The following is a 72,089-nucleotide window of genomic DNA, read 5'->3' on the forward strand; positions in this document are numbered from 1 at the left end:
GCCACACACACTACTGAGCATCATTTCCTTGTCTTGAGGCATTTCCACTAAAGTTGGATCAGCATGTAACTTAATTTTCCACTTTGATTTTGAGCATCATTCCAACTCCAGACCTCCGTGGAATATTAGTTGTGATTTACGTTGATCATTTTTAGGTTTTAATGTTCGCAACACATTCTACTATGTAATGAATAAAGATTTACAACTGGAATATTTCATTCAGTGATATCTAGGATATGGGATTTTAGTGTTCCCTTTATTTTTTTGAGTAATGTATATCCTCTAGACACGATAATGTAACACTGGCAGTACCAGTGCAGTTTCTAGCTTGGTAAGGACAGATAGACCTGGCCAGGCAGGCCCAACAAACATGCAGCGATATCAGGTCTCCCTGGTGGTCATTTGGGAATTGCCTGGTTTGACCCCCACCTCCAATGATGGCCATTCTGAGATATGTTTCCTCTAGAATTTTTTCACGCAGATTATTGGTGGCAAATTTGTTACTGATCTTACTTTTGTTCATTTCAGCGAGGCTCACAGAAATCCATGCGCTTGTTGCTAAAATATCCCCATTTAGAAAAATGGAAATGATTTTAAGTTTTTTTAGTTGCACAAACGTTTGCAACAAATCTGCAGCCAGTTCTGTTTATATGCAGGTTTTTAAAATTGAGGGCTCTATTTATTAAGCAGAAGACCTGAACATGAGAAAGCACCTGCAACGGTCTCATTTAATTAACACACTATGTGAATGATTAGGTAATGGTACAATGGTAGCACCAGTCACCCGCAACAAGCACGAGGCAGCAAAGTTTATGGCCCTACTCTAAATTACCAAACTGCAAGTGATATCAATCCCTTTCTGACATAGGGCAAAAAACTACATCTTATGTTAGGTCTGCTTAGATGGAATTATACCGGGCAGATGCTGGCTGTGTTGCACAGTAGGTATCTGCCTGTAACAGAAGCGACCGGAGCTAGCGCCGATCACCTCTGTTTAACCATTTAAATGCCGCTGTCAATCACAGACAGCTGCAGGTATATATAAATAATATGGTTATACAAAACAAGCGATCACATGATTGCAGGTTCAAGTCCCCAAAGGGGACCGAAAAATAACCGTTTTTGAAAATATAAAACACATATAAAAATTGAAATCATCCTAATTCCCCCCCCCCCTTGAAAAAGAAATTGAAAAATAAGCACATCCAATACTGCTTCAATGGAAAGAGTCCGATGTATCAAAATAATCTATCAAAAGATAAGCGTAGGTTGCTGCATGTGTGGACTTTGCATTAGGCGTTAGGTGAATATAACTGTGTTTGTTATTTTTAAATAAAAAAAAGTAAAACTATAGGATTAGTAATGGATAGAGGTCTTTTAGATATTTCTACATTACTAAGCCGTGGGCTTGATGTCACCTGACGATACAAAGGTGACATCAACTCCACAAATATGAATCCCACTTGCCACCGCTTACAGGGCAAGTAGGAAGAGCAGAGGGCCAGAATTGGCGCATTTAAGAGATGTGCCTTTTCTGGGAAGCTGCGGGCTGCTATTTTTAGACTGGGGGGGCCTATATCAATGGCCCCTTACCAACCTGAGAATAGCAGCCTCAGCTGTCTGCTTTACCAAGGCTGGTTGTCAAAATTGGGGGGGACTCAACCCCATTTTTTTTAATTATTTAAACAATTTAAAAAAACAGCATGGGGACCCCTCTATTCTTGATAACCAACCTTGATGAAACTGACAGCTGAGGGTTGCAGCCCCCAGCTGTGAGTTTTGACTGGCTGGTTGTCAAAAATATGGGGGAACCCACCCCGTTTTTTGTTTATTACTTATTAAGAGAGCAGGCGTTGGCTGATGAATACTCCCATCAGCTGCGCCTGCTCTCACTGTTATAAGTAGCAGGCATAGTCTGAGAGCAGTAGTCCCATCAGCCGACACCAATGACTGGAGGTAAACTTTTACCTCCGATCCCAGCTGCGCACTCACGCTGTCATTTGACAGTGAACTGCGGCTATCTGACCAGCAGTGGTGATTTTACCGCTGATAAGAAGCAGTATTTGCCATGCTCTCATGCACATGACAGTGCGACAAAAACCCGGTGTTGGGGGGGCTGAACCCAAACAGTAACATGGACTTCCTGGTGAAGTCTGTGTTCAGGGTCCGTGCCTGAACAGTAGGTGTTCAGTACAAATGCCGAACTTTACTGGTCGGGTTCACCCATCTCTACTTTTAAGCGCTGCACTCTTTACCTAGGAAATCAGCCTCCTCTGATAGACTGCAGCGGTTGTCAGCGGTAGCCAGTAACAAAGGTAATAGTACACTACACCATAAACTAAAAAAAACCCTCTATTTTTGAGAACGGAGAAGATTTTTAATAAAAGGTAAATTGCAAAATTGATTGATTTTACAAGCGCTTTGCAAATCTGCCCATATTTGAAGTTTTCATTTAAAATAATTTTGAAAACTGGGGGAAGTGCGCAAAGTAAAACTGTGATTCTCTGATACATGTTACATGACTGAATGTTAATAATCAGCCATTGTAGAAGCCGCATTTTTTTACGTTGAATTTTGGAAACATTTCTAATAAAGTTTTTCGCTTGCTTGAAGAGTTATCTCCCCCTAGTGGCCGTTATTGTGTCACCTTTCGGAGAGCTTGCAAGGTTTTACAAAACTGTTTCCAAACTATGGGTTTGGTAAAAGCTTTTATGATTTTTAATAAAATACTTTGCTCTAAATGCTCAGTTCAAGGGTTGGATACCGGGGTTTGCACAAGCCCAATTGGATTCTGAAAGAATTCAGAGGTGTTATTCCAGTCACCGTCCCACATGATAATAATAATAATAATAATCTTTATTTTTATATAGCGCTAACATATTCCGCAGCGCTTTACAGTTTGCACACATTATCATCGCTGTCCCGATGGGGCTCACAATCTAAATTCCCTATCAGTATGTCTTTGGAATGTGGGAGGAAACCGGAGAACCCGGAGGAAACCCCCTAAAAAGGGGAGAACATACAAACTCCTTGCAGACATTGTCCTGCATTCTGCAGCATATTCATCAGCTTTCATTAATCATGAAAAACACCAGCACCATTTCAGATGTTCAGATCTATGTAGAATCATAACAGTACCAAGACATCTATACACAAAAAGCAGAAGAGTAGCAAGAGCGTGGACACAGGGGTAATTGCCCAGGACACCAAATTCTATCAGGACACAAAATTTCAAGCCCCCTCAGTATAATTAAGTGAGCTTTGTTATCTCAGTCACTACCTATGCAGAGCGCAGCAGTCAGTTACAAACTGATATTGGCTGCTGCACTCTGTATAGGCAGACATGAATTGCATGCACTTCACATGTGATGCACTGCTCTTCCCAGCAGGTCTCTGCCTCTCCTCTCACTTGTAATGTTGTGGTAGGAAAGAACGGGACCTGCTGGGAGTTTTCCCAACTTTTAAAAAGTTTTTGCAGTGAATAATGAATAAAACACATTATAATATTTTTTTGTTTTACATACATTACTTAAAGGGAACCTGTCATGTTCCAACACACTATTAACCCTCCATATAACTGGAGATAAGGGGTTAATCTGCAGGTTAACAGTATTGTAAAGTTTTGCGGCCACTGCACTAAAAGCTCAGCTACTGGGAGAAAATGAACTTTATTTCTCTTAGTAGCCTCCAGCTTTCAGTCGAGGCCGGCGCTACTTCAGTCACCAAAGCGAACAAGCGACTGCTGTAACCGTGCCCCAGCACTTGCTGGCAGCCGGCTCAGCACTGACGCACTGGTTTTACTCTGTACTGTGCAGTGACTGAAGCGATGCCTTTATGACTAAAATCCGTGCCTCTATGACTGAAAGCCGTGCCTCTATGACTGAAAGCTGGAGGCTGCTGAGAGTCAATTTCCTCCCAACAACCGGACTTTCAGCATGAGTTTTAAACACCACTAATCTGCAGATTAACTGCATAACTCCATTCCAAAGACATACTGATAGGGAATGTAGATTGTGAGCTGTTGTGAATTTACCTTTTGGCTCCATCTAGTGGCTACTAGTGTTTTTACTCTGGGTATGTCTATCATCCCTTGTATGCTCACCTGGGTCGTTAGGTCAGGGGTGTTGCTATATTAGCTCCCTGGACCTTCAGTTCAATGCCTGGCAACGTTGATATCAGAGCTAATCTGTAGTGCTCTTGTCTACTGATCCTGGTTCCTGCTTGATTAAGCTAAGTCTGCTTTCTTGCTTTTTGCTATTATTTTTGTTTTGCATTTTAGTCCAGCTTGTACATAATCTGTATCCTATCCTTGCTGGAAGCTCTAGGGAGGCTGGAGTTCTCCCCCCGGGCCGTTAGACGGTTCGGGGGTTCTTGAATCTCCAGTGTGGATTTTTGTTAGGGTTTTTGTTGACCATATAAGTTATCTTACTACATTCTGCTATTAGTGAGTGGGCCTCTCTTTGCTAAACCTAGTTCATCTCTGTGTTTGTCATTTCCTCTTACCTCACCGTTATTATTTGTGGGGGGCTTGTATCCAACTTTTGGGGTCTATTCTCTGGAGGCAAGAGAGGTCTTTGTTTTCCTCTTCTAGGGGTAGTTAGTCCTCCGGCTGGCGCGAGACATCTAGCGACCAACGTAGGCATGTTCCCCGGCTACTTCTAGTGTTGGCGTTAGGAGTAGATATATGGTCAACCCAGTTACCACTGCCCTATGAGCTGGATTTTTGTACTTCGCAGACTTGCTGATATCTCTGAGACTCTCGCCATTGGGGTCATAACAGTTTGCCAGGCCAGTATTAAATGTTAAATGCATTGCAGAAGCGGGATTATAAGAAAGAAAGTTCTGAGGTTTTTTTTTTCTCTCTCTCATTTTTTTTTCTTTTCCCCTTTACCTCTGAGTGGCTTGTGATTGCTGCAGACATGAATGTCCAGACCTTGATTACAAGTGTGGACCAGCTTGCTGCTCGTGTGCAGGGCATACAAGATTATGTTACCAGAAATCCTATGTCAGAACCTAAGATACCGATTCCTGAACTGTTTTCCGGAGATCGATTTAAGTTTAGAAATTTCAGGAATAATTGTAAATTGTTTTTGTCCCTGAGACCCTGTTCCTCTGGAGACTCCGCTCAGCAAGTGAAAATTGTTATTTCTTTTTTACGGGGCGACCCTCAGGATTGGGCTTTCTCGCTGGCGCCAGGAGATCCGGCATTGGCTGATATTGATGCGTTTTTTCTGGCGCTCGGTTTGCTTTATGAGGAACCCAATCTTGAGATTCAGGCAGAAAAAGCCTTGCTGGCTATGTCTCAGGGCCAGGACGAGGCTGAAGTGTATTGCCAAAAATTTCGGAAATGGTCCGTGCTGACCCAGTGGAACGAGTGTGCATTGGCTGCAAATTTTAGAAATGGTCTTTCTGAAGCCATTAAGAATGTGATGGTGGGTTTTCCCATTCCCACAGGTCTGAATGATTCTATGGCCCTGGCTATTCAAATCGACCGGCGGTTGCGGGAGCGCAAAACCGCAAATTCCCTCATGGTGTTGTCTGAACAGGCACCTGAATTAATGCAATGTGATAGAATCCTGACTAGAAATGAGCGGAAAATTCATAGACGCCAGAATGGCTTGTGTTATTACTGTGGTGATTCTACACATGTTATCTCAGCATGCTCTAAACGTCTTACTAAGGTTGTTAGTCCGGTCGTCATTGGTAATTTGCAACCTAAATTTATTCTATCTGTAACTTTGATTTGCTCACTGTCATCGTATCCTGTCATGGCGTTTGTGGACTCAGGTGCTGCCCTGAGCCTTATGGATCTGTCATTTGCCAAGCGCTGCGGATTTGTTCTTGAGCCATTGGAAAATCCTATCCCTCTTAGGGGTATTGATTCTACGCCATTGGCAAAAAATAAACCGCAGTTTTGGACACAGGTTACCATGTGCATGACTCCCGAACATCGGGAGGTAATACGTTTTCTTGTTCTGCATAAAATGCATGATTTGGTTGTTTTGGGGTTGCCATGGTTACAGACCCATAATCCAGTCTTGGACTGGAAGGCTATGTCAGTGTCAAGTTGGGGCTGCCATGGAATTCATGGAGATTCCCTGCCCTTGTCTATTGCTTCTTCTACGCCTTCGGAAGTTCCGGCGTATTTGTCTGATTATCAGGATGTCTTCAGCGAGTCTAAGTCCAGTGCACTGCCTCCTCATAGGGAATGTGACTGTGCAATAGATTTGATCCCTGGCAGTAAGTTTCCTAAGGGGAGACTGTTTAATCTGTCGGTACCTGAACATACCGCGATGCGTTCATATATCAAGGAGTCTCTTGAGAAGGGGCATATCCGTCCTTCTTCTTCCCCTCTTGGTGCGGGATTCTTTTTTGTGGCCAAAAAGGACGGATCTTTGAGGCCTTGTATTGACTATCGGCTTTTGAATAAGATCACTGTCAAATTTCAGTATCCTTTGCCGTTGTTGTCAGATTTGTTTGCCCGGATTAAAGGTGCCAAGTGGTTCACCAAGATAGACCTTCGTGGTGCGTACAACCTTGTGCGCATTAGGCAGGGCGATGAATGGAAAACCGCATTCAATACGCCCGAAGGTCATTTTGAGTACTTGGTGATGCCATTTGGGCTCTCTAATGCACCTTCAGTTTTTCAGTCCTTCATGCATGACATTTTCCGGAAGTATCTGGATAAATTTTTGATTGTTTATCTGGATGATATTCTGTTTTTTTCTGATGATTGGGACTCGCATGTGGAGCAGGTCAGGATGGTTTTTGAGATTTTGCGTGAAAATTCTTTGTTTGTAAAAGGCTCAAAGTGTCTCTTTGGTGTACAGAAGGTTCCCTTTTTGGGGTTCATTTTTTCCCCTTCTGCTGTGGAGATGGATCCAGTCAAAGTCCGAGCTATTCATGATTGGACTCAACCCTCGTCAGTTAAGAGTCTTCAGAAGTTCTTGGGTTTTGCTAACTTCTACCGTCGTTTTATCGCAAATTTCTCTAGCGTTGTTAAACCGCTGACGGATATGACCAAGAAAGGCTCTGATGTAGCTAACTGAGCTCCTGCTGCCGTGGAGGCTTTCCAGGAGTTGAAACGCCGGTTTACTTCGGCGCCTGTTTTGTGCCAGCCTGACGTCTCACTTCCCTTTCAGGTTGAGGTGGATGCTTCGGAGATTGGGGCAGGGGCCGTTTTGTCGCAGAGAGGCCCTGGTTGCTCTACTATGAGACCTTGTGCCTTTTTCTCTAGGAAGTTTTCGCCGGCAGAGCGAAATTATGATGTGGGCAATCGGGAGTTATTGGCCATGAAGTGGGCATTTGAGGAGTGGCGTCATTGGCTCGAGGGTGCTAAGCATCGGGTGGTGGTCTTGACTGATCACAAAAATTTGATGTATCTCGAGTCTGCTAAACGCCTGAATCCTAGACAGGCCCGCTGGTCATTGTTTTTCTCCCGTTTTGACTTTGTGGTCTCGTATTTACCAGGTTCTAAGAATGTGAAGGCCGATGCTCTGTCTAGGAGCTTTGTGCCTGATGCTCCTGGAGTCGCTGAACCTGAGGGTATTCTTAAGGAAGGAGTTATCTTGTCAGCGATTTCTCCAGATCTGCGACGTGTGTTGCAGAGATTTCAGGCTGGTAGGCCTGACTCTTGTCCACCTGACAGATTGTTTGTGCCTGCTAAATGGACCAGCAGAGTCATTTCCGAGGTTCATTCCTCTGTGTTGGCAGGGCACCCGGGAATTTTTGGCACCAGAGATCTGGTGGCCAGGTCCTTTTGGTGGCCTTCCTTGTCAAGGGATGTGCGGTCATTTGTGCAGTCCTGCGGTACTTGTGCTCGAGCTAAGCCTTGCTGTTCTCGTGCCAGCGGGTTGCTCTTGCCCTTGCCTGTCCCGAAGAGACCTTGGACACACATCTCTATGGATTTCATTTCGGATCTCCCGGTGTCTAAAGGCATGTCTGTCATCTGGGTGATATGTGATCGTTTCTCCAAGATGGTCCATCTGGTTCCTTTGCCTAAGCTGCCTTCCTCTGCTGATCTGGTTCCTGTGTTCTTCCAGAACGTGGTTCGTTTGCACGGCATTCCTGAGAATATTGTGTCGGACAGAGGATCCCAGTTTGTTTCCAGATTCTGGCGATCCTTTTGTGGTAGGATGGGCATTGATTTGTCGTTTTCGTCCGCTTTTCATCCACAGACTAACGGACAAACGGAACGAACTAATCAGACTCTGGAGGCGTATTTGAGGTGTTTTGTCTCTTCTGATCAGGATGATTGGGTGACCTTCTTGCCGTTGGCTGAATTTGCCCTTAATAATCGGGCTAGTTCTGCCACCTTGGTTTCGCCATTTTTTTGCAACTCCGGTTTCCATCCTCGTTTTTCCTCGGGACATGTGGAGCCTTCTGACTGTCCTGGAGTGGATTCTGTGGTGGATAGGTTGCAGCGGATCTGGAATCATGTGGTGGACAACTTGAAGTTGTCACAGGAGAAGGCTCAGCGTTTTGCCAATCGCCGCCGTGGTGTGGGTCCCCGACTTCGTGTTGGGGATTTGGTATGGCTGTCTTCTCGATTTGTTCCTATGAAGGTCTCCTCTCCCAAATTTAAGCCTCGATTCATTGGTCCTTACAAGATATTGGAGATCCTTAATCCTGTATCCTTTCGCCTGGATCTTCTGGTGTCGTTTGCCATTCACAACGTATTTCATAGGTCCTTGTTGCGGCGGTACGTTGTGCCTGTGGTTCCTTCTGCTGAGCCTCCTGCTCCGGTGTTGGTTGAGGGCGAGTTGGAGTACGTTGTGGAGAAGATCTTAGATTCTCGTCTCTCCAGGCGGAGGCTTCAGTACCTGGTCAAGTGGAAGGGCTATGGTCAGGAGGATAATTCCTGGGTGGTCGCCTCTGATGTGCATGCGGCCGATTTAGTTCGCGCCTTTCACGCCGCTCATCCTGATCGCCCTGGTGGTCTGGGTGAGGGTTCGGTGACCCCTCACTAAGGGGGGGGTACTGTTGTGAATTTACCTTTTGGCTCCATCTAGTGGCTACTAGTGTTTTTACTCTGGGTATGTCTATCATCCCTTGTATGCTCACCTGGGTCGTTAGGTCAGGGGTGTTGCTATATTAGCTCCCTGGACCTTCAGTTCAATGCCTGGCAACGTTGATATCAGAGCTAATCTGTAGTGCTCTTGTCTACTGATTCTGGTTCCTGCTTGATTAAGCTAAGTCTGCTTTCTTGCTTTTTGCTATTATTTTTGTTTTGCATTTTAGTCCAGCTTGTACATAATCTGTATCCTATCCTTGCTGGAAGCTCTAGGGAGGCTGGAGTTCTCCCCCCGGGCCGTTAGACGGTTCGGGGGTTCTTGAATCTCCAGTGTGGATTTTTGTTAGGGTTTTTGTTGACCATATAAGTTATCTTACTACATTCTGCTATTAGTGAGTGGGCCTCTCTTTGCTAAACCTAGTTCATCTCTGTGTTTGTCATTTCCTCTTACCTCACCGTTATTATTTGTGGGGGGCTTGTATCCAACTTTTGGGGTCTATTCTCTGGAGGCAAGAGAGGTCTTTGTTTTCCTCTTCTAGGGGTAGTTAGTCCTCCGGCTGGCGCGAGACATCTAGCGACCAACGTAGGCATGTTCCCCGGCTACTTCTAGTGTTGGCGTTAGGAGTAGATATATGGTCAACCCAGTTACCACTGCCCTATGAGCTGGATTTTTGTACTTCGCAGACTTGCTGATATCTCTGAGACCCTCGCCATTGGGGTCATAACAGTGAACCCCATCGGGGACAGCGATGATAATGTGTGCAAACTGTAAAGTGCTGCGGAATATGTTACAGGAAAGATATATATCTTGGCACCGTGTTAGCCAGTAGATAGAAAAATATTTAGAATTGAGAATATGTTAGCACTATATAAAAATAAAGATTACTATTATAACTCCATGTTATTAGCATTTGTAGACATGACAGGTTCCCTTTAACTATGGCTAGGGTTAAAAGAGTTTTCAGGCACAGTTCAGAGCAAAAAAGAAAAAAACAAAGCATTGAATCTCCGCCACTGCCCCACTCTCTCTTGCTTGTCTTTAGGTCTGACAAAACGATAACAGCTTTGCAGCCAATCGGTGACCTGAGCAGCTAATGCCATCTACATCAGCAGAACAGTAAGTGATTGATTGCAGCGCTGTCCACGTGACATCAACACTGCAGAGAAACAGCGGAGTTCGGGACCAACATTGGAGACATAGCACGTGGTCCGGGGAGGATAAGTAAAGCACAGTTTGTTTGTTTTTGTACATTAAGGCTATGTGCATACGTTGCAGATTTGCCTGCAGAATTTTCTGCACAGAATCTGCATCTCTTGCCAGAAAACGCAAGGAAAAATCCACGCCGATTTAATGCGGATTTTCATGCATTTTTTTTAATGCAGATTTGTATGCATTTTTGAAAGCTAAATAAAGATCTATTATTGAATAAAAATAAAAAAAAAGAATTGTGATGTCATTTCTTGTCCAACCTCTTAATTTACATACTCCAATGAACAATAATGTTTACACACACACAGAAAGATAGATAGATAGATAGATAGATAGATAGATAGATAGATAGATAGATAGATAGATAGATATGTAGATAGATAATATCAAGCCCCATGTTTAGTAATAAACATAATAAATATGGTACATAAAGAGTTAAAGACACACACACACACAAAATCTGCATTAGGCTGGGGTCACACTTGCGAGAAACTCGCACGAATCTTGCACCTCAATACCGACAATATCGGACCGGAGCGTTCAGCTGCATAGAAATACATACAGCCGCACACTCCGCTCCCGAATGCTGGTGACAGTGCCGGGTATTGATGCGAGAGACTCGTGTGAGATTCTCACAAGTGTGACCCCAGCCATAAACGCAAGATGTTTAATTTATAAAAAAAAAATAGAAAAAAAAATGTCATGGGCTCCCGCGCAAATTTCTGCACTAGAGAGTGAAAGTCAGTGACTAGAGAGTGAAAGTCAGTGACTAGAGGGCGATGTTTATAGCCTGGGAAGGGGGTTAATACCCATGGGTCTTCCCAGGCTATGAATATCAGCCCGCAGCTGTATATTTAGCCTTTACTTGCTATTAAAATAGGGGGACCCAGAAAAGGCTATGCAGACAGCTGCGGGCTGATATTCATAGCCTAGGAAGGGACCATGGATATCGCCCCTCCTCAGCTACAAACACCAGCACTCAGTCGCCCCAGAAATGGCGCATCTGTAAGATGCACCAATTCCGGCACTTTGCCTCTTTCTTCCCACTGCCCTGTTGCGGTGGCATATGAGGTAATAGGGCGTTAATGTCACCTTTGTATTGTAAGGTGACATCAAGCCAGCTTAGTAATGGAGAGGCGTCAGTAAGATACCTACCATTACTAATCCTATAGTTGTTAATGGGTTAAATAAACAGACACATGCAGAATAAAGTATTTTAATAAAACACCCCACAGTTTTGCCATCTTTATTTTTCTGCCAAACCATGCGACACCCTCGATCTCATGGAAAAAAAATTTAAAAAAATAAACCAACACATATACTCTCTGGTCCGACGCAGTCCATTTATTAACGAGTGTCCCATGACAATCTCCCCTATAGAATTGTCACATCAGGAGATGTGACAGCTCTATAGGCCTCCAATGACACACTGACAGGAGTTATCACTGAGGGTTCAATGGCCTCTCACTTTACGGCACTGCTGCATGAGAATTTTCCCACACAGCGGTGCCGCAGGTGACAGTATGAACTATACTGTACTCACAGCGGCGGAGGGAAACAGTGTGGAAGGATACCTTCCGTCATTGTATCCCGGAGCCCCTGGAGAGCGGTCACATCTGCCGATGTGACAGCTCTCCACAGGAGATCGTCATGGGACACTCATTATTACATGGATTACATCGGATCAGGGAGTATACTGTTGTTTTTTTATTTTAATTTTTTTAAAAGGTGATCGAGGGCTTCGAGGACTAGGTGATTGGTGAGTATGTACTGTATGTTGTATGTACAGTATGTATTGTATGTCTATATGTGTGTATGTGTTTTGTTTTACACTTGAACACAGTAGCCGGATGATGGGACTACTACTGTCCCATCATCCGGCTACCTGTCACTGTAGCAGGCATAGTTGGATGGGACTAGTAGTACCATCGGACGATGCCTGCCTACACACAGCCCCGGACACCCACGCACAGATACACACAAACACCGGCACGCAGCCCTGCACATCTTCCCTGCACACACACAATCTCTGCCCACACTCCACTCACACACTGTTCCCCCTCTCGATCTGCAGCGTTTCTCGCAGGCACATCTGCAGCAAATCCGCAGATCTTTTTTAAACCTAGGGTTTTGCTGCGGATGTGCCGGACACAATGGAAGTCAATGGGTGCAGAAACGCTGCAGATCCACAAAGAATTGACTTGCTGTGGAAAAAAAAAAACGCTGCGATTCTGCGCGTTTTTTCTGCAGCATGTGCACACCAAATGCCAATTTCACATAGACTAACATTGGTTGTGCACTACACTGTGGATTTGATGCAATTACGCGTGTCCAAAAACGCTGCGGATAGGCATCAAAATCCGCAACGTGTGCACATAGCCTAAATTGTGCCTGGGGACAATACTTTACTAAAACAGGAAAACCCCTTTAAGGCCAGGACTACGGTTAAGATTATGATTTATGACTTAAGTAAATAAATAGATGAAAAAAGAAAAAAATTATAACAATTGTATTACTTTTTACTTTGGATTTCATGAAAAAGCAGAAAGCGTAAATTAAAAGGGAAAAGGGCAAACCATGATTAATTAAATCAATATTTTCTTAAAATACAATACATTTGCTTGGAGGATAAGGGGATCAATATTGGGGTGCAAAATACTCACCAACCTGAACTCACGTTACGCCAATGACTGAAAGTGTGCGAATTTCAGACAGTTCCTTAAATATAGTTGTTCCACTCGCAGCCTCTAGGGGGCAGCCATGCATTTCTCTTCTCAAGTCTTGTAGTGATGGGTATAATTATAGAATATTGAGAGCCGAGAATGTGAAACCTAATTATGTCGTTCTCTATAGATCACATTTTATTCACATGCGTCATGGATCAGATGGGTTAATGCTGTATTTATCACCTGCGTAAATAGGGGATTTAGTAAATATTTCTAATCTGCTGATGAGATAGATAGATAGATAGATAGATAGATAGATAGATAGATAGATAGATAGATAGATAGATAGCATACAAGTTCCAAAATATCCATCATGTCCATGGGTTGTGCAGCCTGGGAAAAGGATAAGAATCGCCCTTCCATCCACGTTGACTCGTCTGTTGCACATAATCGGACACACATACATCGTTCCTCATTTTTCATGGTCCTTCTACCCCCCATAGTCTCTTAAACACAAGTTCAAGAGATTTATTTGTCTGAAAATATACTTCCTCGCATTGCGCATAAGTCTATTCGTAGTCGGTGGATCCACAATAGACAGGGAAAAGGAATACCATACTTTTCAGGGATAGTATTTTCTTTTTCTATGCACTTTATTGGCTCGGTATGTCTAACATTGGGTTAATAAAAACTTCCAGATCAGAACGATGGAAGTTTTAACATTGATTTCCAAGAATTAGAGAGTGAAGTTCAACATTTTTAGGGCAATGGTGGCCACATGTGAAGCCACTTTCTCCCTGAAAAAAAGAGTCATGCCTCCTAGCTCAAAAGTTTCCAAAACTTTCTTCAATTTCAAGTAAGAGTACGGGGAATGAGGTGTCACTCCTGCGCTGCTGGCGATGGCCGACAAAGTATCCAAAGAATATATTGAACTATTTATTGTACAGGTTGTAAAGAGTCAACGCGTTTCTAGGTCACGCGGGACCCCTTCATCAGGACAGAAACCTTGGTCAGTTTTCAGATTAGCGTGTCGCAGAGGAGGAATAATTTGGTTAAAGTTCTCAGTATGGGCAATAGACAAACCCCAATTGATGTATCCCATGGGAGGCCATGAACTTAGGTGACAAATACCCTTGTACTCCCACTGCGGAAATGAGCTGCGGGACGGCAACCACACACCCACCTGTTACCGCCCATCATTGATGAGCACTAATTGACTGCCCACAAGCTGCTTGACAGCCGCAACACATGCAGGACTTATCTAACAAACAGGCAATCCCTGCATGTGTTGTGGCTGACGCGGTGTTCCAGGAGTGTTGCCCCTCATCAGTGCAAAGTATGAAATCTGATATGGCTAGGTGAGAGGCTCTAGACTGGAATCTAAGGGGTAACGTTTGTCCTTGTGGAACGTGGCAAGCCAAGCCTGGCATATCAGAGTGAGGAGACTTATAGGCCATGCATGCTCCTATGGGAAATTAAATACATCCGAATTCATATTGTAAGGCTCGCTAAGAGTCAATATTGACTGTTAGGATCGCTGCTTCCAGTAGGTGGCGCTAGAGTTCTAGTCCTCTTCCTCTGTGAAGAGATAATCTGCACTTTGATGTTTGCAATGCAGTTTCACCAATTTTTAACCTTTTCTTTTTTTTTATATAGTGCATACATATTCCGCAGCGCTTCACAGTTTGCACACATTATCATCGCTGTCCCCGATGGGGCTCACAATCTAAATTCCCCATCAGTATGTCTTTGGAATGTGAGAGAACCTGGAGGAAACCCACGCAAATACGGGGAGAACATACAAACTCCTTGCAGATGTTGTCCTTGGTGGGATTTGAACCCAGGACTCCAGCGCTGCAAAGCTGCTGTGCTAACCACTGAGCCACCGTGCTGCCCATAGATATGACAACCTTTAGATATCTGCAGCATTTTCACCACTATTTGGTGCAAATTTTGCGGCTACAAGTTTCACAGCAGAATTACCACTGTGGACTTTCTGTCCTATGTGCACATACACAAATACTGACCCATTGGAACAACATAGGACACCTTACGGGGTCTTTCCATGGGGTACTACCATACACATGAACTCGATGTTTGGTGCTTTTTCTCTGTTTCCATTTACAATATTTTCTCTTTTTATTCGGCAGCATTTTCCCACGGCCCCGTTGCATCAATTATGATAAAAAGCTCATAACCCTCCCCTGATCTGCGGAGTGTTATTCCTCCCATTACAGTGTTTGTGGTGGACACATTGTGGTTTTATGTTTAGATTGACATTGTTGGATAAACATCTATAGTATCACCGCGGTGTGACAGAAAAGTTGCTGTCTCATGTTTATTATTCTACGAGTTCATTGTAGCAGTTACTGTTTGGTACAAAGCAGCCAGGAAAGCGAGTCACACATTAATAGATTAGGAAAAATGTTTACATCCATAAAAAAAGAAATGCCGGGTCATATTGACACTCTAAAATCTAGAGAAGCCAACAACACAGAGGTGACGGCCAGCCGGCTGTTTAGAACTTCTTAGGTCATGTTCACACTGGGCATTTTTGCTGCGTTTTTTAATGCACATTTTAAGCTGCATTTTACAGTACAGAAATCTCATGCACACTCATTGTTTTGGTATTTTTTTCTGACTGATTTTGCAAACTGCAGAGTGTCACTTCTTTCAACTTCTTTTTTTCCAGCGCATTTGCAGCGTTTATTCACCCATAGGAAACGATGGGTAAGTGCAAAAATGCCACAAAAAAGTAATGTAGGTATCAGTTTTTGCTACGTTTTTGGTGCAAAAACCTAAGGAGGTTGGATCGAGCATTTTTTTTTTGGGGGGGGGATGGCACTTAACTTTATCAACATGAACAAGAGACAACGAAAACACAGCAATAAAACAGCAGCAAAAACTGTTTTTGTAAGCAGCCTCTATACTGCCAAGAGAGGAGTTTTTGCCTTAGGTTTCTACAGGGAATCTATGTGCACAGGGGGACACAGACGGGATAGCGCCCCTGTGCGAGAGCGGTACATGGGCCCTCTGCAGACCAGTAGCTCATCACCTGCTTTGGAGGTGGTAGTGGCCCCTTTACCTCTTGGGTCCCTGTGCGGCTGCAAGGGCTGCACCAATGGTCTGTCCGCCCCGGTCCATGCGGTGTGTTCATGTGATTTTTCACATACAATTATATACAATGTACTCTGGGATTATACATGGTATCAGGGCATAAATGGACAATAACTGCATAGAATTCTGGGGTGAGCATAGAGCCAAAGCACTAAGGGACCCCAAAACTAGCCCAAAAAGGAGTTTGTATGTTCTCCCCGTGCTTGTGTGGGTTTCCTCCGGGTTCTCCAGTTTCCTCCCACACTACAAAGACATAGTGATAGGGGATGTAGATTGGGGCTCACAATGGGGCCAGCGATGATAATGTCTGTAAAGCACTGCGGAATATGATGGCGCTATATAAGACACTCACAATAATAGGCAGCCGGGGTTTGAATCTGATCCATAACATCTGTATGGAGTTTACTATTAGGTAAAACTGTTAAAGGTCCAGCTGGTAGATTCTTCTGTGCTTACACTGCCTGCTAGTGGCCGCGCTGAGTGTTACAGCTTTGTGCAATTGCAAGGTATTGTCCCTGAAGGGGAGAGGGACGGATGGGAGTGATCAACCCAATGATTACGGTGGCTCAGTGGTTAGCACTATGTACGGTGGCTCAGTGGTTAGCACTGTACTATATACACGGTGGCTCAGTGGTTAGCACTATGTACGGTGGCTCAGTGGTTAGCACTGTACTATATACGGTGGCTCAGTGGTTAGCACTATGTACAGTGGCTCAGTGGTTAGCACTGTACTATATATGGTGGCTTAGTGGCTATCACTATGTACGGTGGCTCAGTGGTTAGCACTGTACTATGTACGGTGGCTCAGTGGTTAGCACTGCACTATGTATAGGGCACCACGGTGCTCAGCAGTTAGCACTCTGCTATGTAAAGAGAACCATGGTGGCTCAGTGGTTAGCACTGTACTATTTATGGTGGCTCAGTGGTTAGCACTGTACTATGTATAGGGCACCACAGTGGCTCAGTGGTTAGCACTCTGCTATGTATAGGGCACCATGGTGGCTCAGTGGTTAGCACTGTACTATGTATAGGGCACCATGGTGGCTCAGCGGTTAGCGCTGTACTATGTATAGGGCACCATGGTGGCTCAGTGGTTAGCACTGTACTATAAACGGTGGCTCAGTGGTTAGCACTGTACTATGTATAGTGCTCCATGGTGGCTCAGTGGTTAGCACTCTACTATGTATAGGGCACCACGGTGGCTCAGTGGTTAGCACTCTACTATGTATAGGGCACCATGGTGGCTCAGTGGTTAGCACTGCACTATGTATAGGGCACCATGGTGGCTCAGTGGTTAGCACTGTACTATGTATAGGGTGCCATGGTGGCTCAGTGGTTAGCACTGTACTATGTATAGGGGACCACAGTGGCTCAGTGGTTAGCACTCTATGTATAGGGCACCATGGTGGCTCAGTGGTTAGCACTGTACTATGTATAGGGCACCATGGTGGCTCAGTGGTTAGCGCTGTACTATGTATAGGGCACCATGGTGGCTCAGTGGTTAGCACTGTACTATGTATAGGGCACCATGGTGGCTCAGTGGTTAGCACTGTACTATGTATAGGGCACCATGGTGGCTCAGTGGTTAGCACTGTACTATGTATAGGGCACCATGGTGGCTCAGTGGTTAGCACTGTACTATGTATAGGGCACCATGGTGGCTCAGTGGTTAGCACTGCAGCACTGGGGTCCTGGGTTCAAATCCTACCAAGGACAAAACAGAATCCAGACCCCCATAACAATCAGTGGGGCCCCTCGGCTTTTCGTATTGGGCCCATTTTCACCTGATTTCTGTCCACTTGTTCCTTTAAAACGGAACCACGAACGACACCGAGGAGGAAATTGTCACGCCTGCACAATCCGTGTTTTATTATGTCTACCCCTCCTCACACGTAAAGCGCCATAGAATAGAGTTATAATACTAATAATTGTCGTGCACGATCCGCCTCGGTACCGATGGAAAATAACTGGGGGTAACTGTGGGCGCCCCGTGTCACCGGCCGGCGTGGGATTCGCGTGGCGGCGTCGTGCGTGTTTCTTCCTACAGGTATAAGGTGAGCGAGGAATAAAGCAATAATAACATTCCGGGGACAATCACACAACACAACCTGTGCTGAGGGAAGACGTGTGTGTGCGGCCTGTGGGACAGAGGAGCCAGTGTGTGACTGCCGGGAGCTGCTGTGCGGCGGCGGGGAGGAGTTTTCCCAGGCTTTTTTTATTATTATTTTCTCTCCCTCCTCCCTTCCCCCCTCCGTGGTTCGTCTTTCCAGGCTGGGCCGGGAGCCGGCTGCCTGCGCACTCTGCAGAAAGCCAGCAGCACTTTGGCACGTGCTCCCGGGTGATGCAGAGTACAGACAGGGGCGGCGGGCGGGTGACGGAGGAGGAGGTGGGGGGAGGGGGCTGCTGCAGGCCGGGAGCGCGCGCACCTCACAGCTGCCCGAACCTTACCCCGGCTGGGCTTGATTGACAGCTCGCTCGGCTGCGGCCAATCAGCGGCAGGCGTGGAGCCGGGCGGCAGGTGATTGGCTGCCGGGATGCCATCCGTAGCCTGTACGCGTGGCTGTCGGCTGCCTTCTCCCTCAGCGCACAGCTGGCTGCACACACTCCGTGCCCGGCTGCTGCCCGCTCCGAGGCGGCGACTGCTGCACTGCTCACCGTGTGCTGAGGTGCTGACTGCGGGCTGCCGGGGCCTGTCCATAGTCATCTCCCTGTGCCCGGCTCACCTCCTCTTATCACCTCAATGTCCATATCTTTCACATTGGTGCAGTTTTTGCCCTCAAGCTCTGTTCACACTGCGTCTGTTTCCAGCTGTTCGGCCGGGTGCCCACCATCCGGAATAGCAGCGTTTTGGTCACAGGCAGTTTACCTGCCAAAACGCTGTGTTCTAGGTACACAATGGATGGGCTTTCTGTAACTCCCCTGTGCCTCTGTATACCGCTATATACTCGCCCGCGGTGCTTCTATATACCGCTATATACTCGCCCGTGGTGCTTCTATATACCGCTATATACTCGTCCACGGTGCTTCTATAGACCGCTATATACTCGCCCGCGGTGCTTCTATAAACCGCTATATACTCGCCCGTGGTGCTTCTATATACCGCTATAAACTCGTCCGCGGTCCTATATACCGCTATATACTCGCCCGCGGTGCTTCTATATACCGCTATATACTCGTCCGCGATGCTTCTATGTACCGCTATATACTCGTCCGCGATGCTTCTATGTACCGCTATATACTCGCCCGCGGTGCTTCTATATACCGCTATATACTCGCCCGTGGTGCTTCTATATACCGCTATATACTCGTCCACGGTGCTTCTATATACCGCTATATACTCGCCCGCGGTGCTTCTATATACCGCTATATACTCGTCCGCGGTGCTTCTATATACCACTATATACTCGCCCGCGGTGCTTCTATATACCGCTATATACTCGCCCGTGGTGCTTCTATATATTGCTATATACTCGCCCGCGGTGCTTCTATATACCCCTATATACTCGTCCGCGGTGCTTCTATATACCGCTATATACTCGCCCGCGGTGCTTCTATATACCGCTATATACTCGCCCGTGGTGCTTCTATATACCGCTATATACTCGTCCACGGTGCTTCTATATACCGCTATATACTCGCCCGCGGTGCTTCTATATACCGCTATATACTCGCCCGCGGTGCTTCTATATACCGCTATATACTCGTCCGCGGTGCTTCTATATACCACTATATACTCGCCCGCGGTGCTTCTATATACCGCTATATACTCGCCCGTGGTGCTTCTATATACCGCTATATACTCGCCCGCGGTGCTTCTATATACCCCTATATACTCGTCCGCGGTGCTTCTATATACCGCTATATACTCGCCCGCGGTGCTTCTATATACCGCTATATACTCGCCCGTGGTGCTTCTATATACCGCTATATACTCGTCCACGGTGCTTCTATATACCTCTATATACTCGCCCGCGGTGCTTCTATATACCGCTATATACTCGCCCGTGGTGCTTCTATATACCGCTATAAACTCGTCCGCGGTCCTATATACCGCTATATACTCGCCCGCGGTGCTTCTATATACCGCTATATACTCGTCTGCGATGCTTCTATGTACCGCTATATACTCGTCCGTGGTGCTTCTATGTACCGCTATATACTCGTCCGCGGTGCTTCTATGTACCGCTATATACTCGTCCGCGGTGCTTCTATGTACCGCTATATACTCGCCCGTGGTGCTTCTATATACCGCTATATACTCGTTCGCGGTGCTTCTATATACCGCTATATACTCGCCCGCGGTGCTTCTATATACCGCTATATACTCGTTCGCGGTGCTTCTATATACCGCTATATACTTGCCCGTGGTGCTTCTATATACCGCTATATACTCGTCTGCAGTGCTTCTATATACCGCTATATACTCATCCGCGGTGCTTCTATATACCGCTATATACTCGTCCGCGGTGCTTCTATGTGCCGCTATATACTCGTCCACGGTGCTTCTATATACCGCTATATACTCGTCCGCGGTGCTTCTATATACCGCTATATACTCGTCCGCGGTGCGGGTTTACGAGCCGCAGCAGGTTCATTTCTGTAGCGGAGTCTCCACTGCGTAATTTGACCAATAGAATGTCATTAGATGCGGTGACTCCGGATGAATCTAAACACGAGCGCGGTAACTAGAACGCATCCAAAACGCTACTATTCCTGATCATGGCACGCACCCGTACAATGTCTATTTTTCAAGCAGAAAGCATTTCGGGAATCGATCCTTTCTCTCTGGAGATTTGCAAGCCTGAAGCATCTTTTTTTTTTATGATGCCTTTTTCAGCATGTTTTCCCCTTTTTTCCCTTTCTCTTATTTTTTGTATCTTTTCTTTTCTCTTTTTTAACTATTTTATTTCTTTTATTTTTTTTCTGGTTCTTTTTTTCCCCTTTCTCTTTTTTCCCCCTTTTTTTTCCCTTTCTTTTTTCCCCTTTTTTTTTCTTTTTTCCCCTTTTATCTTTTTTCCCCTTTTTTTTCCCCTTTTTTGCTTTTTTATTTTTTCTCTGTTTTTAAGTATTTTTTTTATTTCTTATTATTGTTTTTTTTTGTCCATTTAAGCTACGTTCCCACAATGAGTTTTTGGTGATTTTTTTTTTTTTTACACTGCATATTTTCCAAAAAATGCAAGGAACCAACTTAATGGGTGCAGAAATGATGGCAAAAATGCACATCACCAAGAATTAATCATGGGATCGAAACCTTACAATTCCAGCAAAGTGGATGGGATTTATAGAATCTCCTGCCCTCTGTGCTTAAACTGACCAGCGGTGCGTGTTTGACATTTGCAGCATGTTCATTTCTCCTGCGACTTCGCTGAGTTTTCTGTGCAGACTTTCTCCATAAAGGTGCATTAGATGCGGAAACTCCGCACGTGAAATGCGCATGTGCATTTTTAGCACGTTTCCATGGCGAAAAAGAGTCAGAAACGCATGTAATCTGCACCTAAGTATAGCAAAAGTAAGTATCAAAAACAAAGCAGCCTCCAAATGCAATGAAAAAATGCAGGTAACCTAATCTAAATAATAGGTGCGAAAATTCTGAAGCGTCAAAAACTCACCAAAAGCTCATTGTGGGAACGGAGCCTCACAATGAGAAAACCGCTAGTACAAAAACCGCTGACAAAACACTCAAAAATTCACCCAGACGTCTGTTTTTGCCGTCCCATTGACTTGTGTGGTAAAGAATTGAGCGACTTCCTAACGAATGCAGAACAGTCGCGTCATTTGTCTTTAGAGACCTGAAGCGGTTAGAAGACCGGAAAATATGAACGTCGAGTCGCTTTCCCATACAGATGAATAGGATCACTGCTTCAATCATTTTTTTGGTGCTTTTACCCCCTAAAAAATAAAGACCCTACTATGATCACATTGAGGATTTTTTTTTACATGGATTTTGAAGCAGATTCTGATCTAAAATCCTCATGGAAAAAAAAAGCTTCAAATGCCCTTTCAATAAGTTTCCTATCGATATTAATGGAAAACACAACTATAAGGCACATATTTGTAGAATCTTATTTTTTTCGAATATATAAATTTTTGAAGTTTTCCTGCTTAAACGAAAGCTCCGATTCATGAGTCGATTGGAAAAGAAAAAAAAAAATCTGGATTTGTTTTATTGCTTCAGTTGTTAGATTTAGATCAGGAATTGACATGTTTTCCATATGGAAAAAAATACATGAAAAAAACTAATAGGAAACTTATTCAAAGGCTGTTTGAATTGTTTTTTCTTGAGGAATTTGGAGAATAATTTGCTCCGAAATCCTCATTAAAAAACTGTGAACATTCACTAATTCCGTGTGAAATTTGTATCCTATGCATCTGAGTTCTACAGCCCTGATCACATACATCAGGTTTTTTACATGCAGGTTTTCCGTGCATCTTTTCATGTGGATTTTGAGCAGAAAATGCTACGTGCAAATCTACCTATTAACCCTTTACACCGCAGCCAGGAGGCATAGAATAATCCAGACTATGTAAATAGAATGAATGGCGCCAAGCTGCTGATGAGACCTAATGGCGGATCTCTGAACGTGTGATCCGTTCTCATTCCCAGCAGGTTACGCCTGGTGCAGTCTACGAGTTATTGTTTTAACGAGAGGGGAAACTAACATATTACCAGCTGATACAATTCATGTGTGTATAGGCAGCAAGAACAGCTTGTTGGACTGGCCGCAATGTCTGACGGACGGCTTTCCAGAGCTGTGCAGGTAAGGGGAGCACCGAGCCATGGGTAGGAAGACATGGCCGCACATAGGTAAGTGAAATTCGGTGCAACATTGAACACGACTACCTCCATGATGCAACTTGGACTCGTTTTTTTTTTTTATCTTAGGGCCTGTAGGTGAATTCATTAAAGGGATTATCCGTAGTTATTCACTTATCAGAAGTGAGAGGTGCAGGTGACGTTACGACGCACACACCTTATGGAGACGAGTGCACGATTGGCCGGTATTGTGCCCGTGTCCTATTCCAATGCACAGGTCTGTTGCACAATACCCGCTGATTGTGCACGCGTCTCGGCAGGTGTGCAAGTCGCAATGTCATCGGCACCACCCAATTTCGATGGCGGGTTCTGGATAGCGGTGGGGAATTCCTTTAAGGCAGCCTTACACAATAAAGGGGTTGTTCACTACTACGACAGCCCTGCTGCTTCCTCCCCGTAGAATAATATACTCGTTTCCGGGGCCGGCACCATTTCAGCACTGGCACTCCCGGGGATCGCGATCTCTGCGGCCAATCAGAGGTGGCTTGACTCTCCTCTCCTGCAGGCGTAATTGACATTCGGAGGAAGTGAGAGCGGTGGCTGCTTTCTTACGTTCTCCGGATATCTTGATTTGCCCAAAGGATAGGAGAGTGAAGCCAGCGCTGCTTGGCCACAGGGATCGCGTGACATGACAATGTCATGCAAGCCCTGAGAGAGCCTCTGCCGACACTGCTGGAACGGCGCTGGCACCAGAGATGAATATAAGTGTTATTATTTTACCGGGAGGAAATATAGATTCAGAATTGGTTCTCTGAGTAGTGGACCACCCCTTTAATTCCCGGAAAAAACAGGAAACATCAACAGAACCAGATGACCATCTACTGTGCATCGTGACCTCCCAACTCTTCATTAATGGCAGAAGACAGAGCAGTGAACAACCGAGGACTTGACTTTTAACTTGATGCTTTCATTCCCCTCTCCTCTTCGAACACATGCACGCTCAACCAAACGGAGCATACATGTCTATTAGAGCTTCAGGATAAATATGTTCTGGCCAAATAGTTGTGTATAGGTTGAGGCCGGGTGAAAAAGCTTTTGACCAAACCGGGTATGCTTGTAAGTAGGGGTGTCAGGAGAAATTTTTGTTGGATGTGCATGGGGGTCAAGAGGAATAATTGTTGTCTGGGGGGAGGTCAAAAAGAATGAATATGGGGGAGGAATGTTGCTGTTGACCGAGTGGAGCATGCAGGTATATGGGGGAGGGGTGGTATAGAGAAAAATAGCTGCTGGACTGACAGCTATCAAAAGTGTAGATGAAGATGTAGTCTCCACATTATGGATCCATACACCCGGTATCGCCCTGCGACAAAGAGTTTCCGCTAACACAGACAAGTCACAATTACCATGAACGGCACCTTATACAATCGATTGTATCCAATCATTCCGATGACACGGATGCAATGATTACAGGAACAGATTATTATTATGATTATTAATCCACATTATTATTAATCCACATCATGGATTGGATACAACCGCGAGATACATTTCTAACCCAGTGACTCATCCTATGGTTTAATTCATGTTATTTGCCATAATGTTGCAAATACACGTTCTACAAGTAGCAGCAGAAGGGTGTTTTGAACACAAGTGCACATTTTGAGATAATGTCAGTCAATCTGGCATATTGACATCCATTTAGTAAAGTTATACAGCGTGGGAATGTTTCATGTAACATCAGAGGCGGCAACAGTGCCTACAAAAACAAAAAGTTAGAAATCATTTTCGTCTCAAACACTAATAAACACAAACCTCTCCGATTACCATTCAGGTGAACGATGAGAAAATTTTCAAGTGGAAATATTGACTTTTTGTAATGTTATTGGCTTTTTTCAAAATGTCATTGTAGTGAAGCACAAGGCGAGGAACGGCTCCGTGTTTACAGTAAACAGCAAGTCAAGCTGCAGTTCTAACATCAATAGAGGGATCCAGTCAGCTCTCAACTCCAAAGTATCCCCGATCTAAAAACATAAATGGGAGCCAAGCCCAACACAGCGCAATCCAGGCTGCCCGGGATCATATCTAGGCAGAATTCACATTATGGTTTCTGGATGATTAATTCAGCAGCTCCATGCCAAAAGAGCCAAGCAATTGTACAGGACCACCCGGGCACTGAGCTCACAGTTATATTGTTTGGATATTATGTATGGGAAATTCTGTACATTCCAAAATTATGCACTGGAATGTTGTTTTTTTCCTGCGTATTGATTATATATCAATGTCTAAATTTAATTACCTGGGGAAGATGTATTATTATTATTATTATTATTAATTATTATAGCGCCATTTATTCCATGGCGCTTTACATGTGAGGAGGGGTATACATAAACAAGTACAATAATCTTAAACAATACAAGTCACGACTGGTACAGGAGGAGAGAGGACCCTGCCCGTGAGGGCTCACAGTCTACAAGGGATGGGTGAGGATACAGTAGGCGACCATACTGTCACGGAATCACTCCATCATGTGACGTGATGGTCGACGTTCCTTATTATGTCAGCTTTACATAAGCATTTTTGTGCAAAAAAAAAAGTTGCACATTTTATGGGAGTTGCGCAAGAAGAAGACACAAATCAATTTTTGGAACAAATCAAGCCAGACATGTCACCGGAAGCAAGTATCAACCAAGCTACGACTTGCCAACTTTGGAAACATCATACAAAGAGAGTAATCTTTGAGAAGGACATCATGGTCGAAAGAATAGAAGGAACAAGGCGAAGAGGAAAACCAGAAACCAATGGCTTGATACAATCAAGATAACGGCGAAGACCCCGGTGAATCTCTCTAGGCTGCACAAGATCCATCTTCCTACAGAGCGTTCATCCATCAAGGCGTCATGGCTTGAGATTGAGCTGAAGGCTTTTTTCAAGACTCTTTTCAAAACTCATGAAAATAGTTAAAAGGTAAATATATTCTGGATTTACATAACAAAATGAGTTTCCTCTTAGCGGAAACTCCCCACCATTGGTGGTACAGATGGGACTAAGATGACCATACAAGAAAAGATGACGTTAGATGTTTATGTCACCATAACTAAAGTTTCTCATTGGTGAGCAAAAGACTAAATTCTGACGAAGCACCATGATCACGCAATATAATCAGAAGGAAATGTAAGCGTAGCAATGGTCAGGCGGAATATTATTCTGATTATTGCAGTGAATATCCCTTTAATGACCAGTCAATCAATAGAGATGCAAGTAAACATTTCATGCAGATTTGCAAATATGTTTATTTTTTACACCAAACTACCCACATTTTGTCCACATCACCTGTTACTGATAAGATTAGGTGCAAATTTTATGGTTAAGTAGAATTGATCAGTGATCATTGGGGAATTAATGACATAAAATTAATTAATTGATTATATTTGAGTATTTAGTTTTGTTACTATCTCATAAAAAAAAGAGTCTGGCCCTGATCCATCATTGCACCTTTGCCATTTGTTTCTTCTTGTTGTTCAGTAATTTGGACATGGTTTTGATTATCCACATTTTCTTAGCTTAATTGATCATTGGTGACTTATCGAAATGTTGCGAAAATGTTTGCGCAATTGTACTCCTTGAACTTATTGGAGAACATGTGTTTAATTTACTTATTCGGTTTTTTTGTTGTTTTTTTGATCGTGCAACTTTTTACTGTAAGAAGCTGCTAAAAAGCAAAGCGCTCACATGAAGCATCATTGCTGTCGTGCAAAGTTCATCAGCCTCTCGTGTGTCATTTTTAAGAATAACAAAACAAAAAAAAAAAGAGGTGATCAAAATAATTTTTTTAAAAAGTGAATCTGCTCCTATGTAGAATATTTAAAGGCATAGTCTGGAGATGTCACTTGTCGATCTGTAGAAATCTGATTGCTGGTCTCACACTGATCGACAGATCTGAGCACAGTTATCCTCTGTTAGGACTCCCGCTATACCGGACGAGTGCTATCTGTGGTTTTCACGGATACCACTCATAACTATGTTATTCTATGGAGCTGTGCACATGTCCCAGTTTTTCCTCGGACCACTCGAGTGCCCTATGGATCTGTACATGTATCAGATCGCACTCGGATGACATCTGAGTGCAGTCGGATGTTCGTCATGAACTGATATGGAGAAGTGGAGAAACTTTTTTTTTTCCTCTCCACCTCTTGATCCCACTCTGATCAAACTCTGACTGCATCACCAGACCATTTTTCTCAGATGGAGAGAATTTGGTCGTGTGACCCTACGCTTAGAATGGAGTGGCTCATGCCTGACCGCTGCTTCCATCACTCCCTATGGAGCTGTCGAGTGCATCGCTCGGCTTTTCCAGCAGCCCCCTAAATAATGATCGGGAGGTCTAACCTGTTGCGCCATTTTGTAATGAGGATAGGTTTCCTGTAGTAAATGTACAAAAATTCCCTGCAGTCAGATTAGTAGGTGTGGATCGCTGATACCTCGCTTTCACTGGACGAAAAGTAATTTGATGAAGCATAATTCAGTAATCATAATAAAAAATAATAAATATTAATAACAATAAATATAATAAAATAAGGAATATTTAATAATAAATATTTAATAATATAATAACATAATAATTATATTAATAATAAAATAATAAATACATATAATAATAAAATTAATAATAATAAATATACTAAATATAATAAAATAATGTATAATAATATTAATAATAAACTAATCAATAAATAAAATAATAATAACAATTATTATTAATAATAATAACAACAATATTTAATATTTCTAAAACACATTGCTACATTCTCTAAGAGGTTCTGCAGCAGTGGGAAAGTAAGAAGTGATCCAGGAGGCTGCCTGCCTTGTGTGCAGCACGACGCCTGGGAGAATGCGAGCTGTGCCAGGCCCCTGTGACCTGCGCTACATCCCTGCCCTGTGCTTTGCTCCATTGCCAGCCCTGATCCCTGGTATGAGGCACACGCGTGACTGGCAGCCTGCGGGCGTGGGGAGGAGGGGGAGGTGGAAAGTCCAAGGAGGGGTGCAGAGAGGAGGGTGCGTGGCGGCCAATCGCCAGGCGGTGTGGGCGAGCCCCGGGCGCTGATTGGCTGACGCGAGTGTGGGAAAGAATGCAGAGAAGGTTTCACACGAATGGGGAGCAGCCGCGCCGGGTATATATAGGGGCCGCCGCCGCCGCTGCCGGACACAGACACCCCGGCTGCCGGAATAGAGGGATCATGCCTGCCGACAGCATGGAGAAACCCACCGCTTCCCCTATTGCAGGGGCGCCGGCCAACTCTGCCCAGACCCCGGATAAACCGAAGAGTGCCAGCGAGCACAGAAAGGTAACTACTGACTGTCTATGCCCATCATCTGCCCATGGGGGGGCAACAGCAAAAAAACACAAATCCCCCCAGATGTGCAGATCTCATTACTGATCAGCTCCTTTATCATTTTTTTATCTTCCAGTCATCAAAGCCGATCATGGAGAAGCGCCGGAGGGCTCGGATCAATGAGAGCCTGGGGCAGCTGAAGACCCTCATCCTGGATGCTCTCAAGAAGGATGTAAGTGGCTCCTGGGGTGGTCTCCTCAATAATCACAGATAGTAGCTGTATAATGGTGCTTTTATACTACTAGTATCCTTTATTATCACCTGGCTGTAGCTCCCAGGACCCCGTTATTATTCTCACCATCCTGTGCTGTAATCCTCTGTGCTGCTGACACTAATCCTAATCCTTCTTTTTGACTCCTTCCCTTACAGAGCTCCAGACATTCTAAGTTGGAGAAGGCTGATATTCTAGAAATGACGGTCAAGCACTTGAGGAACTTGCAAAGAGTCCAAATGACAGGTACCTATCAGACTGGGATCATGAATATTGTTATATGGGGGGGGGGGGGGATAATAACATATGCTGGGACTTGTGGTTCTTTTATGGACCATAAAGGAGTGATTACTATTATTATTCATTATTATAGCGCCATTTATTCCATGGTGCTTTACATGTGAAAAAAGGGGCAACTATAGACCAGCACAATAAGCCTGAGCGATGGGGGTGACTGATCCTAGGGATGCAGTGGGCTCACTTTCTTCTTCTCCCCCCATAGCGGCTCTCACTGCTGATCCCTCAGTCCTTGGAAAGTACAGAGCTGGATTCAACGAGTGCATGAATGAAGTCACCCGCTTCCTCTCCACCTGCGAAGGGGTGAACACCGAGGTCAGGACGCGTCTTCTCGGTCATCTCTCCAGCTGCTTGGGTCAAATCGTGGCTATGAATTACCAGCAGCCTCCTCCATCCAGCCAAGCCCTGCACGTCCAGCTACCCTCGGCGCCAGTAGCCTCCGCTCCGGTGCCCATGCCCTGCAAAATGAGCTCCGCGGAGGCCGTGTCGCCTAAGGTCTTCCAGGGAGGTTTCCAGCTGGTCCCAGCCACTGATGGACAATTTGCATTCCTCATCCCCAACCCAGCTTACGCCTCCAGCCCTGGACCTGTCATCCCTCTTTACGCCAATGGAACTGTCACGTCCGGTGGTGGAGCCCAAGCCCCATCTCCAGTGCAAGGACTCACTACCTTCAGCCACAAGATGAGCCACCTGTCACAGTCAGTGAGCCCGCTGGGGGTCAGCACCGGACCGGACGCTGGGGAGTCCGTCTGGAGACCCTGGTGAACTCAGTGATCAGACTGTATTGATTGGTTCCGTTGTATGGGACCTTGCCGTATAGAGACAATCTCATCGATTTTATTTCCACGTTATGAGGAACTTCACTTTTTATGATGAACATCTTGTATAAATGACCCATTTTGTAATAAGACCGAGTTTTTTGTTTTTTTTTAGTTTTGTACAGTTGGTACAAATAATGTGTAATGCCAAAGTTCTTGTGGTGTTTTTGTGTCAAAAACTTCCCAAACTTACAGGAGTTTTATTAAATAAACTCTTTAAAATGTTAATCCTGTTGTTTTGATTTGGTTCCGCTTGGAAGGATGGGATATATATATATTTTTTTTATGGGGGGGGGGGTCCTCCTGGGTATATATTTTTATGGGGGGGTCCTCCTGGGTATATATTTTTAATGGGGGGGGTCCTCCTGGGTATATATTTTTATTGGTGCGTCCTCCTGGGTATATATATATTTATGGGGGGGGTCCTCCTGGGTATATATTTTTATTGGGGGTATATATTTTTATTGGCGCATCCTCCTGGGTATATATTTTTATTGGGGGGGTCCTCCTGGGTATATATTTTTATTGGCGCGTCCTCCTGGGTATATATTTTTATTGGGGGGGGTCCTCCTGGGTATATTTTTATTGGCGCGTCCTCCTGGGTATTCCCTCTAGATGGCATGCCATGCGTACTTCCATATAATATCTAATTCTTACATATATTGCACATTTACCATTTGACCCATAAGGTAGGGAGGATAAGACTACGTAGGCCATTATTGCCATCTAATAATGCCTTGTCCTATATGGGCAGTGCTGGTCATCCCCTGATGAGACCGGTCATGCAGGACTTGCACTGATGAGGCTAATTCCCTCCAAAAAAAAAAAGCCAACAAAAAAACTCAGAAGGGTGGAAGATGCTGTTTTGCTCTGGAGCAGGAGGGAAAGTAAAACTCCTTTTTGTGGTCCCAGATAATTAAAAGGTGTCATCGATTATGCAGCGGTTCCAGAGTGAATACCCTGGGAGCGGAGGGGTAAGGTTCCTGCTACTGCCGCCATCCCTGCATTACAGAGACTGATGGTGCTGTAAAGGCAATCGCACTGCCTCATAAAAGAGAAAAATGCACCATGGAGGAGATAATTCAGGAAAACACATTTCTGCCACACAGCATTGAGTCACTGGCTGCACTTGAAGCTGTGCCAAGATTACTGTCTGCTGTGTAGGGGGAGGGGGCTGACGGCTTCCTGGGGGTCTATATCCCTCCTCAACCACCTACACTGATTATCTGTATATGCCCAGCACAATGTGACCCTGCCAATCATCCAAATGGCACAGTGCTGAGGAGGAGGGAGCAGCATCCTGTGCACAGAACACGGCATATTGTAGGCATTATATGTGCCATTCATCCCTCACATGCCCCCACTAGGAATCATCAGCTGGGGGGTAATGGATCAATAGCGCTGAGGCACAGGCAGCTCAGACTGCAGGCAATGACAGACCCCACTAATCTCACAGTCATGTGACGGGGCTCTAACATCAGGGGCAAAATCTATCATATATATATAAATATATACCAATCACTTCTATCTATTATCTATCATCTATCTACTACCTTCTACTATCTGTCTATTATCTATCTTCTGTCTATTATCCATATGTATATTATCTATCTACTATCTTCTATCTATTATCTTATGTATCTATCGTCTATCTATCATATGACTTATCTATCATCTATCTACAGTATATCTATCTACTACCTTCTATCATCTATCTATTATCTACTATCTGTCTATTATCTATCTTCTATTATCTATCTATCGTCTATCCATCAATCTATCATATGACTATCATCTATTATCTATCTATCGCAGACGGACACAAGGGGCCCCTGTGCAGGAACACTATATGGGCCCTTTGCTGTCCAATAGCTCCTTATAATGCACAGTTTCTCCTGTATTAGCTGTGGAGGCGGTAGTGGCCCCATTACCTCTTGGGCCCCTATGCGGCTACACAGGTTGCACCAATGATATGTCCACCCCTACGTCCATTTCTCAATCTCTCCATCCATATTTATTTCCATCTTTTCATCAATTTATCAACAAATCTATGTATTTATCCATAGTGATATTCAGTCATTTTTTTCTCTTCTATCTATTGTAAAATGTATAATTTATTTTACACTTAAAGATGCACGTGTCTGGTGCTGTGACTATATGGACGGGCCACAACTGGAGGCTGCAGGATGGAATGGCGCACTGTGTAATTATCTATCCCCGCCTCTAGAGGGAGCTCTGCGGTCTGTAGAAAATGAAGCAGGTAACCGGCAGGTGATTACAGGCAGAATTGCTCTCATGGTTCTTATAGGGCCGTGTACATTATCTGCAGGCGCCTCGTAAAGGAGTTTCCCAGTTTCATGCAAATAAATCTAAATCATTGTACAGTAGAAAGTTCTGCAACTTTCCATTCTTTACGCTTTTTACTGATCTTCGCTTTCAGTAAATGGGACCATTACTGTCTTCACTTTCTTTAGCTCAGAGAACATTACAAAGTTTCTGACATTTTTGTTATACAATTAATCCGTTTATCTGTGAAATGGAGAGATCTGGATTTGTAGTGCGAGGGGGAGTGCAGTATTATAAATGGTAGGTAGGGGGCGCTGTACAAGATTTGCATTTGAACCCTGAAGCTTTAACATTTTTTGCAAAGTGCTTTCAAAAAGAAAGAATTTTGCAATTTACTTGATATTCCGTTCTGTTCACAAGGATTCAATAGTTTACGTTTATTGCCTATGTTACCGGCCACCTCTGCAGTTTATCAGCAGTAGCCAGACTCCTAGGAAAGAGTGCAAGTTCTCTGTTGTTCTGAAGTTGGTTGGATCGCTGTCCAGTGCTGCAGAGACAAAGCATGAGATGGCACAGAGTTCAGGCCAGTGGCTCAACCGTGTAGCTGGTCCAAACTGTCAATCATCAGGAGCAAGATGGGAAGCAGATGAGTGATGCGCTGCGTCTCAAGAACAGGCTTTTAGGTCAAATTTCTAATTGCAAGCTCCATGTCCTGTCTTCATTTTGTCATTAAAAAAAAAATAAATCCTGTAACTTTAATATTGATGTCGTCAATATCTGACAGATTGGGGGTCAGTGATTGAAGTTGCTGGAAATGTAACAGTGCCTTACAAAATATAGTGGCCATAAATGGTACTGCAAGTTCTTTCCTATTTTACTTGTATGGGTGGGAACTTGCAATACCCTTCTCAGCCACTATACAATGTGCGGCGCTGTTGCACTTTGGGTGCGCTTCACCTTTTTCAATCAGTTGATCGGTGGGATACGTCATCGATATTAAAGTCCTTTAATCAGTTTATTTTTTAATCAGTTTTAATAATTAAAAAAAAAAAAATCCTCTAGGTCACTTTACAATATATCATAGGCCTCCGGGTCCAATCCTCAGTGAAATGCCACCCTGCGTCAGCTAATGAGATCCACACCTGAATATGCAGCTCATTCCCGAAAGGTTAATGGGTTGCATATTTGGGATCTTCCAGTAACTCTACCCCTTGTTCCTTCTGTATTGGGCTTTCCCATATAAGTGCTGTGAGATCCCTCTGAAGGAAAGCACAGTCAGCCTTTGAAACGCTATACATCCCGTGCTTGTAACTAAAAACCTCCCCAGACATGAGGTTCTGTCCTGTGGGAGCAGCAGCTGGTGTCTGCCTAATAAAACACACACTCTCACATAATTCATGGCTGACCTCCTCCACCGCAGACCTATGTACAGCACACACACATGCACACACCTCCTCAGACCACTCTGGGATTTCGGAGAATTTTACTAGTGTGCAAGATTTATTTATTTTTTCTGCAAAAAAAAAAAAACAAGTCAGCCAAGGAACACAAAAATCGTCAATTACAAAGGTAAATGGTCCTCTACGTTTCATCCAGTAATTGCATCATTTAGGAAACAACTTACAATTTTGCATTTCTGAAGAGGTTTGCTGCTCACCCCAATAAGTTTCATACAAGGGTAGGAGAAGACTATGAAGAACCTGACATATGTCTGACATACCTCCCCCCTTTGCCCTGTGCACGTATATTCTAGTCCCATCATGGACTGTCCGCACCTGGACTCTTACCCAGCATTTCTATAAAAAGCTGCTGATCCATGCATGACCACAAAGCAACGAGGCGGCTTCCAGAATAGATGTGTAGTATACCTCTGGATATGCATATATCATATTCTCACTGCTCCCCCTGACTCATAAACCGTGAAGCAAGCTTGGAAATAGAGCGCTATTTAGTGCTGATGAGTGCGAAGAATGATTCCTCTATGCTCCAGAGACCCCAGAAAGGCGGCACGTCCACCGTCTACCCAGTCTCCATAGAGTAGGGAATCTATAGTGTAGCATGCGGACCCCATCATAGTGCACGATCAAAAAAATCAAAGGAACCCTTAAACAACACAATGTAACTCCAAGTCGATCACACTGCAGGTTATGTTGAGGGCAAACCCAAAGGCAACTTGGTCTTTGGTCCTTCACGAAGTACCTTTTGGAAAATAACCTTCTCGTTCTTGGCAAGGCTCCTGTGCACCCCTAAAACCTCACGGACGACATCCTTGAAAAAGTCAAATTTATTAAGGTCCTCTATCTTGCAGCCAACACCACCCATATCCTGGACCAGCAGGTGATTCCAAAAAGCCTGTTCCGGCGTTGCTTTGAGGTTACGGAGAGCACCAACCTCACCATTTGAGAGTTCTGGAAGGATCAATACAATATTGTGTCCTGCCTCAGAATCATCGACATGGACCGGCAGGGTGTTACAAGAACAACCTTAAACTCTGCATTGAAGAAGCGGTGGCCTGAGGTTGTGTCCGAAAGGGACATCGAAAGATTTCAACCTGAAGTGTTAGTGGTGGAGGAGATTGTGTCCATCGGAAAGTCCATGGGTCTAGAAATGGATGAAGAAGACAAAGAAGAAGACAAAAAAGAAGACAAAGAAGAAGACAAAGAAGAAGACAAAGAAGACAAAAAAGAAGACAAACTCATCAAGAAGCACAACGAGGAACTCACAATGGAGAAATTAAAGGAGCTACAACAGCAGCGGAGATTATTCAGGAAATTAACGTGGAGGAACCAGAGGTGGAGGAGGTAATCCATACATGTGAGATTAAGAAACTGTTGGGAATGTGGGAGAACATTTCAGAGCTTATTGGAAAAAAAAAAAACCTTGAAAAAGTTGCGTTGGCGATGTGTAACGACACTTGCCTCACTCATTTTCAAAAACATTTTGAAAGGCAGGAACAAAACCTCCTTGGACAGTTTTTTATTGGAACGCCCTGCAAGTGAAAACGAGGAAAGTGTGGTGAAAAAGGCAAAAGTCAGTGAAGAAGAAGATCAAGTGAAAAAAATGATATAAATAAATAAATAATGTATTTAGTGTACTGTACACTAGTTTATTATTTAATAGTTTTTCATATTGTACATTACTTGTTATTAATAAAGTTAATTTTTCCTTATTTAAAAACACCTAACAAAAAAAATTGGTTTGGTTTTTTGAGGGTGCTGGAACGGATTAATAGCATTTATATTCATGTTAATGGGGAAATTTAATTTGATATACGAACAAATTGGGTTGAGACGATCACTGAATGAGTTAAACTCGTAAGTCAAGGTATTTTACTGTATATGTTTCTCACTTCCCCAACTTAGGGTATTTAGTGCTGATACATCACACACAAATCGGATTACAAAAATATTTAAACACAGGTTGTAATGAAACAAAATAGGTAAAAAGCCAAGGGGTGTGAATACTTTTGCAAGCCACTGTATATACAAGCTATGTCTTCGTCACCAGTGAAATGTTAATATATAGTACATAAAAATAGTTTTAGCAACCAGTCGCACTCCAGCAGTTGTGACACTACAACTCAAATACGCACTGACAGCCCGGTGTGTTGAGAATTGGGCTGTGTTCAAATTGAGGGGGTTTTTTTATATTTTTTTAGTATATCTTCTCCAAAATCCTCCTGAAAAAAACACTTCCAAAAACACTCAAATACATCCTCCTATTCATACATTTTACTGTTCCTATGTGTCATTTTTCAGCGCTTTTTTTTTTCTTGAAGAGATTTAAAAAAAAAAACTAGTGGTTTTTTAAAAAAATGCATGTGCCTTCTTGAAAGTGGACCCGGATGGAATCTTGTTTGAAACTTAGGCTCTGTCAAAGTAAAAGGCTACAAAAAAAAGTGTTTGGGACAAAAAAAAAAAAAACAAAACCTTTCAAAACTTTTTGAGGAAGAGAAAAACTTTCCTGAAGTGGTTTCTGCTGGAATAACTTGAGTAAAAAAAACTTTGTGTGAACATAGCCTTGTGGTTTCATGACAGCTGCAGCGCTGCGGGTGGCTAATTTCGAGTTTATGGGTAGATGGATACCAGTATTATGGATGTAAAGCATAAAAGTACTAAACAAGCCTCATTACATACCCCTCCCCTCAATTCACCGGAGTCCAATGACAGCTTCATGTTAGTAGAGACAGCCTCCAGTCTTAGGGGATTGGACAGATTGGACTTCATCTGATCTGTTCTTAATGTCTGTCTCTCAGATAAGCGGTGCCGGAGGCGTAAGGCGGCCACTTATCAGCCCTCATGCATTTTATAAAAAAACAGTTTGTTCAAGGCATGGCATGGGGTGATGTTTATCAAGTGCATAGTTTATGGCCAACTAAACTTTTTACAAGTACTAGAATTACAAAAAGTTAATGGACCCTTGCATCATGGACCATGAGTATGCGGATTTCCATTGGGTGGACTTCAGACCTGCTCTAGACTTCTGGAAGGTTTCAGATACTTGTTGAAGGAAGACAAAAAATAGCAGCAATGTGTTAAAGACAACACATTAGGGATCTAAAACTTTTTTTTTTTTTTTTTAAAGTTTGGAACCTGTACAAGAATCTCAGCAAGGGGGCGCTGTCCAGTGTGGGGTCTTTATGGAGGTCGGAGTCTTGGTGATTGTCCAGTGTGGGGTCTTCATGGAGGTCTGTGCCTTGGTGATGTCTTCAGAAATCGATCCTTGTCCGTACAAATTCAGTTTCTGGAAGATATTTGAGAGGTTGGGACAATACAAAACTCATAGATAAAAAAAAACCATAGAGAAAAATTACCAAAATTATGCAGCATTTAATGGGATTTATTGCTATGGAAGACTTGGATATATTACAGGGGATTTGTCACCAGTTTTCACAATGCATGCATTATTAAATGTCCTGATGAGGCTGGTGTACTTACAGTGAAAGTCCATGTCAGAATGGCCGTGTAATCTTTTCTCAAAAGTGTTAATGCCTGATATTAAAGGGGTCATCTCATCTTGTTAAAATGGGTAAAATTGCAAAGTGATTGTAAAAAGAAGCTACTTTGGAATGTACTTATTAGTACTAATAGAACTACTACCAATAATAATAATTATAATATTACACATGCTCCCCATTTTTGATAATGAAGAGATAATTAATGTTATATTTACTGCTCATTGCCCACTGGTGCAGTCTATCTGCAGAGACCGGTCTCCTAGACAAGCAGCGCAGCGCTTACAAGCTCTTTGCCATACATCTTGCATGCTCTGCTCTGAAGCTTGCCAGATTCAATGCCCCTTATCAAGCTTCCTCCACGCACAGTTCGGTCCGCTGACCTGAACTGTCGATCTTCAGGGGTGCACCAGTCTCCAACAAGCAGTAAGCCAGGAGACAGAGGATCGGAGCGCTCCTAAACTAGGAATATGAGACCTCCCATTTAAGAACATTTTGTGTTCCTTGAGGCTCACAGAGCCACTCTGGCATGGATTTTCACAGTGAGTCAACCAGCCTCATCAGGTCTAATACAGCTTTTTTTAGTAATGTAGCTAAAGGCACTCATATCTAATAGGCAGCCTGTATTCCGCCATACTCATGTCTGCAGTGATAGGCTGATTATTAGCAGGACCCTTCTGCTTTTGCATTAACGCCGTTATATTAGGGGACGGCTGCTTTGTAGGGTGACTTTCATCCCATTCCCTGCCTCTTGGTGCCGTTCTGCGCCAGTGATACATCTAGTACATGGCAGTGTTCACTACTCTATGGTGGGATAGCCCAGGCTCCATATAGTTTTGCATCCTCTTGGAGACAAGACTATAAAGCAGGGCAAGCTATTCCATAATAGAAGGGAGCTGTAGAATTTAGGGACCCCCACTTGCCAGTGAAGAGGTCCCAATGTGTACCCTGGTGTTATATGGAGCAGACTGTGAGGGGCTTTTATGTCATCAGACTGATGGCCACTTCACAGGTTAGTGAGTTTTTTCACACCTCTTAATTAGACCCCCCGCTGTTTGCTTGTTTCTCAGTTTCAGTCCAAAATCCACAATTCAAAGCTGAGTTTCGCTCCTTTTTCTAGGAAGAACAGACCCAAGAACAACATTGCCGCCCCAGCTGCCTTTCCATTAAAAAAAACCCACCCTGACTGATAACTGGAGGTAGATGGACAAGAAAGCCACCAAAGGGTCACTAATGAGGCTTCTCCCAACCTCTTTTATTTATTTTTTTTATGGTAAAGCTTTAAAGGTACCGTCACACTAAGCAACGTCGCAGCGATATAGCCAGCGATCTGTGACGTTGCAGCGTCCTAGGTAGCGATATCGCTGTATTTGACACGCAGCAGCGATCTGGATCCCGCTGTGAAATTGCTGGTCGCTGCTAGAAGGTCTGAACTTTATTTGGTCGCTAGGTTGCCGTGTATCGCCGTGTTTGACAGCAAAAGCAACGATACCAGCGATATTTTACACTGGTAACCAGGGTAAACATCGGGTTACTAAGCGCAGGGCCGCGCTTAGTAACCCGATGTTTACCCTGGTTACCAGCGTAAAATGTAAAAAAAACCAAACACTACATACTCACATGCGTCCCCCGGCGTCTGCTTCCCACACTGACTGAGCGCCGCAAAGTGAAAGTGAAATCACAGCACAGCGGAGACGTCACCGCTGTGCCCTGCTACTGCCGGCGCTCAGTCATTGCAGGAAGCGGACGCCGGGGGACGCATGTAAGTATGTACTGTTTTTTTTTTTTTACATTTTACGCTGGTAAACAGGGTAAACATCGGGTTACTAAGCGCGGCCCTGCGCTTAGCAACCCGATGTTTATCCTGGTTACCCGGGGACCTCGGCATCGTTGGTCGCTGGAGAGCGGTCTGTGTGACAGCTCTCCAGCGACCAAACAGCGACGCTGCAGCGATCGGCATCGCTGTCGCTATCGCTGCAGCGTCGCTTAGTGTGATGGTACCTTAACTTTAGAAATCAACCATAGAAAGTTTTAAGGGGATTACCAGACCCTAAAGACCCCCATACACATTAAATAAAAGTCTGTCATCCAAGTTGTATGTCTCATGATGAATGATGTAAAGGAAAAGACAATTCACGGCCTTAACCTGCGCTAATCAAAATGGTGATCCTTGATCCAATTTATAAAGAAGTATTTTTTTTTATTTCACAATGCATTTTCACTCCGTAATGGGGTCTTTCTCAAGTGTAAAAACCAACTATACAGTCAGCACCAGGCAGTGATGTTAATGTGCCGTCTGTGCCAGGACCTGACATCTTGTAGACCGTAGGTTTACAGCAGCCTGCGGCTCACAGAACAAAGAGTGGTGGGGCAGGGAGGCTATGACTTTTTTTGTTGGAAAAACACCAAAAAAGTGAGAAAAAAAGGCAAATTGGACATAATCTCACACAAAACCTGAAAGGTAGACCGGCACCTTTCCAAAAATGTGGGTAAATCACTTTATTTCAGGCATGTGATGCTCGTTCAAACTCACCTGTGGCAAGTAACAGGTGTGCGCAATATGAAAATCACACCTGAAAGCAGATAAAAAGGGGAGAAGTTGACTCAATGTTTGCAGTGTGTCTGTGTGTGCTACACTTAGCATTGGAACAGAAAGAGGAGAAAAGAACTGTCTGAGGACTTGAGAACCAAAATTGTTGAAAAATATAAACAATCTCAAGGTTACAAGTCCAACTCCAGAGATCTTGATGTTCCTTTATTCACGGTGTGCAACAAAATCAACAAGTTTAAAGTTTACATCCCTTGGCACTGTAGCTAATCTTCCTGGATGTGACCAACAGAGTAACATTGATGAAATGTTGCAACACAGTATAGTCCGGATGGTGGCTACGTAGCCCCAATCATTTTCCAAAGAAATTCAAGCTGTCCTGCAGGCTCAGGGTGGATCAGTGTTAGCGCAAACTATATGTTGACATTTGAATGAAATTAAATGTTATGCCAGGAGACGTTCGAGGACCCCACTGCTGACATAGAGACATTAAAAGGCTAGACTGCAGCTTGCCAAAATGTACCTGAGTAAGCCAAAATCCTTCTGGGAACGAGTCTTGTGGATAGAGGAGATCAAGTAGAGCTTTTTGGTAAGGCACATCCTTCTACTGTTTACCGAAAATGAAATGAGGTCTACAAAGATAAAAACACAGTACCTACAGTCAAATATGTTGGAGGTTCAAAAATGTTTTGGGGTTGTTTTGCTGTATCAGACCCTGGTGCATTGACTGTGTACAAGGTATCATGAAATCTGAAGATTACCAAAGTATTTTGGGTTGCAATGTAGTGACCTGGATCAGATAGCTGGGTTTGCGTCCCAGGTCATGGGTCTTCCAGCAGAACAATTACCTCAAACCTACGAAGAGTCTGGATCTAAATCCCATTGATCAACCTGTGAAGAGATGTTAAAATTGCTGTCGGGAGAAAGCGCCTTCACATATGAGAGACCTGGAGCAGTTTGCAAAGGGAAAATGGTCCAAATTTCCAGTTGAGAAGTGTAAGAAGCTAATTGATAGTTATAGGAAGCAATTGATTGCAGTTATTTATTCTAAAGGGTGTGTGCAACCAAATATAAAGTGGAGGGTGCCAACAATTTTGTCAGACCCATTTTGGGGGTTTTGTGTGAAATTATGCGTAATTTGCCTTTTTTTTCTCTGTGTTGTTCCAACACACAAAAGAAATTAATATGTGTAATTGCAATAATTTTGTGGGAGAAATACTTCATTTTCTGGGTGCCAACACTTTGGGTCATGACTGTATATATCAATCTGATCAGCTCCTCCTGATCTATAACATCCCGCCTGCAGATCTGATGCCATTTACAACATGACAGGTTTCCTTTAATTCCTTCCATCACAGTTCACAGATGCGTAAATGGAGCATCAGTAATTACCATAAAGTGCACTTTCCGTGCTAAGTAACAGTATTACGCGCCTTAATTGGCGATTATTGAGGGAGACTTTACCAAATAATCCAGCAGATACTGCACTCGTGAGGAGCATGCACTGCGCACAGGACTCTAGAGATGTTTTGCATCCACATTTGGACCATTTGAGTCACATTGGAGGTTGTCTAGATGAGCAGGAACTCTTATATACAGGTATTCATTCAGAATCGGAGGTTTCTCTCTAACAATTCAGTGGCTATTACTACAATTTTCCAGCCTGGAAACCTGGGTCCAGATATGACCATAGGAACTTCTGCCGAGTCTGTGTGGGTTTAATCACAGTGCTCCATTCCAGTGTCACCATCCTGGTGGTCCTCTCCGGCCCTGCAACTGGTCATGTGCCGTACCTCATTCATGTGACCACTGCAGACAATCACTGACCGCAACAATATAAGGCATGCGACCGCCAAGATCAGTGACTGCCTATAGTGCTCTTGCGAATGACGTATGACATCAAATCATCCCCCTTTCGCCCCATTCAAAATAAAAATAAAATCAAACTTACACATATTTGGTATTGCCGCGTTCAGAATCGCCCGATCTATCTATAAAAAAAATTAACCTGATCGCTAAATGGCGTAGCGAGAAAAAAGTCAAAACGCCAAAATTATGTTTTGTAGTCGCCGCGACATTGCATTAAAAGGCAATAACGGGCGATCAAAAGAACATATCTGCACCAAAATGGTATCAGTAAAAATGCCAGCTCGGCACGCAAAAAATAAGCCCTCACCCAACCCCAGATCACGAAAAATGGAGACGCTACGGGTATTGGAAAATAGCACAATCTTTTTTAACAAAGTTTGGGATTTTTTTTTACCACTTAGATAAAAAATAACCTTGTCATATTTGGTGTCTATGAACTTGTAATGATCTGGAGAATCTTAATGACAGGTCAGTTTTAGCATTTAGTGAACCTAGTAAAAAAGCCAAACAAAAAACAAGTGTGGGATTGCACTTTTTTGCAATTTCACCACACTTGGAATTTTTTTCCCATTTTCTAGTACACGACATGGTAAAACCAATGGTGTCGTTCAAAATTACAACTCGTCCCGTAAAAAACAAGCCCTCACATGGCCATATTGACAGAAAAATTAAAAAAAGTTATGGCTCTGGGAAGAAGGGGAGCGAAAAAAAGAAACTGAAAAAAGCTCCGGGGGTTAAGGGGTTAAAATTTGCATTAAAAAAACCCCTGCAAAAACGCAATGTGTGAACATAGCCTTACATTGATATTTAAAGTTTATTGACCATTTCGGTTTTAGATAAGTGAAAGAACCAAAAAGCTTTAAGGGGATAGAGAATCGGATGATTGTATATATGCCTGTTCCAATTTATCGCTAGTGGAAAGATATGAACAGTAGTAGTTCTCATCGTCCGGGGGTGGGGGGGGCACCATTGCTTTACAGCCATAAATGAAGGGTCTTATATTCACGTTTGGCATCTAAGTGGTTTCCACTCTTCTTCTCATTCGTCTCGTGTCACTGGGACATCACATCATCTCCTCTCATCCTCCCCGGAGCAGCGTTCCCATAATATGGCCGAGCTTCTCGTGTCACACAGTAATAAGTGTCCAGTCAAGTCAATTAATTGCATTATCCTGATGTCTATGGGCATTCATAGAGTTGAAAGCGAGCGTCCCCCTGGGATGTCTGTGAGTGAAGTCAGGGTCTTCGAGATTGTACACAGGCAGTTGCATTAACATATTTGGCGGGATGGACTCCAATGTCTTCCTTGGGTAACCAAGAGATGCATCTGGCAGGGAATAATTCGGTTATTAACCCTTTTACTATCACGGGACCCCCACAGCTGACAACCCCCGTGTCTGACAGCAGGGCTTCCGCCGGAGCCTTTTTTAGCCTCATTACTGTTTTACATGTATATTTTAACCCCTCCGCCCTGTGAGAATCCTATTTGCGCTGGAGATCTGTTGCTACAAGCCTGAGAATTAAGCTCTGGAGATGTCACATATGGCTGAGGTTGACAACGAGGGCCCCATAGGGGACATTATCCTACCCACCAGCTCTATAATCTCTAGTGCGTTTGACCCCGCACCCGAGAGACCCCTGTAATGAATGGGTAACATGCACTGATTCTTGGCAGTACATGGCACGCAGCTATCACAGCCGTCCTGTGGGGCACGTCTCCGGAGGTTTCCTTTAATGAACTGTATGATGTATCTGCTCAGAGCGGCAATGAATAGGAAGACGTGAATATAGTGACAGGAAGGCTTTATATGAAGCGCTGCTACATTCGCACATTTTTGCCGCGCGATGTTTAACAGGATAAATGGATTGATGACAAATGAATATCTGCCTACTTCCGTTTTTTAGTTTTTCAGTAATTTATTTAATATTTCTCTATTCTATTTAGTTTTTCCTATATATATCCGTTATCCAATATGGCCTCTAATACTGCGCCTATAGGGTTCGTCCTCCAGCTTCCTGAGGGGCTATATGATAACGAAAACTATTACATTACAGGTTCCATTTCCTGCGTATGATAGTAAGACGTTTCGACCATTTTGCAAATGTATCCAGTGATAAAGATTGTGGTGAAGAGAGAAGATTCTCCAGCATAGATTTTCATTAAAACATCAATGTATTGGAGATATGCCATATTTAAAACCAAAAATTAGGTTATATGCAACATGGAAATGGGGTCCCTGGGGGTCCAAACCGACGCGCTTCGGTTTGGACCACCAGGGACCCCATTTCTATGTTGCATATAACCTAATTTTTGGTTTTAAATATGTCTCCATTACATTGATGATTTAATGAAAATCTACGCTGGAGAATCTTCTCTCTTCACCATTGGCTTTGGACTATGTCTCTGATCAGGGCGGCTCTGTGCGTGGACACACACTGGCCTTCGTTTGAGACTGGTGCGCTGACTTAAATTTTTTCCCCTTTCTTCCCCATACCTCCATTTACAGTGATAAAGATTTACCTTCCTACAAATTCTCCATTATCATTTGTAGCCATAACTCCATCTGTCTCTCTTGTGAGGTGGATCCTCAAAGTTCAAGCTCCGAGTATGCACACGGGCCACAAGCATCGGTGCAGCAGGAAACAGTTAGCAGAGGTCCTGGACACCGCAGACAGGTGGCAGAGGTCCTGTAGAATACAGACAGCTAGCAGAGGTCCTGTAGACTGCAGACAGATAGCAGATGTCCTGGAGACCACAGAAAGGTGGCAGACATCCTCAAGACCTCAGACGGATAACAGATGTCCTGGAAACCACAGATAGCAGACATCCTGGAGACCGCAGACAGGTAGCAGATATCCTGGAGACCACTTACAGGTAGCAGATGTCCTGGAAACTGCAGACAGGTAGCCAGAGGTCCTGGAGACTGCAGACAAGTAGCAGAGGTCCTGGAGTCCGCAGACATGTAGCAGAGGTCATGGAGACCACAGACAGGTAACAGATGTCCTGGAGGCCACTTACTGGTAGCAGATGTCCTGGAGACCACAGACAGGTAGCAGAGGTCCTGGAGATCGCAGACAGATAGCAGAGGTCCTGGAGACTGCAGACAGGTAGCAGAGGTCCTGGAGACTGCAGACAGGTAGCAGAGGTCCTGGAGACCACAGACAGGTAGCAGAGATCCTGGAGACCACAGACAGGTAGCAAAAGGTCCTAGTGCACAAACCGAGAGTCTTAATCTAAAGACACAGGTGTGTGTCTTGGTAAGCCTTATATAGGCCTAGGTAGAAGATCACATGGGTGCACACCACCAGGCTACTTGAAAATGTGGAGGACAAGAAAGTTTAGTAGACTGGGATGAAGTGAGCAGAGCCCGGGCCCGGGACAGGTGTGTAACAATGCCAAGACATATGGAAACATTGAATATATGGTGTGGGTATCTAAGGTTGCCTTTTTTCTGTGAAGTAATTAAAATACTTTAAGGGCCTATTTAGACATACATCCATGCAAGTCGGTCCGATCTTGGATAGCAATGCACGGACTGACCGCAAGTCTCCTGGCCGAAGCATGACAGCTTCATATATTTCTATGAGGCTGTCACACTCAAGTTGGGAGATCTGCGGCCAGTCTGTGAATTGCGGCCTGAGATCGACCGACTTGTAAATGGACGTCTGAATGTGGCCTTAGGGTATGTGAACATGGAGTCCTTTAGAGGTCAGGCCACCCACCAAGTTTTCCCAGGCGAGACTGCTTCAGGAAAATGTTTTCCTAATTCGGCTTCACCAGCGATTTTGCCACCAGCACATTTTACGTTACACTTACAAGTATGGAGAGCTGGTGGCTTTCTGGCGGAAGCCGCCCTCAGAATGGACAGGTCACTTTTTTAACCATTTTCCAAACCTTGAAGGGGCTAAAAGACTTGAGATGAGACGTAGCATGTGCACAGCAATTTCGTTTTGACATTAGTGTGCACGATGTTCTTTTTACGGGTCACTTTTCACAACTTTTTTTTAGGTAGATTCCGAGCAGAATCCGCCTGAAAAAGACTCCGTGTGCATGTAAGATTAAGGCCGATCATACACATTAGATTACCGTTGGCCAAACCCGCTGATATTGACGGGTTCTGTAATATGTAAGGAGAGTTACAAAAACATCTTGGTCATCTATTCATGGAACCCCCAAAGAAGTGACTGGAGAGAGCCCCATACATGCACCCACCTCTCCAATCACGGCCCCATTTTTGGTGGAACCCGCATATATCAGACATTTATGGCATATCCTCTAAGTTTGTAGAGGACCAGTGAACGCAGGAACCGGACCTCCTGGGCATCACTTATTACTTTTTTAACCTCTCTGAGCCATTTTGTGAATACAATTTATGGGCCAGTAGATAACATGTTAATAAAGTATTTTTCTATAAAGTGAAATAATTGTGTTGTGCAATTTCAGTAAAAATATAAAAAATAAACTGTAAAATGTTGCATGCAGGTGTTCATAGAAGCATGACACAAACAAAGTCTATTTTATTAGCAGTCATTTCTGAAATATTCAACATTGTTTACCGGGTACAAGGTTAGTAGAAATATTCGCTTGTGCAAGGTGAGGAGCTGATACAGCGGCAGTAAAAAAAAAGACGAAAAAAACTTTTACATGTTTGTTTCCAAAGTGTTGAGAACAGTTTCTACGACCCAAACGATTATTACGGTGACACTCTGTTTTGGACATTTCGCAAGTCATCAGTACTGATAGCAGTTCATTGATATGAGGGGGGTGGTATTTTTAGTGTAATGTCACTTTAGCTTTTAGGAAGCAAATTACACTAAAATGAGAACACAGAGCACTGACTGGCGGGCAGCTATCGCACTCGGGTCAGGAGAGCCGCCGGCCAGTCCATACACTTTGTTCCAAAGTTGGTCTAATTTATACGGCCGTCTGACTGCATCCTAAGAGTGCACCACTGCCCACTACCCGGCCACCTGGTTTCCTGCTTACTGGGTGGGTACTGTGCTTCTGAAAACTGTAAATCATTGCTATGATTATGTCGCTGGTCCTCTGCAGCAATGGAGGAACGCAGGGTCACTGTGGCTGGGCAGATCGAATAATCTGGACAGCTTTAAATCAGGGATGTCAAACTCAAATACCCAAAGGGCCAAAACTAAAAGCTTGGACAAAGTCGTGGGCCAACCCTGATATTTATTAAAAAAAATGTCTAAAGTTAAGAAAGTTTTTCCTTAACATCAAATATAATGATGAACCTTTTAGTATGAAAACAAACTTAAAGAGGTTGTCTTATGAGCAAAATAACTTTTAATTCATAGATCTTGGAATAAAATAAATGTAAAATCATAAATGGGATATATTGGAATACTGTTATCTAAAAGCCGTAAAAAGCACATGGCCCAATGGCCTAATTTAAATATGTAATACCAAAGGATAAAAGACCTTGAATTAATAAGTATGACAGAAAAAGTATGATGTGAACAAACGTGATAACCAACACAGTGTATTCCTCCACAGTACCCTCCTCATGCATGGTATGATGACTCTATTCTACCCCCCGGGCAAAGTATGGTCACCCCGACAGAATATGATGCCCCAACTGTAATCCGCACAAAGTCCTCCATATGGTCTAATGGCCCCACATAGTGCTCCATACAGTATAATGGCCCCACAAAGTTCTCCATACAGTATAATGGCCTCTGATAGTGTTCCATACAGTATAATGGCCCCACATAGTGCTTCATACATTATAACAGCCTCATAAAGTGCTCAATACAGTGTAATTGTACAACATAGTACTCCATATAGTACAATGGCCCCACAAAGTCCTCCATACAGTATAATGGCCTCATATAATGCTCGATACAGTATAATGGTACCACATAGTGCTCCTTACAGTATAAAGGTGCCAGAGCCGACTCCAGGTTTTCGAGGGCTTACGGGGAAAGAGTTTCAGTGGGCCCCTTTAAGACATACCACAATTCATGATGCACAGATACAGCAGAGAAATACAGATATAGTACAATGCCAAAGATTTTACTTACTACTTAAATTACATGAGTGATATCTATAGTAAATTCTACAATAGCTCAGAAACCAGACAGTATAGTCCTCCATACAGAATTATGGGCACCACATAGTGCTCCATACAGAATGATGAACCCAATATATTGCTCCATACAGTATTATGGGCACCACATAGTGCTCCATACAGAATAATGAGCCCCATATATTGCTCCATACAGTATAATGGACCCCATATGCTCCATACAGAATAATGAGCCCCATATAATGCTCCATACAGAATAAAGGACCCTATGTAATGCTCCATACAGTATGATGAGCCCCTATGATGCTCCATACAATACAGAATGGGCCCCATATAATGCTCAATGTGCAACTGATACAGAAAGCAGGATCAAAGCAAACATTTTTGTATATTTTATACGCATGGAGGCCACAATATGGAGGCTAGTCTTACCGTTGAAGAAGGTGCCAATCAGTGGTGTTAGCGGGGTTATACATAGCTCAGCATTCATAGCACTCCAGCATCTACAGCAGAGAAAACAAGGATTTTATTAAAACTGCACCAAGCAGCCCAGTAAGTGGCACATCGCTGGAATCAAGCTGTCCATAAATTATGCTGCTCTCAGATTATGTAGAAAAAGCCTGCTGACAAATTTCCTTTAAAGGTATGACCTCTCTTGAAGAAGGGACCCTGTGTTGCATCTGTCTTATAGATGGCGAGGTGGCTACAATATATAAGAGAGATGGAGAGTAGTTGTTCTAGGACGCTGCTGTTTTTTCCACTACCAGAAATATCAGGACGTGGAATTAGGCGTTGCAGTAAGTATGGTTTAACTGAGATTAATAAAGAAGTGACATGAAACGGCTCCTGATTCCTAGGCGCCATTTCATGTCGCACTGATGACAAAGGGATGTCATCTGTGTGTCATCAGTGTGCATGTGTGCAGAACGTTTTGTGGCCCATGCCGCGGCTAAAAAACGGACATGTCAGCGTTTTTTGCCCACGGAAATATGGTCAGTGGAAACACAATGACGTGCACAGACCCATTCACTTGAATGGCTCTACGTCTGTAAGTGTCACCGCATGTACCGGACACATTGACCTCTGAAGAGGCCTTATTTTGATTTTCTGTTCCCATGTTTGAAAACTGGAAATATGACAGCAGATGTGAACCTGCTAAATTATGTGTTGCTGTTTTGGTAGATTCTTTGCTGATAATTTATTGCTTTGAAATGTCCTACATTGCTACAATAACTACAATAACTCCTACCGCATGCACCTGCCTTAAAACTTTACAAAACTTTGAAAAAAGTCTTTGATGTTAAGCAGACAAAAAAACTATTAAAGCAAAGGTTTACTCAACCTCAATATTGCCAGGGTAAAGGAAGAGCTCATCAGAGAGACCAAGATAATGTCTGCGCATCACAATCTATAGTGCAAATCTATACTAAAATTAAAACGTTTTCAGTTTTTGTCTCCTGAAAACAATGTAAAATTACAGCCAGTAGAAAATAAGTCACTTATATTGCCAATCTCAATATTACTGCAGGACAATACAGTAGGTGATCACTTATGTGAAAACTTCCTGATTCAATTGAAACTGCAGAAAGCAAGTGACACCTCGCAGGAATCAGGGTCTGTCCCAACATTATGCTGCTCTCAGATTACATTAAAAAAACCTGCTGACAGATTCCTTTTAACTCCTACTGTCAATTTTAGTTTTTGCACTTTTCTTTCTTGCTCCACTCTTTCCAGGTGCCATACTGTTTTTCCTTCTCCGTCATCACAGACACACAAGAGATTGTTATCGTTATTTTTTATTGCAAAGGTTACTTAAAGGGCTAAATGATTTTATATTTTCTTAAATTGGACTTTTACAGTTGCAGAAATACAGACTTTTTTTTCTTTTTGTAATTACGGTACTTCATTTTCACCTGGTGATAAGGTGTGTGTATGATGCGCACTTTTTTTTTTTTTTTTTGTAAAAACATATTTTTAAGTCTCCCCTATGGGTGTGATCATTTTGTACTATTCACCGCAATATTTCAGTATTACAGCTTATAATACAAATCATGGTCTCCTATAATGCTCATCTTGTGGCTGTTCTTCACATTAGTGAAAATACAGCAATGACACGAGCAATTAAAAGGGGTTGTTTGGCCTTGTGGCTCAAGTCTGCAGTCACTTGTGAATCCTCACATTGTGCTATGTGCGTGCTGTCAGGATTCTCCTGTGTCAGGGATTTGCAACCTTCCGGCCACATTCTGACTAATCGTCTCCGACCTCACTCAATACAAGTCTAGTTGGCATGTGACCACATGAATGCAAATCACACGCTTGCGATAATGATCTCATCTATCTGCTCCTGGAGAATCCTGAAAGCGTGCACTCAGCACAATGTGAGGATTTACAAGTCTGCAATGACATACAGTGACTGCAGACTTAAACCCCAAGCCTGGACAACCCCTTTAAGTATTTAATGAGCAGACTGCTCTGATCGCTTCCATCAGAGGCTTGTGCTGGCTGTAAAATAACAATAATAATTATTAATAATAATAATAATATATTATGCCTCCAAAAACCAACGAGCTGCACAAACGCATAATATAATTGTGATACAGCTTTCCCAATCAGGTGAGATTCTTCTCCGGTGATATATACTGATCCATAGGGTTACTATGAAATATCCTACACGTGTCGAAAAATAGGAGTCTGACGTCATCAGCTGGTAGTTGCGTTATCGCCACTTTCGCCTACAAGCTTCCGTGAGTATAATCTGTGATTGTGTGATCTGATTTACCCCAAAATCTCAAGTTTCATTTTGGAAGCCACAGAAATGTGCGCACGAGATCTGTTGTGAATTTGCTTTTTGCTCCCTCTAGTGGTTACTAGTTTTTTGACTCTGGTTTTTCTGTCATTCCTTTTTTCCGCACCTGGGTCGTTAGTTAGGGGTGTTGCTATATAAGCTCCCTGGACCTTCAGTTCAATGCCTGGCAACGTAGTTATCAGAGCTAGTCTGCTGTGCTCTTGTCTACTGATCCTGGTTCCAATTATATCAGCTAAGTCTGCCTTTTGCTTTTTGCTATTTGTTTTGGTTTTGTATTTTTGTCCAGCTTGTTCCAAATCTATATCCTGACCTTTGCTGGAAGCTCTAGGGGGCTGGTGTTCTCCCCCCGGACCGTTAGACGGTTCGGGGGTTCTTGAATTTCCAGTGTGGATTTTGATAGGGTTTTTGTTGACCATATAAGTTACCTTTCTTTATTCTGCTATCAGTAAGCGGGCCTCTCTGTGCTAAACCTGTTTCATTTCTGTGTTTGTCATTTCCTCTTACCTCACCGTCATTATTTGTGGGGGGCTTCTATCCAGCTTTGGGGTCCCCTTCTCTGGAGGCAAGAAAGGTCTTTGTTTTCCTCTACTAGGGGTAGCTAGATTCTCCGGCTGGCGCGTGTCATCTAGAATCAACGTAGGAATGATCCCCGGCTACTTCTAGTGTTGGCGTTAGGAGTAGATATATGGTCAACCCAGTTACCACTGCCCTATGAGCTGGATTTTTGTATTCTGCAGACTTCCACGTTCCTCTGAGACCCTCGCCATTGGGGTCATAACAGTTTGCCAGGCCAGTATTAAATGTTTAATGCATTGCAGAAGAGGGATTATAAGAAAGAAGATTCTGAGTTTTTTTTTTTTTTTTTTTTCTTCTTCCCCTTTACCTCAGAGTGGCTATGCTTGCTGCAGACATGAATGTCCAGACCTTGATTACAAGTGTGGACCAGCTGGCTACTCGTGTGCAGGGCATACAAGACTATGTTATCAGAAATCCTAGGTCAGAACCTAAAATACCGATTCCTGAACTGTTTTCCGGAGACAGGTTTAAGTTTAGGAATTTCGTGAATAATTGTAAATTGTTTTTGTCCCTGAGACCCTGTTCATCTGGAGATTCTGCTCAGCAAGTAAAAATTGTGATTTCGTTCTTACGGGGCGACCCTCAGGATTGGGCTTTTTCGCTGGCGCCAGGAGATCCGGCATTGGCTGATCTTGATGCGTTTTTTCTGGCGCTCGGTTTACTTTATGAGGAACCCAATCTTGAGATTCAGGCAGAAAAGGCCTTGCTGGCTATGTCTCAGGGGCAGGACGAGGCTGAAGTGTATTGCCAAAAATTTCGGAAATGGTCCGTGCTGACACATTGGAACGAGTGTGCACTGGCCGCTAATTTTAGAAATGGCCTTTCTGAAGCCATTAAGAATGTTATGGTGGGTTTTCCCATTCCCACAGGTCTGAATGACACTATGGCACTGGCTATTCAAATTGACCGGCGGTTGCGGGAGCGCAAAACCGCAAATTCCCTCATGGTGTTGTCTGAACAGACACCTAATTCGGTGCAATGTGATAGAAAAACCGCAAATTCCCTCATGGTGTTGTCTGAACAGACACCTGATTTAATGCAATGTGATAGAATCCTGACTAGAAATGAGCGGAAAATTCATAGACGCCGGAATGGCTTGTGCTACTACTGCGGTGATTCTACACATGTTATCTCAGCATGCTCTAAACGTATAGCTAAGGTTGTTAGTCCTGTCACCGTTGGTAATTTGCAACCTAAATTTATTCTGTCTGTAACTTTGATTTGCTCACTGTCATCTTATCCTGTCATGGCGTTTGTAGATTCAGGTGCTGCCCTGAGTCTCATGGATCTCTCATTTGCTAAGCGCTGTGGTTTTACTCTTGAACCATTAGAAAATCCTATTCCTCTTAGGGGTATTGATGCTACACCATTGGCAGCAAATAAACCGCAGTATTGGACACAGGTTACCATGTGCATGACTCCTGAACACCGCGAGGTGATACGTTTCCTGGTTTTAAATAAAATGCATGATTTGGTTGTTTTAGGGCTGCCATGGTTACAGACCCATAATCCAGTCCTGGACTGGAAGGCTATGTCAGTCTCAAGTTGGGGCTGTCGTGGTATTCATGGGGATTCCCTGCCTGTGTCTATTGCTTCTTCTACGCCTTCGGAAGTTCCGGAATATTTGTCTGATTATCAGGATGTCTTCAGTGAGTCTGAGTCCAGTGCACTGCCTCCTCATAGGGACTGTGACTGTGCTATAGATTTGATCCCAGGCAGTAAATTTCCTAAGGGAAGACTGTTTAATCTGTCGGTACCTGAACATACCGCTATGCGTTCATATATCAAGGAGTCTCTGGAGAAAGGACATATTCGTCCGTCTTCTTCCCCTCTTGGTGCGGGATTCTTTTTTGTGGCAAAAAAGGACGGATCTTTGAGACCTTGTATTGATTATCGGCTTTTAAATAAGATCACTGTCAAATTTCAGTATCCTTTACCGCTGTTGTCTGACTTGTTTGCCCGGATTAAGGGTGCCAAGTGGTTCACCAAGATAGACCTTCGTGGTGCGTACAACCTTGTGCGCATTAAGCAAGGTGATGAATGGAAAACCGCATTCAATACGCCCGAAGGTCATTTTGAGTACTTGGTGATGCCTTTTGGGCTCTCCAATGCGCCTTCAGTTTTTCAGTCCTTTATGCATGACATTTTCTGGAAGTATCTGGATAAATTTTTGATTGTTTATCTGGATGATATTTTGGTTTTTTCTGATGATTGGGATTCGCATGTGGAGCAGGTCAGGTTGGTCTTTAAAATTTTGCGTGAAAATTCTTTGTTTGTCAAGGGCTCAAAGTGTCTCTTTGGTGTACAGAAGGTTCCCTTTTTGGGGTTCATTTTTTCCCCTTCTGCTGTGGAGATGGACCCAGTCAAGGTCCGAGCTATTCTTGATTGGACTCAGCCCTCGTCAGTTAAGAGTCTTCAGAAGTTCTTGGGCTTCGCTAACTTCTACCGTCGTTTTATCGCTAATTTTTCTAGCATTGTGAAACCTTTGACGGATATGACCAAGAAGGGCTCCGATGTAGCTAACTGGGCTCCTGCTGCCGTGGAGGCTTTCCAGGAGTTGAAACGCCGGTTTACTTCGGCGCCTGTTTTGTGCCAGCCTGACGTCTCACTTCCCTTTCAGGTTGAGGTGGATGCTTCGGAGATTGGGGCAGGGGCCGTTTTGTCGCAGAGAGGCCCTGGTTGCTCTGTTATGAAACCTTGTGCCTTTTTCTCTAGGAAGTTTTCGCCTGCCGAGCGAAATTATGATGTGGGCAATCGGGAGTTGTTGGCCATGAAATGGGCATTTGAGGAGTGGCGTCATTGGCTCGAGGGTGCTAAGCATCGTGTGGTGGTCTTGACTGATCACAAAAATCTGATGTATCTCGAGTCTGCTAAACGCCTTAATCCGAGACAGGCCCGCTGGTCATTGTTTTTCTCCCGCTTTGATTTTGTTGTCTCGTATTTACCAGGTTCAAAGAATGTGAAGGCCGATGCTCTTTCTAGGAGCTTTGTGCCTGATGCTCCTGGAGTCGCTGATCCTGTTGGTATTCTTAAAGATGGAGTTATCTTGTCAGCTATTTCTCCGGATCTGCGACGTGTGTTGCAGAGATTTCAGGCTGATAGGCCTGAGTCTTGTCCACCCGACAGACTGTTTGTCCCGGATAAGTGGACCAGCAGAGTCATTTCCGAGGTTCATTCCTCGGTGTTGGCAGGTCACCCGGGAATTTTTGGCACCAGAGATCTGGTGGCCAGGTCCTTTTGGTGGCCTTCCTTGTCAAGGGATGTGCGGTCATTTGTGCAGTCCTGTGGGACTTGTGCTCGAGCTAAGCCTTGCTGTTCTCGTGCCAGCGGTTTGCTCTTGCCCTTGCCTGTCCCGAAGAGACCTTGGACACATATCTCCATGGATTTCATTTCTGATCTTCCGCTATCTCAGGGCATGTCCGTTATCTGGGTGATATGTGATCGCTTCTCCAAGATGGTCCATTTGGTTCCTTTGCCTAAGCTGCCTTCCTCTTCCGATCTGGTTCCTGTGTTTTTCCAGAACGTGGTTCGTTTGCACGGCATCCCTGAGAATATTGTGTCAGACAGAGGATCCCAGTTCGTTTCCAGGTTCTGGCGATCCTTTTGTAGTAGGATGGGCATTGATTTGTCGTTTTCGTCTGCTTTCCATCCTCAGACTAATGGACAGACGGAGCGAACCAATCAGACTTTGGAGGCTTATTTGAGGTGTTTTGTCTCTGCTGATCAGGACGATTGGGTGACATTCTTGCCGTTGGCTGAGTTTGCCCTTAATAATCGGGCTAGTTCCGCCACCTTGGTTTCGCCTTTTTTCTGCAACTCTGGTTTCCATCCTCGCTTTTCTTCGGGTCATGTGGAGCCTTCTGATTGTCCTGGGGTGGATTCTGTGGTGGATAGGTTGCAGCAGATCTGGAATCATGTGGTGGACAACTTGAAGTTGTCACAGGAGAAGGCTCAGCGCTTTGCCAACCGCCGCCGCGGTGTGGGTCCCCGACTACGCGTTGGGGATTTGGTATGGCTTTCTTCCCGCTTTGTTCCTATGAAGGTCTCCTCTCCCAAATTTAAACCTCGTTTTATTGGGCCTTACAAGATATTGGAAATCCTTAATCCTGTATCTTTTCGTCTGGATCTTCCTGTGTCGTTTGCTATTCACAATGTATTTCATAGGTCCTTGTTGCGGCGGTACATTGTGCCTGTAGTTCCTTCTGCTGAGCCTCCTGCTCCTGTGTTGGTTGAGGGCGAGTTGGAGTACGTGGTGGAGAAGATCTTGGATTCTCGCCTCTCCAGGCGGAGGCTTCAGTACCTGGTCAAGTGGAAGGGCTATGGTCAGGAGGATAATTCCTGGGTGGTCGCCTCTGATGTTCATGCGGCCGATTTAGTTCGTGCCCTTCATGCCGCTCATCCTGATCGCCCTGGTGGTCGTGGTGAGGGTTCGGTGACCCCTCACTAAGGGGGGGGTACTGTTGTGAATTTGCTTTTTGCTCCCTCTAGTGGTTACTAGTTTTTTGACTCTGGTTTTTCTGTCATTCCTTTTTTCCGCACCTGGGTCGTTAGTTAGGGGTGTTGCTATATAAGCTCCCTGGACCTTCAGTTCAATGCCTGGCAACGTAGTTATCAGAGCTAGTCTGCTGTGCTCTTGTCTACTGATCCTGGTTCCAATTATATCAGCTAAGTCTGCCTTTTGCTTTTTGCTATTTGTTTTGGTTTTGTATTTTTGTCCAGCTTGTTCCAAATCTATATCCTGACCTTTGCTGGAAGCTCTAGGGGGCTGGTGTTCTCCCCCCGGACCGTTAGACGGTTCGGGGGTTCTTGAATTTCCAGTGTGGATTTTGATATTGTTTTTGTTGACCATATAAGTTACTTTTCTTTATTCTGCTATCAGTAAGCGGGCCTCTCTGTGCTAAACCTGGTTCATTTCTGTGTTTGTCATTTCCTCTTACCTCACCGTCATTATTTGTGGGGGGCTTCTATCCAGCTTTGGGGTCCCCTTCTCTGGAGGCAAGAAAGGTCTTTGTTTTCCTCTACTAGGGGTAGCTAGATTCTCCGGCTGGCGCGTGTCATCTAGAATCAACGTAGGAATGATCCCCGGCTACTTCTAGTGTTGGCGTTAGGAGTAGATATATGGTCAACCCAGTTACCACTGCCCTATGAGCTGGATTTTTGTATTCTGCAGACTTCCACGTTCCTCTGAGACCCTCGCCATTGGGGTCATAACAGAGATCATATCCTCAACCACTTGACCTTCACGCTTCCTGGAGGTTGTGATCAAACACAAAACCGAAAACCATCCCCAGAACTGAGCTCCGGTGGTTCTACACATGCCCTGAAGATGACACAGAGAGGGGGGAACAGATCCACAAACAGAGAGGGCAGCAACACAGCAAAATCCGACATGTCAGACTGCAGAACAGACGGGAGACGGACGGCTCGGCTGTTCTAGAAAATCCCATAGAAGTGACGGGAGAGAGCTGAGCTCGAGAAGCCACCTCTGCATTCAGGTCCCCATGAAAACGAGACCTGCATCCCCATCACTGTGCTAACTGTAGGGTCCTGGAGGTCTGAGCCCACCTATCAAATGCTCAGTTACCACAAGGGGAATATAGGCTAAGTTCACACTAGGCGTTTTTGTAGTTTTTTTATGCAAATTTTCGGCTGCATTTTACAGTACCAGCTATGTCTATGAGATTTCAGGAATCTCCTGCACACACATTGGGTTTTTGTCATCAGTATTTTGAGATTTGCATGTTTTTTTCGCACAATGAAGCACTTCTTTCAGCATTTTTCGCCCATTGAAATGAATGGGTGATGAAAAAACGCAGGTATCAGGTTTTTCTGCATTTTTTGTGCCAGAACCTGATTCTATAGAATAGGAAGTTTTTTTTTCCAGCACTAAACTTTATCAGAATGCACAGGAGGAGACAAATCTAGCATGCCAAAACCACAGCAATAAGTCAGCAAGAAAAACAAGAAAAACAACAGAGAACATGCTTTTTTCAGCAGCGTCTTTCCTGCCAAAGAGATGAGGTTTTGCTGCAGAGAAAAAAAACGCCTCGTGTGAATTTGTGTTTTTTTTAGGCATGCACTCTGAGGGTAGGTGCACACAATGTCTACAAAAGCACTGCAAGAATGGACAGAATGCAAAGTAATGTCAAAACAATATGGCTGTGCATCCAGCTCAATAGATCTCTCTATAAGCAAACAGGAACAGCCGCGAGACATGCAGTCGCGGGCACTGGAACATATTTTTCAAGCACGCCAAAGATACTCGGTTAGGACACAAGCATGCTCAGATAACACCTTATCCCAGCACATCACTACTCTCTAGCTATTGCAAAAACTACAACTCCTATCATCCCATCACAGCTGCTAGAGAGCTACAGCCACTTCAATATTGGGAAGGTTAAGACAACTCAACCCCTCCGATCCAAAGACTAAGGCTGCGTGTCCACGCTCAGGATGGCCGGCGGTATCGCCGCAGCGGCGAAGCCGCTCGGCGCTAAGCCCCGCCCCCTTTCTGGGACGCGATCATGCCGGATGTGTACAGTACACATCCGGGATCATCGCACCCCTCGCCATAGGGCCCTGTGATATTACCTGCGGCGACGCGTCGCCGCAGGTAGCACGGACATGCTGCGATCTGAAAAGACGCGCAGCATGTCCGGAGTCGCAGGGCCGCCGCGTGCGGGTTTCCACGCATAGTGGACACGGGATTTCACAAAATCCCCTCCACTATGCTGGAACATCTGGACGCTGCGTGTTTGACGCTGCAGCATCAATAACGCAACGTTTACTTACCGTGGACACTCACCCTAAGGGGCTCATTTCCACATGCGAGACATACGTCCGTGTCTCGCAGGTTAAAACCCTCTTCTGGCGCCGGCACTTGGGAGCGGAGTGTGCAGCTCCATGTGTTGCTGTGCGGCCGCACGCTCCGCTCTGGAGTGCCGGCGCCAGAAGAGGGTTTTAACCTGCGAGTTCATAGAGTCGGTGGGTTATCATGGCAGCCCGGGGTGGGGGGGACCCCCAACATGGCAGCCTGGGGTGGGGGGACACCCAACATCGCAGCTTGGGGTGGGGGGACCCCCAACATGGCAGCACGGGGTGGGGAGACCCCCAACATGGCAGCCCAGGGCAGGGGACCCCCATTGCAGACATCTTTACATTGCAGCCCTTTATAGTAGATCCATCATTTCTTCCACATACTGAAGCATTGCACTAAATAGAACGAGCGATCAAATAATCACCAGCTCAAGTCTCCAAAACTGAAATTAAAAAAATATATATTTACTAGCTCAAGAACTTGGCCATAGTAACTGTGGTTAGTTATAACAATTTATAATGATTATATATTTTCCCATCACACCTTTAATTTTCCCCCTCACATCTCTCATTTCCCCCTCACTCCTCTCATTTTCCCCCTCACACCTCTCATTTTCCCCCTCACACCTCTCATTTTCCCCACTCCTCTCATTTTCCCCCACACCTCTCATTTTCCCCACTCCTCTCATTTTCCCCCTCACTCTTCTCTTTTTCCCCTCACTCCTAATTTTCCCCCACCTCTAATTTTCCTCCACACCTCTAATTTCCCCCTCACACCTCTCATTTTCCCCCCACATCTCTCATTTTCCCCACTCCTCTCATTTTCCCCTCCTCACACCTGTCAGTTTCCGATCACTCCACTATTTTCCCCTCACACCTGTTTCTCCTCACTCCTCTCATTTTCCCCCCTCACACCTCTGTTTCTCCTCACTCCTCTCATTGTCCCCTCACACCTGCACAGCTACTTCCTGTTATGAGCACAGCGGTGTAACTCCTCCCTTTCCTTTGAAGTCATGCCTCAGAGGAGCAACTCCATTCTAGACAGGATGGAGCTAGATGTGGCCTGTGCCTGCAGCGCACTGATACTCTGAAGCCGGTGGCCCTGATTGTAGCTCGCAGTGGCTGGGACGTCACAGCCAGTGAGTTTTACATGGTGGCTTTTGAGGTGTCTCCGCCTGTGTGTGTTAACAACATGGGCCATGTGGACAGGGCTTTGTGTGTGGAGTGTGGCTCTGTGGAGTGGGCCTGGCTTGATACATACACACCCTCAGCTTTATATATATATATATATATATTTAAAACATTGACTCGCCCCCTTACGAGTTCAAAAATAAAGAAAAACTCCGGAAAAATAAATGGTTGTTCTCGCTGCATCTCTACAATGTGCAAGCGATGAGAAAGAAAAATGATGTAGAAACAGCGGCGCTGTCGGGGAACTAATTTATTAGGAAATGTATGTAACCATAACAATATAGTAATAAATACAAGCTGGCCAGATGCAGGGGCGCAGCCCCCCATATCTAGGATGAGGGGCTACATGTCCTGCGTCATCCAGGGAGCAGTGTCGCACACAGCCGGCGCGGACACAGGATGTTTAGCGCAGCCGGTGTATGCAGCTTGTGGGCTGTGTGAGTGTGTGCAGGACACGTGTGACGCCGCGGCCCGGGCCTCCCGCACTGCTCTCCTCCCCGGGGCCGCCTGTGTGCAGAGGTCGTGAGAACACACCGAACCCTGCTGCCTGCGGCCGGGCCCGGCGCCAGGAGGATAATCCCTTCCTGGCAGGGCTGCGCCTCGTCTCACTCAGCGGAGGCGCGCGACACCGTCAGCTGGGCACGTGGGCGCGGGAGGCTGCGCGGGCGCGCGACACTCTGCCCCCGGCTTTGCGGAGGAATGCTGACTAGTGCGGGAGCCGGGTCCTGTCCCACGACGATATATATATATATATATATATATATATATAATATTTTGCAGTCTTTCCTCCATTGATTTAACTCCTTTCACTCACAGTGGGTAAAAGTCTGCAGCAATTCCCACCTGCTACAATTGTTGTTGTTTTTTATTTATTTTTTATTCTTTACTGTGGATTTACCACTGGCTTTCAGATTTTTTTTGCAGCCAATCAGAGGGTATGTTCACACTATTTTTTCGATGCAGTTTTTTTTAACCTGCTTCAATAACGCACCTGTAGTGCGCGGCTCGCTCTTTCCCTGGGTGTTTGGCTGCGATCAGACCACCGTATTTTATCTGACAGGATCGGCCCGATGATGCTCATGACCCTCTGATCAGAGAGACGAGGCTAGGTGTGCATGGAGGATTTTTGCAGATTTTTTTTTTTTAAGCAGAAACCGAGTAGAAACGGCAAAATTTTGAGGAGAATTTGGAGACTTTCCACTCAAGTTTCTGCTCCAACACCTTCTAGAAAAAACTCTTTGTGCACAAAGCCTTAGGCCTCATTCACACCTCCAAATTTTTGCCAACTAGTGTGATCTGTGGTTTTTACGGATAACACTAGTACCTATGATGTTCTATGGAGCCGTGCACATGTCCGATTTTTTTTTTGGGACAAAGCGGTCTGTGGAAAATCTCAGAGACATGTCTGATTTTGATCTGAGCAATGGGTTCGTAAAAAAAAAAAATGGACTGCACTCAAATGACATCTGAGTGCAGTCTGATTTTCATGCATTTTCATAAAGGAAAAGTTTGAGAAACTTTTTCTACTCCACATAGACGAAAAACTGACACTAAGACCAAACTCAGTCGTAGGTGGAAATATCAGAGGTGTGAATGAGCCCTAAGATCGATGTGGAACATTACCTCCGACCATCTGACGTCTCTGAGAACACCTACCCCACCCATCATTCTCCGTCCATATGCGGCTAAGGTGGGGTGCTCGTGGTCTGTTCTTGTGGGGAGGCAGCACGTTCTATGGAAGATTTCCCAGACAGCTGAGGAATTAATTAATTGGGGTCCTGGTTGTCTCATTTATGGTGCAGGGCAGGATTATGGTGAGAAGCTGCCATTGCCCCCAGAAGTCACGATCGGGAAATAACGAGCTGCCAGATTCCCGTCTTCGCCCACTTTTATCAGGAGGAGGGTAATTGATCCCTGTGCTGTACATGCTGATATTGGTCGGCCATTATTAGAGGAGCGTATCTCCATGATTTACCCATAGTGTAGCCTGCGGCCTTCCTCCATGGGCTGAACTTATGATTGTTGCCTTCACAGATTCTATAAAAAATTTCTGAAAAAAAAATTACTATTTATTTTCTCGATAAAATATCAAACATCATGGTGGGAGCCCCATAGACCCTATTGAAGTGAATGGGTCCATTAGGCACCATTGCTCTTCATTATGTCGCCAATCCCTTGCAGCATTTTATTCAGTTTTTCTGCACTTCACAAAACAGAAATCTAATGCAAATGTGAACGTAGCCTCAGGCTAGATACGTCCGCCATGCAAAATGATTAAATCCCAAATTTAGTTGCATTAGCGTTATATTAGCTCACGCTGCCAGTCTGACGAGGGCATGTACCGCACTACTTCTAGGACCAGTGGTGACTGGCAGTGCTGGAGCGGTGAGAGATTCAAAGGGTGAGTAGTTGTTATTTTTTTACATTTTAGAACATTCTGTAGCCTATGGGCAATTTAATATATTTCCTGGAAGACCCCCTTTAAATGGCATCCAATGCAATATTCGAGTGACGCCGAGCTCAAACTCTTCTGCGAGTGTGATCCAAGTATCGGTGCTCTGTGCTCCGATCCTCTCGCATGAGAAAGTGGCTGCACAGGTGCAGAGGAGATGGCGAGAGTAATTTCTCCATTTCCTCCAGTGCCTCTATCCGCGGTAAGCGTGCTGCACTCGGATGACATCTGAGTGCAGTCCAATGTTTCACACGCACCCATAGGCTTGATCAGAGTGCTGTGCAATGTTTTATTGCATAGCACTCCGCCGTATTGTACAGTCGTGTGACTCCGGCCTTAATCTTCAACGGGCCCTGTCTTGTGCCAGTGTAAATTAATATGGGGCCATGCATGCACTCCATTCAGTTGACAACTCCAAAAAAAAAAGTCTAGAGTACTCCCATAGAAGTGAATGTAGAGAAATGCATGTCAGCAACCACTCAACCACTTCTTTCACGGAGGTGCGCATTGGGACCCCTTTTCTCAAGACGGGTGCTGATCTTAGAGTGGGGATCCATATTAAACAGATGTTGAAGTCTGAGATGGGAATAACCCCTTAACCCCCGGAGCTGTTTTCTGTTTTGAGTTTCCATTTTTCGCTCCCCTCCTTCCCAGAGCCATAACTTTTTGGCCATGTGAGAGCTTATTTTTTGCGGGACGAGTTCTACTTTTGAAAGACACCATTGATTTTACCATGTTGCGTACTAGAAAACGGGAAAAGAATTCCAAGTGCTATGAAATTGCAAAAAAAGTGCAATCACACACTTGTTTTTTGCTTGGCTTTTTTAAACTAGGTTCACTAAATGCTAAAATGACCTGCCAATATGATTCTCCAGGTCATTACGAGTTCATAGACACCAAACATGTCTAGGTTCTTTTTTATATAAGTGGTAAAAATTATTCAAAACTTCGTAAAATAAATAAATAAATAACAAATTGCACCATTTTCCGACACCCGCAGCGTCTCCATTTTTTGTGATCTCGAGTTGGGTGAGACATGCAATGACTGACAGTCTGCTCTCCTGATCTACATGTCTCGCACAGGGCAGCATGATGCACTTTAAGAATAGAGCGGCAGTGCATATACTAGACGTCCGCTCCATTCATTCTCTATGGGGCTGCCAGAGAAAGTTGAGCAAGGAACGTTCTGTAGGGTTGGTCGGGCATGTGCGCTGCCGCTCTTTTCTACTGGGGTCAAAGGTGCCATTCTTTGGGTAGGTGATAACTTATCTTCACTGGACAACCTCTTTAACTTTTTATAAGATGTTGTTAAAAGAAAAAAAGTTGGAAATTGGTGAACGCTTGCTTGTTCCTATTGATGCTTATTATTGCAGGGAGTCCTTGACATGCAGGATGGACTGTTTAGTAAATGTGATAATGATAAATGTTTTGCAAACACAGGAGAAACACATTTGATCGACTGTAAACATACCGGGTATAATCACAATAAGCAGCCCTGTTCCCATAGTGCAAGGAAGTCGTCACCTTCAGGTTACAAGCCAAGTTATGAGAAGCTTTAGTAGAAGTGTAACCTTTTATTGTATTGGACTCCTGTTTGTTTTGCAGACTTGCAAATGTTGTAACGTTTCATAAAAAGAAGAGCTGGATAGATAGATGATGAAATACAATGTAAACATTATGTATCAGCACACATGGGTATGGTGGAAGGGTGGGCACTAGTGATGAGCGAATGTGCTAGGATAAGGTGTTATCGCTGCATGGTCCGGTACTAACGAGTGTCTTCGGTGTGCTCGAATAATATGTTCTAGTCCCCACAGCTGTTCGACAGGCGCTACACATGCATGGATTGCCTAACAAACAGACAATCCCTACATGTGTTTTTGAAGAGCCGCGAGTACTCGAACATATTATTTGAGCACGCTGGAGATACTCGGTTAGTACCTGACCATGCTTGGATAACACCTTATCCCAGCACGTTGACTCGTCACTACTGGGAATCCTTTACAAGATCCTTCAAAAGAACATCTCATTTAGACTAGGTTCACACAGGGTTTCTTGTAGGAGAATCTACTCGAAAAGTCCTTCAAATACTCTGAAAACTCTTCATATTAATTTTACTGGAAAATCCACTTTGCTGTTCTTATGACGAGGTTTTTTTTTGTTTTTTTTTAACGAGGTTTTGAAAACCTCTCCGAGTAAAATAAATTTGACATGTCACTTATTATTATGATTTGTTATTATGGCGCCATTGATTCCATGGCGCTTTACATGTGAGGAGGGGTATACATAATAAAAAGCAAGTACAATAATCATGAACAATACAAGTCACCGACTGGTACAGGAGGAGAGAGGACCCTGCCCGCGAGGGCTCACAATCTACAAGGAATAGGTGAGGGTAGAGCTGGTCATGCAGCGGTTTGGTTGATCGATGGTTACTGCAGGTTGTAGGCTTGTCGGAAGAGGTGGGTCTTCAGGTTCCTTTTGAAGGTTTCCGCAGTAGGCAAGAGTCTATGTTGGGGTAGAGAGTTCTAGAGTCTCGGGGATGCACTGGAGAAATCTTGTATGCAATTGTAGGAAGAGGAGATAAGAGGGGAGTAGAGAAGGAGATCTGGTGAGGACAGGGCTGCCACTAGAAATTTCAGGGCCCCATACTGGCAAAATTTCTGAGGCCCCCTTGAGACTCCGCCCAGGCTCCACCCCAGCCCCGCCTCCACGCTCCACCCATCAAACTGTCCACAGTCCCACCGCTCTCTCTTGGAAAAACTCCACTTCTCACCTATCACACATTGACAGTTCCCATCACCAGATCACACATATAGCCGGCAGCTTTTGTTTTGGCCAAAAGATTTTTTAAGCTACCAAAATGACAAGGTAGACACTTTTGGCCAGGCCCTAGTCTACTGTAACCTATTAAATATTTGTTAAAATATGCAATACAATTTAGGTATATTTTTATTTATTTTTCAATTTTGAAAATGACCTATAATACCACATACAAGGAACAAATACCACAGCACCATGACCAGACACCATATTATCACCACAGTGACCTATAATACTATCTACAAGGCACAAATAACGCCACACCATGACCAGATGACATATTACGACCACAGTGATCGAATAATATCAAATACAAGGAACAAATACCACAACATCATGACCAGACCACATATTACCACCACATAGTGACTGAATACTACAATACTGATCAATAATTAAAAAAAAACCCACAATACTATCACCATAAGTGCCATTATACACAGGAGATCTGTACTTAGTATGCAGTGTCTGTGTACAGGTAATACAGTTATCACTGGTGACATTATACACAGGAGCTCTGTAAATAGTATACAGTGTATAGTGTCAGTGTATAGGTAACACTGACTCACCAGTGACGTCTCTGGGTGAAGTCCTTCATCTTTCATCCAGCACAGACCGCCATCACTTCATCCAGCCAGGACTCGTCTCTGCAGGAAATAACACAGTTATCTCGAGTTCCACTTGCAGAACACATTACTTAATTTTCCCAACTTCTACATTACACCACATGAAGAAGGCGACGCAGTATCATTCTACACAGTAATAGGACCGCCCCTCCATTTAAAACAGTGTACTCAAAAAATAAAATAAATACATCACTGCAGTAATAATATCCCTTAATTAGCCCCTATGGTAATAATATTCGCCATCCTAACCCCCGTGTGTCTCATTCCTGGCATCAGCCATATGTGCCCTAATGAGTATCCATTCTGCCCCATATGATCTCCCGATCCTGCCCCATCTGTCTTCATCATATCCATCCTGCCCCATGATCCTGCCACATCTGTCTCCAATACTACCTCCAGTGTCTCCAATCATGCCCGTATCACCATTCTGCCCAGTCTCCAATCATGCCCCCATTTCTGCAATCATGCCCCCTGTGTCTCAATTCTGCCCCATCTGTCTCCAGTCATGCCCCAGTGTCTTCAGTCATGCCGCCATGTCTGTCATCCTGCCCCCTGTGTCTCCAATCATGCCCCGTTTCTCCATTCTGCCCCGTGTCCAGCATTCTGCCCCAGTGTCCAGCTTTCTGCCCCAGTGTCCAGCTTTCTGCCCCTGTGTCCAGGTTTCTGCCCGTGTCCAGCTTTCTGCCCGTGTCCAGCGTTCTGCCCCTGTGTCCAGCATTCTGCCCCTGTGTCCAGCATTCTGCCCCTGTGTCCAGCTTTCTGCCCCTGTGTCCAGCAATCTGCCCCTGTGTCCAGCATTCTGCCCGTGTCCAGCAATCTGCCCGTGTCCAGTGTTCTGCCCCAGTGTCCAGCAATCTGCCCTCGTGTCCAGCTTTCTGCCCTCGTGTCCAGCATTCTGCCCCCGTGTCCAGCTTTCTGCCCCCGTGTCCAGCTTTCTGCCCCCGTGTCCAGCTTTCTGCCCCAGTGTCCAGCTTTCTGCCCCAGTGTCCAGCGTTCTGCCCCTGTGTCCAGCGTTCTGCCCTTGTGTCCAGCGTTCTGCCCCTGTGTCCAGCGTTCTGCCCCAGTGTACAGCGTTCTGCCCCAGTGTACAGCGTTCTGCCCCAGTGTCCAGCGTTCTGCCCCTGTGTCCAGCATTCTGCCCTGGGCCGCCCGGATCGCCGCTCTCATTAAAAAAAAAAAAAAACTGCTTACCTGCTGCGCTCCTGCTCTCTCCACGCAGCTGAAGCGTGCACTCGCCGGCGACTGACAATGACGTCAGACGCCGGCGACATGCAGACATTAGCTTGCAGAATGCTAAAGTTTTCCAAGCGATCTGTAGCATCGCTTGGAAAACTTTAGCATTCTGCAAGCTAATTACGCTTGCAGAATGCTAAAAAAAACCGCGAAAAAAACGGAAAAAAAATGCGGATTTCTTGCAGAAAATTTCTGGTTTTCTTCAGGAAATTTCTGCAAGAAATCCGGACGTGTGCACATACCTTAAATGTGATTTAGATAAGACTGTATTCACACATTCATGTGTCACGGTGTGCTCATGTGTCACGGTGTGTCACAGTCCAGGATGAATGGTCTCGGCCATATCTTTCGTGACCCAAACTCAATGGCCGCATAGGAATACATGAGGGTGTCAAGTTCAGAGACCCATGACCAGTCCATGCCTGCCTGAAGAAGGACATAGGACGCTCCCAGTTACCTCTAGCCATCAAAGTGCCCAATTCTTGTGTCAGGAAGCCCTCTATACTCACCGGATGACCACCCTACCCTACAGAATTGAGGAGGGGTTCAGTCTAATGTGTATATACAGTACTTCGAAGTGATAAAGGTGAGGTTAAGGGTTTCCCCCACCATCGCCCTTTGTAAACAAGGCCCTTTTTTTTTTTTAGATGAAGAATTTCGTTCAAAACTTTCTCACAACTAAATCTGAAATATTTCTTGGCGTTCTTAGGATTCTAACTCCATTTTTTCAATTTCAGCCCTGAATATGAACACGAAATTCAGCATTACTTTGGGTATGTATTTATTTAGAATGAGTTTGAAGACTGTTTATGTGAAAATAAAAAATACTTTTCATTCTTTCATTAGGAGTGTTGCCACTTATTGCTGTGCCTGCAGCTTGTTGATTGGGACTTTCCGGTAGTAGAGCTCTAACATTACAAGAAAAATAATTTTTAAGGCTCATTCAGACGTCTGTGCTAATAGCTCTGACTGTCCGCGGCTCTCTCAAAGCAATTGTGACAGCTTCATATTTTTCTAGGGGTCTGTCACGATCAGGTCGGGAGATCGGTGGCTAGTCCTTGCATTGTGGTCCGAGATCTGGCCAAAGTTCATAGACGTCTGAATTAATCATTGATGAATATAGTTGAGTATGTAAGAGGTTATCAGAGTAGACAAGAATGGTGATTAGTGACTAATCGTTAGGGCCCAACTGCTGAGACCTCCAACGATTACTAGAATAGGGTCCCACACAGCTTGTTCCTCCTGACTGTGTCCATGAGTGGTGGTCGAGGGTGCACGCGGCCGCTATATTCAAAGATTATGGGGTTGAAGAAAATGGCTTAGTAGATATGAGCAAACCATTTGGGGGTGCTAAACGCCGAACACGGACATCTCCTGGAAGTCTCGTTGCAATATTCAGAGTTCCGGGGGAAGGAGATAGCTCAAAAGTTCAGGCACCCGTTGTTTTCAATGGGCTTTAGATTCTGGTTCAAGTTCTGGTACTTGAACCGAACTTTGGAATAAAGTTTGGGTTGGGTAAGAACTTGAACTTCCTTAAGTCCCCTCATCCCTACTTAGTACAGCTTCCCCTGACAAAGTCAGCTATTTTCTAGGAGCAACCGGATCATAAGACAACCCCTTTAATAAAACATGGTGGCCATTGAAATAAATGTCTGTCCATGTGATTCATGGGTGGACTGGGTCATAGAAGGAGCGGCTTTTATAGAGTGGTTCTCCAAGATCAAAGGAGGGGGGTCTTTATTTTTTATGTGCATTCGTTTTTTGAGGTGATCAAAAACTAAGTTTTTCAAGCACGAACAGCTTCTCGAAATGTAGCATTTTTTGGAGGGGTTTTCTTTTTCCTGAAGCAGTGAAGTTTGGAAGTTTTCTTTTCCTCAAGAGTTTTTGCATCTTTTTGATTTGACAATGCCTAGTTTAGAGCGGATTCCATCAGGATCCAGTTCACAGAAACAACATGCATAGTTTTTTATACCAGTTATTTTTATTTATGACAGCACATGGATCCATAAAGTTCACTTGATCCATACACACATCAATTTTTTTTAAAACGTACCTGTGCCTCTGGTCCACAAGACTCGGAACATGTAATTTTCTCATCCGTTTTGCAAATCAGACTCAACCATTAATGTCCTAGAATAGCATTGGTCCAAGTGCGATGCAATGTTTTTTCAAATCACACTTGGATGAAAAATACGGTGGTCTACATGAACAATAACAAAGCAATGATTTCCATCCCATGATCTTTTGGAGCCATAGAAAAGACAGGATCGGTTGGATCTCAGCAGTGTCGTAGATTGCAAGCAGTGTCAGACTGAAGAACATTGGGCCCACCAGAAGACTTGATTCTGAGGACCAACATTTCTCTAACACTCAAGAGCCCCATAGCAGCTCCAAGGTTTGCACTATGAAGTTCCTGAAGTAGAAGCCAGGGTCCATCGGAGAAATCTCTGGTTCTCTGGTGGACCAGTCCAACCCTCCGTGTAAGCCCAGCCTAATTATCCAACACAGATGCACATTCTTGTTTACTTTGAAAAAGCAACAGGAAAATTACATTTTAGTATAGGGTGCGATCTCCTTATGGAATAAGGTAAGCAGACCTACGGACAGACGTATCTGGAATTTTGTCAGCCATTGAGTGCAGCCATTGATCTACAGTATTTGCTATGGAATTTTGTCATGACATGAAATAAAGATTTCATAAATAACCAGTGTAGTAAATCTGTGTTTGTAATGTGGAAACATTAACTTTCATCTTTAGGATAGCTTCAATTTAACTTCCCTTTATAACATATTCGTACAGGTATTACTGCTGTAGGAGCCACTTTACTTTGGCAGATGAAGGATTAATTCACTCTTGTAATTTTATTAGATTTTAACGCTTAAAGACCGAACGATTTTTCGCTTTTACCCTTTCGTTTTTCCCTCCCCTTCTTCCTAACGTTCTCATTTTTCCACCCATATAGCGGTAGGACGGCTTGTTGTTTTTCTGGAGGGGTTGTACTTGTGAATTTCATCATTAATCTTACCATATAATGTTCTGGCAATTAGGTCAGTGCGATTACACCGATAGTAAACTTGCACAGTTTTTCTTTAAGTGGTGAAAAATTTGTGTTGCCATTTTCCGAGACCCATAACCTTTTCATTTTTGAGTTGTGTGAGGACTTGTTTTTTTGCAACCTGACAGTTTTATTGATACCATCTTGGGGTATGTACGATGTTTTGATAGCTTTTTTCATTTTTTTTGATCTGTTAAATGCAGATGATGGCTGAATAAGACAACCATCATCAGCCAGAAATGGAGCAGGCTAAGCTCCTGAGCCCCTTTCCGTCCATCCTGTACCAACAAGCACTGTACATGTAATCAGTTTGTTCTTATAAATGTCATAACCTCCACATTTTTCAGTCTTCTAGTACATTACTAACAAATTCACTAGATCCCCTCCCCCTGGTAGCGCCGTATAACCAAAAAGCCTCAAGATTGTCCCTCACTCCATTCCAATGGGCATCTCCAGCGCTCCCACTTTGCTTTGTAATGCCACCTCCACAGCCGGCAGAGAACCTGCGCATCCGTTGCGGCAGGCTCTGTAAAAGAAGTAGAAGACGCCATTCATAGATGGATCTTTGGCGACACGAGGTGGAGAGGCGGAGCGGAGAACTATAGACGCCCATGAGGATCGCTCGGTGATAATTAGAATGTAGCACTGGACAACTTAATCATTTGGCGATTCCTTAATATCTTCATGAGCAGGAAATGTTCTGTTTTTGCGCTTTAATTTTCTGCTCCCCTTTTTCCAAGAGCCACAACTTTTTATTACTACGTCAATATAGCCATGTGATAGATTTTTTTTTATTTTGTGGGACAAGTTGTTTATTACAAAATACTATTAATGTCAAAAGACAGGGATATGTAAATGGAGATAAAATAAGAATCTGCACATGTGTAAAGGGAGGAACTTGAAAAATAGGATGTAACAATATATTTAGCTACCCTAAATTGGTTAAAGAAATAGGAGATCGACCTCATTGTGCTTCATTCGGGGATGTCCCCTGACAAAGCACAGAAGCGAAACACGTGTCGAGTGAGGTAGATCTAAAATTTCTCACCGTGTTAGCTAAGGGACGCTTGTTATGTCTGGCTTTAATTTTGATCTATTTGTCACCTGTATAATATAGCAGTATTGTCTAGCATTTATCCCCTTCAGTATTTTCTCTCTATTCTTTACATTATGGCTTTGGCATTTTTTTTTCTACTTTCTATGGCACAGTTTACATTTGTAGATAATGTGGTGTTTTTAGTCTTTGCTATTGTATTTTTCACATGCACGAATTGCTGTTTTTCAAGTTCCTCCTTTTTTCAGATGTGCCAATGCTGATGTTATCCTTGTTTTGTTTTTTTTTTGTCATTTTTAATGTTTTTTAGAAAATGTTTTTTTTGAAAACAGTTCCAAGGCACACATGACCTGATTCTTCAGGCTTAAGTAGATCCTGTTCGTGACGCCAAGTTGTAGCGCCCCCTCTGCCGCAGGGCCGAGGGGTACCCGGTACCGGGCCTCTGAGTCTCTGCTCTGGGGTTGTCACGGTGGCTAGACCCGGTCCGTGACCCTGCTGAGGGGCGTACAATAATAGATGTGGATGGTGGTGGAGGTGCGGTGCAGTAAATAACGAGGACACCAGGTTGCAGTCTCTTTACCTCTTTACTGAAGGCTTCTGAGTCCTCAATCCGGAATACGGTTAACAGGGCTGCGCAAGTCCGGCCGGTCCGATGGCACCTCCAGAGTTCCCTTTGCAGGTGAAAATCTGTTCCTACCTTCCTGCGCTTGTGTTGTAGTCCTCCCCTGCTGTGCTTACGGGATAGTACCCCACAACTGTTGTGTCTGTTTCTCGTGTTCCCTCACAACTCGATTCTGATGTTCTCCCTCTACGTCCCCCTGATCTTACGGTTAGGATGCACCCGTATGACGGGAGGCTCGGAGCTCTTCCGGGACTCTTGCGTCGCCCCACTCCTGTTGTTACCCCCCTGTGTCTTCCTGGGTCTGGGTGAGACAGCCCGCCTGTAACTGACTGTCCTGCCGTAGGTATGAAGTTTGGCTTGGAGCTCTATACTTCCTCGGCGTTCCGGCCACCGGTTATGCGCCTCAATAGGATGTTGCCTCGTCTTACAGCACGACTCCTACTGGTATTCTCCTTGTTGCGTTGATCTCGTTTCTCACTCAGCACAATAAATCTCGCTTCTTATCCTTTCTTGGGGTACCGCCGCTATATCGTGCAGGCGCGGTCCCGTAACGTTCTCTCTGTTCGCTAGGCCTCTGTCAGGATCCCACCCCTGACAGGGACCCCTCTGAATCTTCCCCTACAACACCCTCTGCCACAAGGTGTTGCCTGTTTCCAACCCAGCCAGCTTTCTCTCTAACTTCCTGCCTAACCCCCAGTTTTACCAGACTGTGAGGAGTGGCCTAATAAATAGAACCCTTAGCTCCCCCTGGAGGCCAGACTGTGAAATGTATTGGTGTCTGTGATACCTGGTCAGATGAACTCCTTCAGTGCCATCAGACGTACCATAGCCCCCCTTAGTGGCGGAGCTACAGTACTGCAACGACCAGGACTCTGGGGCGCTGCACTCCCCCCCGGTTAAATCCAGTACTCCTGGACTGGGAAGAAAACAACAATACATGTCAGCAAAAAGACATACAATTTTGAAAATGCAAGTTCAAGTAAACTTTTTAACAGCGCTTCCCCTTATGGGAGGTGAGGACACTTGAACGTTACAAACATGGTTAAATATTTTAAATAACTTTTCTTACCCAACCGGGTATTCTACTAAGTGCAAAATCTTTGAACAGTAATTTAACATTGCCTTTAAGGACGTACTCGCTAAATCCACTAAAGACCTTCTTATATCACATATAAGGCTAATTAACTTTTATGCATTCTCCTTCTTTTACGTCTGCAGGACTGCCTGTCCTAACTGCTCCAGACCTACTGCCTCTCCTTTCTATACAGGACCGCCCCTCTGGGGCGCTGCATATATTTTATTGTTTGGTGATTTGTTGTCGAGTCTTTCTTCCTCACCATAATCGTTCATGGTTTACATTACAGATGAAGATTTTTTTCATCGGTTGCCGTATTTCTCAATGATTTATGCATTATGTATACCCCTCCTCACATGTAAAGCGCCATGTAATAAATGGCGCTATAATAATAAATAAAAATAATTTTTGCTTTCGTGCATACTAGGATTTTCACCGAATTTACCACATTGTAGGATGGATTCATATTTGCCAGAGAAGTGGTGGATATAATCTCACAGCTAGTTCAGCGATGGCTCATATACTAACCGGCGAGAGCTATTTCGGGTCAGAGGATAGATTCCAGACAGGTCTGGTTAGGGAG

General features: G+C 44.3%; 1 protein-coding gene and 1 long non-coding RNA gene across 3 annotated transcripts; one reads left to right on the plus strand and one right to left on the minus strand.

Moving 5' to 3' along the window:
- Positions 1–27,907: 27,907 nt before the first annotated feature.
- On the plus strand, positions 27,908–29,704 carry HES4 (hes family bHLH transcription factor 4). Its single transcript, XM_077250023.1, has 4 exons — positions 27,908–28,102; positions 28,227–28,322; positions 28,520–28,607; positions 28,864–29,704. The coding sequence occupies exons 1-4, from the start codon at positions 27,995–27,997 to the stop codon at positions 29,421–29,423; spliced, it is 852 nt and encodes a 283-aa protein (XP_077106138.1). The 5' UTR covers positions 27,908–27,994; the 3' UTR covers positions 29,424–29,704.
- A 10,081-nt stretch (positions 29,705–39,785) lies between these two features.
- LOC143768825 (uncharacterized) lies at positions 39,786–57,819 on the minus strand. 2 transcript variants are annotated; one of them, XR_013214054.1, is made up of 3 exons: positions 57,717–57,819; positions 47,609–47,679; positions 39,786–39,896 (listed from the first exon to the last, which is right to left on the minus strand). It is a non-coding gene; the product is annotated as an uncharacterized LOC143768825 (long non-coding RNA). The 2 variants fall into 2 exon arrangements; XR_013214053.1 differs by lacking the exon at positions 39,786–39,896 and adding an exon at positions 44,159–44,340.
- Between the last annotated feature and the right edge of the window lie 14,270 nt (positions 57,820–72,089).

This window comes from Ranitomeya variabilis, chromosome 4 (assembly GCF_051348905.1).
Source record: "Ranitomeya variabilis isolate aRanVar5 chromosome 4, aRanVar5.hap1, whole genome shotgun sequence".
NCBI lineage: Eukaryota > Metazoa > Chordata > Amphibia > Anura > Dendrobatidae > Ranitomeya > Ranitomeya variabilis.

Coding starts and splice junctions, on each gene's coding strand:
- HES4 (XM_077250023.1), top strand. CDS start 27,995: ATGCCTGCCGACAGCATGGAGAAACCCACCGCTTCCCCTATTGCAGGG. Junction 28,103..28,226: donor GTGCCAGCGAGCACAGAAAG/GTAACTACTGAC, acceptor TTTATCTTCCAG/TCATCAAAGCCGATCATGGA. Junction 28,323..28,519: donor TGGATGCTCTCAAGAAGGAT/GTAAGTGGCTCC, acceptor CTTCCCTTACAG/AGCTCCAGACATTCTAAGTT.